The 57,010-nt window shown below is 51.7% G+C and overlaps 1 protein-coding gene across 2 annotated transcripts; it reads right to left on the bottom strand.

Annotated features, from left to right (window-relative positions):
- Positions 1–865: 865 nt before the first annotated feature.
- On the bottom strand, positions 866–56,053 carry RHBDL3 (rhomboid like 3). Of its 2 annotated transcripts, XM_070390429.1 has the most exons (9): positions 55,673–56,053; positions 54,066–54,089; positions 35,395–35,553; positions 31,042–31,266; positions 27,134–27,282; positions 25,192–25,304; positions 19,037–19,137; positions 8,131–8,191; positions 866–4,681 (listed from the first exon to the last, which is right to left on the bottom strand). In XM_070390429.1, the coding sequence occupies exons 1-9, from the start codon at positions 55,775–55,777 to the stop codon at positions 4,410–4,412; spliced, it is 1,209 nt and encodes a 402-aa protein (XP_070246530.1). In that variant the 5' UTR covers positions 55,778–56,053; the 3' UTR covers positions 866–4,409. The 2 variants fall into 2 exon arrangements, with proteins under 2 accessions (XP_070246530.1, XP_070246531.1); XM_070390430.1 differs by lacking the exon at positions 54,066–54,089.
- Positions 56,054–57,010: the final 957 nt, after the last annotated feature.

Genomic DNA, 57,010 nt, shown 5'->3' with positions numbered 1-57,010 from the left:
GCCATTAGCTTAGAGAAACTGGTGAGAATGGTTTCTCAGGCTTCACCCACTCAAAGCCCACTTGATTATTAAACATACCAAGCACCAGACTACCTTTAACATTTGCTCTCCTCTTATTTTTCCCCTTCTGTAAGTGAACTGTCCATGCTCTTTTACCCCAAGGACATTCCTATTTCTTTTTTAGGATCAGGGTGCTGACAGCCCCTAGAAAGACCTAGGGACTTGCCAGGTGGTCCAGCGGTTAAGACTCCATGCTCCCAATGCAGAGGGTATGGGTTCAATCCCTAGTCAGGGAACTAAGATCCTGCATGACAAGAAAGAAAAGACCTAAAGACTAGGCTATTGGGGTAATGAAGGAAGTATCTAGGATATTTTGAAGAAGACTCATCCAATAATAATAGAATATTAAGCTCTCTCTGGGGTACAGTGTAAGAGTGGAAGGGGAAGGCCAGGCACCCACCAGGACAGCTGGCACAAAGGTTCATGACCTGAAACCCTAGATGAGTTTCCTTATTCACAGCCCTTTCCCTCTAAATTATACATAGAATTGTCTATCTGTGCATTTTTATGGGAAGAATAATCATAGCTTCCATCAACCACTCAAAAGAACTGTATTCAAGAAAGGCTAAGAACTACCAAGCCGGAAAGACCAGTGCTGAGCACGGATGCCCCATCCGTACGGCATACATCACAGACCCACCCCCACTGTTGGCCACCCTCTCTGCCTCCCCAACCCTAACCCAGACCGAGATGAAACAGGCTCCAATGCCAGCCCTTCCCGAGTAACTGGTGAAACTGGTGAGAATAACTGTATAACCAATGACTTAAAGAAAAAAAAAAATCTTTAATGGAATCTGTGCTCAAATAATATGTTACAACAAAAATATACAGAATGTACACGATACAAAAATATTTAGAAACAAACACTGCAGCTTGTGGTTTTTTTTTTTTTCCACCTACTCCAGTCCTGGGGGCAGGGAGACAGGTGTTGGGCTGGGCAGTTTTTTAAGGCAGAGGAATATTGGAGCTTTCCGGCCAGCACTGGGAACATGAATGATGCCAGGAAAGGGTTTTCCACTGCACCTGGGAATCAGCATTATTTGCAAACGAAACTGGACACTGCAGGGAGATCCAGGCTTGGTGAGCATGGACTCCCCTAATCCTCTGGGCAAGAATGGTTCTCATGGAAATTGAGAACCCTGTGAGCTGGCAAAAGCGTCTCATCCAGGAGCTTTTCCTAATTAAAAAACTAATGATGAGTGGTGTCACTAAAATGAAATTTCTCCTTGGAAGGTCGTTTTCCTTTCCCGAGTTTCTGTGATTCCTCTTCCATGTAAGGAGAGGGTGAGTCTGGGGCTGCTGTTAGGGGAACCTTCAGTTTTCAGCCTCTGAAGCCTGTGGATAAAAGGCTGACTACCTTCCACAGCCTGAAGATTCTCTCCACCCTCTGCTTCTCAGCACCCGGTCAGGTGGCCATACTGGATGAGGAGGGAATGTGGGAACAGAGGACCTGCCCGGGAGGAAGCCAGACCCCCAGAAGTAAACCTTACCGGACAGCTGTCTGCCGGCCCTGGGCTGGAGATCTGGAGCGTCTGAAGTGACTCCTGCCACCACTGCGTGGTCCTGCTTGGACGTGGTGGTCGGGAGAGGCGGCGGAGGTGGGCGTTGAGCACAACAAAGAACTTCGAGGTTGCTTGTGGACCAGGAGCAGCTGGGGCCGGCGGTGCGGGGTGTAGAGAAGGAGCCCTTAGTGTATCCCAGGCCTCGCAGGGCAAGACTCCACACCTCTGCCTTATGCAGTCCTCAGTAACAAGCTTCCATCTGAAGCCCTGAAGGAACTGGGTGCTTCCCTGATGGGCTTTCTAGACTCTTCCAGTTCACAGTCTTCCCACGTCTGAGAGCGGAAGCCCCCAGCTCCAGACCATACCAGATAAAGGCAGAAGTGTCTCCACTTCCTCCACCACATCCCAGAGTGCTCAGGTGCCAGGACAGAGGCGATGCCCTGCCTCCCAGCAGAGCACAAGCAGCCTCTGTCGCTCCCAGAAGGGACAGCATCACTCAGGGTTAGCAGGGGTGGCAGTCCACAGCAGAGCCCCTCCCACCCCCATCTTTGCCCACGTCTTCTTGGCCTCCTTTCCAGCTCAGAGTCTCCTCTCCTAAGAAGCTCACTCTTTCAACCACACCTGGCCCTCAGGAGGGTGGAGGATGGCTGGCAGGGACAGACTGGCACGGCTCAGCCAAACACCCGGGGCCATCCTGCCAGGGTGTCCTTAGCACAGCATTGACACAAGTGCAGCATGACCTCGGGAGCCCTATGTGGGGACCAGAACAATCTATCGTTGGGCCAAGACAGGGAAGGGCTTGGCATAGCCCGGGGGTGAGTAGGGGTGTCGTGGGGTAGGAAGACCCTGCCCATTTATGGGTGATCACAGTGGCCCAAGACCCGTGAATACCTGGCCTGGCTGACTCTGGACCTTAGCATATGTAAGGGCTCTGACAGGCTTGTGGCGGCCCCATTCCTGCAGGAACACAGCCCTCTGGGTTGTCAGTGTAGGGAGTTCCCAGGGCAGCATAAAGAGACACAGTTCATCAAAGGCCATCCTCCCCACACCCTCCCCACGGGGTGGGCACCAGCTCCTGCAGGGGATTGTTGCCTCAGCCCTGTTCTGCCACTTGTTTTGGGGTGGGGGCGCAGATTTGACCATCTCCATGTGTCCTCCCGGCTCTGAGCATCCATGGGCTGTCCTCCTTGCCTGCGATATTCCCTCAAGCACCCACTAATTCTTCTCCAGGAGCAGTTTCCTGTCTGAATTGGAATCCCTGTGCCCCCAACTTCAAAAGGCCCCAACATTCCTGCTCCAGCCTTTCCTGCACCCCCAAAGCTCCCTCCCTCCTAAGGGAGACACAACAGAATCTTTTCAGACAGGAAGGCTCCTCTAGACAGGAGTCAGAGCAGAACGTGGCAAAGGGGAGGGAAACCTCAGCATCCTCAAGGTCCCTGGAAGGGCGGAGGTCTCCCTCCACCGCAGCATGTCTCCCACTGGTCAGGGAGTCTCAGGGAGGCACCAGAGAGGAACGGGGATGGGGAAGAAGGGGGTGGGAGTTTCCTATCTCTCAGTGTCCCCTTCCTCTCAGGCGGACTCCCCCACAGCCCCTGCCCTCTGCAGGTTTCCTCTGCAGCCTCCAGCTGGCCTCACATCATCTTTCCCATCACATGTGCATCTGCCCACCAAACCATATATGTGCACACACACACATGCACACACACACACATACACATGTACCAGAACATTGGCTCTGTAAGCAGAGGACAGGCACACTGGGGGCTGTGGGCAGTGGAAGGGGAGGAAAAGACCCTGAACAAAAGGGGTTGGATGTCCAGACACTGGTGTGAGACGTCAGCACCCGGGAGAAGTCCGAAGCTGATACCCTTCCCTTCCCCACTGGCACTGGGGGTGGGGAGGGCAAGGGCGGAGTGGAGGGGAGTGAAAGTGAAAGTTGCTCAGTCCTGTTCGACTCTTTGTGATCCCACGGACTGTAGCCCACCAGGCTCCCCTGTCCATGGGATTCTCCAGGCAAGAATACTGGAGTAGGTAGCCATTCCTTTCTCCAGGGGATCTTCCCGACCCAGGGATCGAACCTGGGTCTCCCGCACAGGAGGCAGATTCTTTATCACCCGAGCCACTAGGGAAGCCCTGAACAAAGTTATTGCCTCCCTCTCAGGCTCCTCTCACAGGTACCCCGAGGGCAAGGGAGCAGGGAAGGGGGAGCCTGGAGCTATAGGATCTCCCTCTGCGCTCTCCAGGCCTGAGAGAGAGCCCCACTGGTGGGCACCCCAGTGCCCACCAACAGGCATGGGAGGGCGTCTTGGGTCCCCCCAGCCGAGACCAAAGTTGACCATCCTCCACCACCAGGCCCCCTTCCACTCCAGAGCTCCATACCCAATAGCTATGGAGGGAACACATCCTGGCCCCATAGTGACCTCTGGGCTGGACACGGCCTGCCTGGCTACTGGATGACTAGAAGCCGCGGGCCTTCCTTACACTCTTAGGCACCTCTGGGTGGCGGATGAAGGAGAAGGCTGCTACCCAGTCTGTGTCCCTGAACACATGGGACATGCCCAGCCCGAGGGGACAGCCACTCTCACGTCACCCCAGGCCTTCGCCCTGGCCCGAGGTCCTCAGAACAATCTAGAAAAACTACAGAAGCCACATCCAATTCCTCCAACGGGTGCCTTCAGAAAAAGGCCTCCACTGTCTGTTCAGATCTGAACACAAATGTTACAGCAGCCCAGCATCTCTTGTCCTCTCCTCTCTGGCCTCACTGAGCTGGTGATGAGAAAAAGAATACGGCTGCTCCTGGCTGATGCTGCTTCTCCCTCCTCTCCTGGACCACGGTCCTTCAGGCCTTTAGGGGGGCGGCGGCAGCTTCAAGTCCAGCAGGGTGTAGGCAAAGATGTTCCAGAAGACAGCGAACAGCACGAAGACGGTGTACATGGCCACAAAAATCCACCACAGCGACTGGTCTTGCAGCCTCTGCTCGTAGTTCCTCAGGACCACCACACCCAGGGTGATGCCCACAGCCACGCCACCCAAGTGCGCCACAAAGCTCGGGTGAGGGCAGGGAGGGTAAGCTGACGGGTGGAACCGCAGCCACACGGCCCGTCCAAACTCCATGCTCACTGCAAGGGGAGGAAGCACAGACAGGTCACCAGAGGGCACAGGGCGGGAGCTGAACGAGAGGTCTTGCACTCCAGCCAGCCACCCAGTCATCCAGCCACTAATTCTTTCACTACCCAACAGGCCAAGCACGGTTTGCTGTGTGCACTGGACATATAATCATGAAGACGGCAGACACACTACTGTTCTCCCAGGGCTTACAGAATCTGGCGACCAACCAGCATATAATTACATAGTAAGATAATCCGGTAAAAGGCCAGAATACTGGAGTGGGTAGCCTTTCCCTTCTCCAGCGGATCTTCCCAACCCAGGAATACAACTGGGGTCTCCTACATTGCAGGCGGATGCTTTACCAACTGAGCTATCAGGGAAGCCCAAAAGAAACCCTACGGGAAGAAAAAAATAGGTGATTTAAAATCAAGGCTGTGTTTCAGGAAGGGGATTGTTTGGTTTGGAGAATCAGGCCAAATCTTCCCACAGGAGGGACACTTGAATATCAAGAGAAGACGCAGAACTTCCTGGTGGTCCACGGGTCAAAACTTCACCTTTCAAGGCAGGGAGTTAACAGCCCACAGGTCTCGTGGCCAAAAATTCAAAAATACAAAATACTGTAACAAATTCAATAAAGACTTTAGAAATAGTCCGTATCAAGAAAAAAATCTTAAAAAGAGAGAGAAGACCTTAAGAAGAGCGCTTCAGGCCGAGGGGACAGCTCTGTGCAGAAGCCCAAAGGGCCTGCACCCCTGCAGTCATGAGTGCTGGAGGCTCAGTCCCCCCATCTGTATAGTCTCAGACTCTACATACCAGGCTACACTGCTGGGACATCAATAAGAATCTCATTATGTGTGAGACCTTTACAGTCTACTAAGTGTCTTCATGTACTAGCTCTAAACCCTGGAGAACCCTCAGAACTGGTGCTTTTATGGTTGAAAGGAAGCGATGAAGGGAGAGAAGGGCAAAGAAGGAGCGGAAATAAATAATCTCAACAAAGTGTTAGAATGTCAGAATCTAAAATGCCCCCATCTTGCTCTCCAATCCATCCTTCTTGTGCAAACTCAGCTTGGCCAATTCAACGGGGACGTGCTCTCTTGAAGGGTTAAGTGCCATTTTATTACCTATCACCCAAAGAACCTTGTTAGGTTACCATTTAATTAACCAGGGTGCCTCTCTCCACCCTAACCACCCCAGAGATGCCAGCACCTCCAAGGATGTTCATTCCCCGGGGAATTGCCTAAGCTTCCAGGCCTGAGCCCTGCAACCCCAGGGATGGCCAATAGATGGCAGAAACGGAGTGGCAAGGGACACACATCCTTACCTCCTCCTGCCTCCCCGGGTGCCAAGGCGTCTTCCTGCCCTTTCCCTTGCAGGCCCTGCAGTCCACAAGGGAGGTTGGAGTGACATTGGTCTCAGTTCCAAAATTGCATTTTAGTTTTTATAATGCTTGTAGTTAGATTATTTTATTTAAAAAAATTTTTATGTGGACCATTTTTTAAAGTCTTTATTGAATTTGTTACAATTCTGTTTTATGTTCTGTTTTTTTTTTTTTTTTTTTTTTTTGCCAGGAGACATGTAGGATCTTAGCTCCCCAACCAGGGATCTAACCTGCAGCCCCTGCACTGGAAGGAGAAGTCTTAACCACTGGTCCACCAGGGAAGTCCCCAGGTTGTATTCTTTTAAACTGTAAGACTCATGACTCTGCTCCCTTTCTTACAAACAGACAAATTCAGGCTGAGAAGATGAGGAAGCTATGCTCCCCCTAGCTCCTAGCCCACTGCCTCCCATAGCCTCTCCCAACCCCCTGCCGCCCCCAGACCCTGATTCAAAGATTCTGTGAGTTTTAGAGCTGGAAGGTCCTTTCCGGGATTAGAAATCCTCCAACGCCATCCAGGAAACAGAGATCAGAGGATCCTGAAAGCCATGGGGTACAAAGGATGTGGAAGTGGATTTAAATGGAGCCCACCTGGGCCCCTTATCCGTTCCATTTCTGTTCTGGCTCAGTTTTTCCTCTTCCCCACAAACCAAGTGGCTGACCCAGACAGAGATAGTCCCGGAGCTCCTGCCCAGCCTGGCAAAAGTGCAGGGCATTAGAGACGGCACAGGCTCACTCTGAATTCTGCCTCTACCACCTGTAGGGGGGTGACCTTCATGTTCTGAGCCTGTAAATTGAGCCTAAAAACAATCCGCTCTTCATAGCCATGTTCTGGGAACTGAATGAGAGTTTGTGTGTCCCTCTTCTCTATTCTGTTCAGACTCATCTCTTTCCATCTCAGAATGAGCCTCTTGGCCTCTGGTCTTATCCCCTGCACATACCTCCCCCTCCACACTGCAATCTGATGAATCACTGAAAACTCAAAATTGTAAACATCTCCCTCATTTAAAGCCCCTCACTGGCCTCCTAGTGCATCCGGGGATGAAGCCCAGTTTTTCTCTTTGCATTTAAATCCCTCCATGGTCTGACTCCAGTGATCTCTTACACAATCACACACAGTCCTAAACCTCATGGGTCAGTTTTGTTAACCAACTTGCCAGCCATTACCCTTCACTCTTCTGCATCTTTGTTTCTGCGGCACCTGAAGTGGCCTCTTGCATCCTGTCTACCTGGTGAACACCTGTCTTGTCTTTCACACTCAAAATGTCCTTTGCAGGTAGACTGGCTTCTCTCAACGAAGGCCCTTATCACACCTGTTCACAAGGGTTCATGGATTAGCTATAGCTCGTGAGCCTGCTAAACTGCAAGTTTTAGAGTGTGTGTATGTGTGTGTGTGCACGCCCATGTGAGCTTGCCCATATGTGCCTTTTTCTGGAAAGTAATCCTCAGTTTCCAGTAGGAGATCTCAAAGGATCGACTCCGTGACCCAAAAGGTTAAGAAATTACTTCTCTCACAAGGAAAAAAATTTTTTTTTCAATTTCTTTAATTCTGCATCTATACGAGATGACGGATGTTTGCTAAGCTGATGGTACTAACCATTTCGTGATGTATATAAGTCAAATCATCAGGCTGTACACCTGTAACTCATGCAGGGCCGTGTGTCAATTTTATCTCAATAAAACTGGAAGGAAAAACATTTTTAAATAAAAATATTGAAACCAGAATTTTTTTTAAACCAAAAGGAATAAAAGCCCCCAAAGGTTATTCTTCTTGATCTGACCACTGAGCTACAGCCTTATCCCATGTGGACTCTCCTCTCTACGTGGACTCTCCTCTCTACGTGGACTCTCCTCTCTATGTGGACTTTCCTCTCTGCACAGTCTATGTCTGTGAAAAGTAGAGGTCAGGGAGCAGCACTGGAGGTCAGACCCTCCTGTAACCCCCACTTCTTTGCACACTGTGGACATGTCTCCCTTCTCTTTTTGACCACAAGTCCCTAAAGAGCAGGGACTGTGCCATCTCTACATCCCCCAGGACTGGTACAGGGCCCCCCTTCCCCAGCCAGCCCTATCAGAACTTACTACAGATCAAGGCCACAGCCATCCGCAGCAGCTTGAATTGACACTTCATGCCTGACCAGTTCTAGGAAAAAAAAAAAAGAGAGAGAGTTTCATTAGTTTCAGATCAGACCACTTCTCTGCAGAGGTAGCCAGCCTAGGAAAAGCTGACATTTAAAAAAGTCATCTCTGGGAATTCCCTGGTGGTTCAGTGGTTAGGATTCCGCACTTTCACAGCCAAGGGCTTGGGTTTGTTCCCTGATCGGGAAACTAAGATCCCACAAGCTGTAGAGTGAGGCCAAAAATAAATTTAAAAATAAAATTAGTGGGGTTTTCCTGGTGGCCCAGTGGTTAAGACTCCATGCTCTCAATGCAGGGGGCCAGCGTTCACCCCCTGCTCAGGGAACTAGATCCCGCATGGTACAACTAAGAGTCTGCATGCCACAATTAAAGATCCTGTATGCTTCAACTAAGACCTGGCACAGTCAAATAAATGTAAAAATAAATAGTTTTAAAAATTAAAAAAAGAAAATGTGTAAACAAAGGAAAGGCTAAAAGAGTTGGAGTACAATAAAAATAAAGACGGAGTTTAAAAAGAAATCATCTCTATTAAATCCTAAATGAAGTGATTGTGGCGCAGTCCCAGATCGCACCAGCACAGCCTGGACATTTTAGGGGTTGGTACCGTCATAAAAGCTCTGGAGCTGCACCAACACAGGAAGAGAATCTAGATCCTGGGAGACACGAGTCCCTGTCTCCACGACACAGATAGATATCTGAATGTTGCCCCAGCTGCTAGGTCTCATGGTTACAAAGCGATGCAGGCCAGCAAAGCAAGCCAAGTCAAAACAGAACCATCAGGACGATAGGAGAACTCAAAAGCCTGCATTCGAGAAACAAATGAGGAGAAGATCTGGGGGAGGTCAAGTTCACTGTGGTCAGCTATCAAGTGAGTCAACATAAGCAAAAGGTATATTTAGTGTAACCTGTAAGCAGAGACAATGGATAAAACTTCAGAGACAGACTTTTCTTTTTAAGCTCAGGATACGCTTCCATTTCTAATCAGCTGAGCTGTCCAAAGATGGAATGATCCATGGGATGGTGAGTTTCCCATCACAGAGGGGTCCACATGGGGGCTTCGCATCACTCAGAGCGGGTGCTTGAGAGAATCAAGCATTGGAAGCGGGGTGGGCCAGATGGCCTTCAGACAAATCCCTCTTTCCCCTGAGAATCTCTGAACACTCTGAACCTCCAAAGCAGATAATCAGAGCACAATTATTCACCTTACAAAAGGACTGTTCACTTTACAAAAGACTTCGCCACAGGGCTCCTTTGAGGGCCACTCCTGCAGTGCTTTCAAAGCTCCCTTCCATTTACCCAGAAGCAGAAAGGAGCCCGGAAACTCCCTGGAAAACATCAGTCTTGGGGGAGGAGGCAAGTGGGGATGCCCCGGCTTCTGTTTCCTCCCACCCACCTCCCCCTGCCTTTGCTCCCTGGCCCAGGCCCAGCTCAAGGGCACATCTTGAACTCCTCTGAAATAGGGGGACCCATGCATGAAATCTGACGGGGCTCCTGAACACTGGCACGGACAGCAATGTCTATGGAAGCTTCAGTGGACCGAATGGAATGGAGGGACGCTGTCCCAAAGACAGAAATCCTGCCACATTCAGCTCTCTGCCCTTCGCCTCCCTCTTCCCCATTATTCCTCAATGATCAGCATGTCCTTCCTCACAAAAAGCTAAGTGAGGGTCTTCCCTGGTAGTCCAGTGGCTAAGACTCTGAGCTCCCAATGTAGGTGGCCCATGTTTGATCCCTAGTCAGGGAACTAGATCCCACGTGCCACAACTAAAGATCCCACATGCTGCAACCAAAAAAAAAAAAGGGGGAGGTGAGCGATACACGGTCCCTCTTCAGGTGGGAAAGTCTGATCTCTGCTTGCTGACATGTTCTGTACTAAGAAGCAGATGGCAGGACAACGTTGTCCCCTGCTGGGGTTTGCCCACAGGGGACTCTTGCTGGGGGCAGGGAACAGAACAGGAGTTGGTGCCTTCCATTGGATCTGGCAACCCAGTCCAAGCTGGCTCAGTTGGCTGAAGTTGGGTAGCCCCTCAGCTCCTCTCCATGAGGAAGCCTTAGGATGGGAGGGACCTTGGGAGTCACCTGGTGGGCCATCTCCTCCCAAAGGGACACCCCTGCCAAGAAGCCCCTGTGACGGGGAGCTCCCCAGCTCCTGGGGCAGCCCCAGGAAGGGGTTACAATCACGGAAAATTTCTTCCTGCCATTGTCCAGCCAGGCTTTGCCTCCCTGTGATGTCCACCCACGGCTCTTCATTCTCTCTTAAAAGTGACACCCACATTCACAGCAGTGTAATTCACAACAGCCAAAAAAGTGGAAGCAAATCAAGGGTCCAAGGAGAGATGAACAGAGAAATAGAAGGTGGGCTAGCCACACAGTGGAATATTACTCAGCCTTCAAAAGGAAAGACGTTAAGACTCATCCCAAACTGGAATGAACCTTAAAGATATTATGCTGCTAAGTGAAATAATCCACTCCCAAAAAGACAAAGAGCATTTGATTCCACTTATAGGAGGTACAGAGGAGTCCAGGAGGTGGGGGAGAGAGGAATGGAAGTTGTTGTTAAAAGGGTATAGAGTTTTAGTTCTGCAAAATGGAAAGAGTTCTGTAGATAGATGGTGATTCGTATCGTACTATGATATGAATGTACTGAACACTCTTAAAAAAAAAAGTGACATGGAACACTTCTAATATCCCTTTTCCTCATAAAAGCTCTCTGGATATTTTACCTCATGTCTCTTTCCCTGAGTTCTGACTGATACTATGGGGCAAAGTAAGTTTAGAATGTATTGGTCACGCTCTCCTTCAGCTGAGGTCCTCACCCCTCTGGGTCCAACCTGGGATTTGCCTTAAAAAGTACCGTCTGTATTTTTGGTCTGGCAAGATCACCCTGGGATGACTCAGAATTCCTTTTTCCTAGGGTCCTTGTTTATAAATTTGAGGTAACAGTACGTATCTCATAGCCCACCTCATTGTTACGAAGGTGAAATGAATTAATATGTGTAAAGAACACAGACTGGAACACAGTAAGAGTCATCCATCTAAATGTCTGATAGTATCTAGACCTGCGGCAAAGACAGTGAGCTTGCCTTGCAGAACGGTTTTAAAACTTCAGAATCTCTGCGAAGTGAAATAAGTCAGAGAAAGACCAATACTGTACGATATCATTTATACGTGGCATCTAAAAACTATAACAAACTAGTGAATAGAACCGGAGAAGGCAATGGCACCCCACTCCAGCACTCTTGCCTGGAAAATCCCATGGGTGGAGGAGCCTGGTAGGCTGCAGTCCATGGGGTCGATAAGAGTCGGACACGACTGAGCGACTTTACTTTCACTTTTCACTTTCATGCATTGGAGAAGGAAATGGAAACCCACTCCAGTGTTCTTGCCTGGAGAATCCCAGGGACGGGGGAGCCTGCTGGGCTGCCGTCTCTGGGGTGGCACAGAGTCAGACACGACTGAAGTGACTTAGCAGCAGTAGCAGCAGTGAATAGAACATAAGAGAAGTAGACTCACAGATACAGAAAACAAACTAGTGTAACCAGTGGAAGGGGCAAGATTGGGGTAGGAGACCGTAAGGTGCAAACGACTGGGGGTAAGACAGGCTCAGGGATGATTTGTTTCACACAGGCAATATAGGCAATATTTTGTAATAACTGTAAGTGCAAAGTAACATTTTAAAATTGTACAAAAATGGACTTCCCAGTGGTTAAGGAGTATGCAAGTCACATCTGTGTCCTGAGTCAAGTCTGACTCTGCAACTCCATGGACGCTCACCCACCAGGCTCCTCTGTCCATGGGATTCTCCAGGCAAGAATACTAGAGTGGGTTGCCACTCCCACAGGCAGGGAGTCCATCTGACTCCAGGAGCCTCCTCCAGGGGATCTTCCCAACCCAGGGATTGAAACTGCATCTCTTGCGCTGGCAGGCAGATTCTTTACCACTGCGCAACCTGGAAGCCAGGGGTTAAGAATTCTCCTGCCAATGCAGTGGACAAGAGTTCGATCCCTGGGTTGGGAAGATCCCGCATGGTACGGGGAAACTAAGCCCGTGTGCCGTAACTACTGAAGTCCATGGCCCTAAAGCCCAAGATCCACAGTAAGAGAAGCCCTGGCACCACAACTAGAGAAAGCCTGTGTGCAGCAACAAAGACCCAGCACAGCCCCAAACAAAACAAATGAATTAATTGTAAAAATTGTATAAAAAGTAAAAAAAAAAAATCTTAAAAAAAAAAAATTCTGCAGAATCTCAATGACCTTCGATGAAGCCAGGGAACTCCAGTTTTCCCACATGGCTGCCCTGCCCCCCCAGCACCCCCGCCGGGCCAGCCTCATCCACCACACCATACCTGGCTCCGGAAGATACTGGAGTCTGCCAAGCTGATCCAGTCACACCCTCTCATCTGCACTTGAGGGTCAAGGAGGGCTAGGGCAAGGTCACAGTGAGTTAAGGTCGAGCTTGACAAGGTTCCCAGTCCAGGGCTCTGTTTGCCCACACTTCCAAGGCAAGGTTATGTTCTGTCTGTCTGTGCTGTCTGTCCCTGCCGGCTGCCCCCAGCTGCCCCCCAAAGCTGAGTGAACAGTCAGTAAGTGACCAGCCTCCCAGCAGCTGACGGGTTAAACTAGAAAGTCACTCCTTTGCACCAGCTGCCTCATCTCCCAGCCCCCTCCCCATTATTCTCTCCAATAAAATAAGCACAGTGAAACAACAGGAGAAGGGGAAAAACCTCACACAGCGCCAGCCATGCTGCTGCTATAAATGTTGAAAAGCCTGCAGGCCCCTGGGGAATATATACTTTTTTCAGGCCCTTTAATTTCATTCTCTCCCAGAGCCTTGCAGGGTGAGATGGTAACTCACCAACGGCAAACAAGACGGGAACCAGGCCTCTCAGCATCTTGCTCATCCAACCAGCTAAGAGCTCACAGGCTGAAACCCAGGCGGGAGGTTCTGTTCCCAGACTGCTTTACATACCCCCAGTGGAAACAACTTCTTGTCAAATCACTTCAAGAAAACCCAACACAGGAAACAAGAAAGCATGACACAGATAAAATTAGATGTCATTAAGTAAAAATCTTACAGCAGGCTTTTTACTTAATAAACTGAACCTTGTAACGCAGCAATCTTCTGCGACTTTCAGACAACAATCTCTCCTGTGCTTTGACAGTACGGTTCAATTTGTGAAAATTTCGATCTCAAAACGTTTTAGAAAAACATCTATTGAGTGGGGCAAAGTATAAGAAAATATCTTGTATACTTAAAAATGAAAGTCTGCTCTATGGGCCGCAGCAAAAAGCAATTAATAAATTATTCAATTATGTGCGTCTTTATACTTCTAGAATTTCAAATAAGAAGTCCTGATTGCAGGTCTTTAATGCCATCCAGATCGTTTGTTGAAATATTTTCTAGATTTAATCCCCAGATGTAAACAAGCTTTTTGAAACTCAAAGTGCTTTTTTTTTTTTTTTTATGAAAAATAGGACACGCTTTCATTTCAGGCAGACTCTTTCACTTAAGTACAGTCCTGAGAACAGGAGGGTTCGACATTTTTCTGTTATGTATCTGAAGCATAAAGTACACATTTTCAGATTATTCCCTGTGCAGACATCCGGTGGAATTTGTAATTAAAGAATATGTATAAAATATATACATAGGAATAAAACTACCATATGACCCAACAATCCCACTACTGGGCATACACCCTGAGAAAACCATAATTGAGAAAGACACATGTCACCCCGATGTTCATTCAAGCGCTATTTACAATAGCTAGGACATGGAAGTAACCTGGATGTCCACTGACAGATGAACGGATAAAGAAGCTGTGGTACATACATACAATGGAATATTACTCACCTATAAAAAGGAACACATTTGAGTCAGTGCTAATGAGGTGGATGAACCTAGAGCCTATTACACAGAGTAAAATAAATCCAAAAGAGAAAAACAAATATCACATATTAACGCATACACATAGGATCCAGCTCAGTTGGTAAAGAATCTGCCTGCAATGCAGGAGACCCAGGTTCCATTCCTGGGTCTGGAAGATTCCCTGGAGAAGGAAATGGCAACCCGTTCCAGTATTCTTGCCTGGAGGATCCCATGGAGAGAGGAGCCTAGCAGGCTACAGTCTATGGGGTGGCAAGATTCGGACACGACTGAGCGACTAAGCACACGACACACTATAGAATCTAGAAAGATGGTACTGGTGAATCTATGCGCAGGGCAGCAACTGAGCGACTGAGCTGAACTGAACTGAATGGAGATGCAGACACAGAGAACAGATTTATGGACACCAGGGCAGGGGTGGGACCAATCGAGAGAGAAGCACGGAAACATATACACTACCATACGAAAACAGACATTGGGAATTTGCTGTATGACTCGGGGAACTCAAACCAGGGCTCTGTGACAACCTAGAGGAGTGGACGGTGGGAGGAGGGAGGCAGGTTCAAGAGGGAGTGGACATATGTATACCTATGGCTGATTCATGGTGATGTATGGCAGAAATTAACATAATATTATAAAGTAATTATCCTTCAATTAGAAAATAAAGAAAAATAATAAAATTTAAATCAAAAGAGCTCAAATAAAATGATGATGATATTCATCCTTAAAATTATTTTTTACCTTTATAAAAAGTTTCAGGCTAAATAAAGGAACAAATTGTTAGAAAGAAAAAATATATATATATAAACACTTTTGAACTGTGGTGTTGGAGAAGACTCTTGTGAGTCCCTTGGACAGCAAGGAGATCCAACCAGTCCATCCTAAAGATCAGTCCTACGTGTTCATTGGAAGGACTGATGTTAAAGCTGATACTCAAACACTTTGGCCACCTCATGCGAAGAGCTAACTCATTGAAAAGACCCTGATACTGGGAAAGATTGAGGGCAGGAGGAGAAGGGGACGACAGAGGATGAGATGATTGGATGGCATCACTAACTCAACAGACATGAGTCTGGGTGAACTCCGGGAGTTGTTGATGGACAGGGAGGCCTGGCGTGCTGCAGTCCATGGGGTCGCAAAGAGTCGGACACGACTGAGCAACTGAACTGACTAATATAAACACACATATACCTACAGGATCTCCCAGGATGACGATCTGCCACATAAACGACATTTTCACATGCATTTTTTTTCATGTCTTTCTCACAACTACTTTGTGAAGAAAGGATTACCGATGAGAGAACAGAATCCCTAAGGAGTTAAGGAACTCACAGCATAATAGATGGTAATACCAGACCTCAAATCCACATTTCCTGACAGGTGCATGCTCTTTCTCCTTCTGCTCCAGTGAGGTGCTTTATTGGGTATATACACACAGACCAAATCTTCATTTTGGAATTAAAGATCAACAGTCTAAATGTATGTGCTCAGCCGCTCAGTCATGTCTGACTCTGCAGCCTCATTGACAGTACCCTGCCAGACTCCTCTGTCCATGGGACTCTCCAGGCAAGATTACTGGAGCAGGTTGCCATCTCCTACTCCAGGGGACCTTCCCGACCCAGGGATCAAACCCATGTCTCCTGAGTCTCCTGCACTGGCAGGCAGATTGTTTACCACTAGTGCCATCTGGGAAGCCCACTAAGCGTATATACACCACTGTATACAAAATAATCAGCAAGGGCCTGGTGTGCAGCGCAGGGAACTCTACTCAGTATCCTGTAATAACTTACACGGGAAAAGAACTGAAAAAGAATAAGGATATATATAAGTAAATCACTTTGCTGTACACCTGAAACTAATACGACACTGTAAATCAACTATTTGTTACTCAGTTACTCAGTTATGTCCGACTCTTTGTGACCCCATGGACTGCAGCACACCAGGCTTCACTGTCCTTCACCATCTCCCAGAGCTTGCTGAAACTCATGTCCATTGAGTCAGCGATGCCATCCACCATCTCATCCTCTGTTGTCTCCTCCTCCTCCTGCCTTCTATCTTTCCCAGCATCAGAGTCTTTTCCAAGGACTCGGCTCTTTGCATCACGTGGCCAAAGTATCAGCGCTTCAGCTTCAGCATCAGTCCTTCCAATGAATATTCAAGGTTGACTTCCTTTACGATTGACTGGTTTGATCTCCTTGCAGTCCAAGGGACTCTCAAGAGTCTTCTCCAGCACCACAGTTTGAAAGCACCAATATAAAATAAAAATAAAGAAAAAAAAAAGAACTCTCCTCTTACGTTTGCTAACATTCTAGGGAGAAAAAATATGTCATCTATTAGGCTGAGCCACATCAAACTGCCAAGGTTGAAATGCTTCTGACCCACAGAAATACCAATTTCATTTGGCTTGTCCTAATGCATCTCCGAATCGCTGGGCACAGAGCTAGTTTGGGTAAAGGTAGCCTCTTGATGAAAAGAAACTGACCTTTCTAAGAAGGAAGCGAGTGAAATGAGCATTCTTCACTGTCCAATAAACAGCACACAGCTTTTTAAAGGAGGGCTACCAAATGTCACGCTCCAGGGGACCCCAAAGCTCCCTGTTGGCCAGAGAAAGCCATGTCCTTCTGGAAGAGCACTGGGCTCAGCTGCACCACCACTGGCTACTTGCAGAAAGAAGTACAAACTGGAAGAAAACTGCTCTCAAATACCCCCTCCTCAACCCCACGCCCCACCCTGGGCCCTGGGTCTGCTCTCACAGTGGGAACTTCTGAGAACACCAGAGCTACTTCCCAGGTGGCGGCAAGGGGTGGAAACAGGGCATCGTTATGAAGTCCTGCTTGCCTCTCCCTTCTCAGCTGTGCTGGTTCATGTCCTTCCACACAGACACATCCTGGGGGGAACAGCTGGGGGAGGGTGGCATTTCTTCCCCCTGCAGAAAGGAATTGGGGCAGGGGGAGGGGGGAGTGGCGGAAGCAGAATTCAGAGGAAAAGCAGAGGAAAAGCAGAGGAAAAGCTGTGTCTGGGGAAAGCGGTGGCGCTGATACAGAACGACCCATTTAAAGGGCCACGTGAGGCGGCCCTGGGCTCCCAGGTGCTCAGCAGACCACGGCACGCACCCTGTGTGTAAACACACTTACCGCCCCCAACCGCCCCCCACCCCGCCACGCCCTCACATGGGTTTTCCAGCCTCTGCGGCAGCTCTCTTTCTCTCTCAGGGTACAAATGGGACTTTGGTGCAAAAAGAGGGAATCGTGTTGAGGAGCAGGACAGTTGACAGTAGCAGTGATAAAGAAGAAATGGAGGAGAGTCCCCGGTGGTCCAGTGGTTAAGACTCCATTGCAGCGGGCGCGGATTTGATTCCTGGTCCGGGAACCAACAGCCCACATGCCTGGCAGTGCAGGCAAAATAAATAAGACGTGGGGGAATTGAGGAACTCTATGAACTGTTGTAACTGAGCATCTGAATATCTGCCACGTGGGTGAAGACAGTGATGGGGGAGGAAAGTGAGAACAAGAGGCTCCCAAAGAGAAATTCCTTTCCTGGACACGGTCCCTGCTCCCCTAACCCCGGGTTCTTCCTTCCCGCCTGCCCCCAGATTCAGTGGGTACCCTCTGCCATGCGTTCAGCCCTATTCCAGGCACTGGGGAAAAGATAGGTAAGACCTGGGCTGTGCCTGTGTGGGGGGCATCAGGCAGAGTGAACCAAGCACTGCCAACGACTCCTCTTTCAGCCTCCAAACTTCAGACTGCTTCCAAAACAAGGAAGCTGTCTTCCTTGGCCTCCTCTAAGACTATCAGATGGCTTTCAACTTCTTGCCTTGAAGGTCCTGTCTCTACTCTGAGTCCACCCCAGCCTCTTCTGTGAGGGCTCAGGCATGAAGCTAACACTTACAGCAAGTGGTTATTTTCACTGTATCTCATTCGTCCCACCCCATCCCATTTCACAGATGTAGAAACTGAGGCACAAAGCACTGAAGTCATTTGCTCAAGGTCACTCTTCAGGAAGTAGGTGGCTGCCATTCAGATCTAAGCTGAATAACAGCCCCTGCTGTTAGCTAGTTCACTAGATTGCCTTTCAGGAAAAGGGAAGGAAGGACATGAGAAACGGGATGACGGTGTCCAGACACTGTGACGGGCTGGTGGAGGACAGTGGCACTTAAATGGTCGCCAGGAGATGTGGGCTCAAGACCGTATTTTTGTCACCAATTTGATTATGACTTTGCACAAATCATTTAACCTGTCGGGGCCTTCTTTCCTATTTGAGAATTTTGGTGAGATCATCTCTAAGGTCCCTTTACTTCTTTATTTGTAATTTTATTTATTTTGGCTGTGCTGGGTCTTCACTGCTTCAGGGGCTTTTGTCTGGTTGTGGTGAGCAGAGGTTACTGTGTAGTTGCGGTGTGACAGCTTCTCATTGTGGGGGCTGCAGGGCATGAGGGCTCTGTAGTTGGGGCTCCTGGGCCCTGGAGCACAGGCTCAGTAGTTGTGGCACACGGGCTCAGTTGCTCCGTGACATTTGGGATCTTCCCAGATCAGGGATCAAACCTGTGTCTCCTGCACTGGCAGGCAGATTCTTTACCCACTGAGCCACCAGGGAAGCCCTTAAGGCCCTTTACTTTTACCAAACTATGAGAAACAACAAATTACAATTTTGATGGGTGCTAGTGGTCAAGAATTTTCACTTTTTAAAGCCACCGGGTAGCAGAGTTGGAATAGGGAGACAGGCAAAGCCAGGCTGGAGAAAATTGGAATCATATACAGAAGGGACCCATTGGAAATGGCCCGGCAGAGGGTGAGGAAGTTTCCTTGAATTTGGCTACTGGCCAAGGCCACCTGGGGCTTTCCGAGCCCAGGCTGGAGCACAGAAAAGAATCTAAAACCCAACTCCGGTAGATTAACATCCAGGCCCAGTGACGGCGGGGAAGGGGTGGGGTGGGCCAAGAAAGGACTTCAGGGACAGGGGTGCTCACCATGACGATGTTGGCCAGATGGGCAGAGACGAGCGCATACACCCCTCCAGAGGAGCCCACCACTGGTGCGGTCATGTCAGCCACAGACACTGCCAAGGACCCTGGTACAGAGAGAGACGGAGAATTCAAGGATGCTGGAGTCGCTCCCCACCCCGAGTCCCAGGCGCTGGGATGCTGCAGCCTCAGGGCTGAGACTCCAGAGCGAAAGCTCCATCACCCTGGAGCTTCCTGAAAGATTCATCTACGACCGAAAGGACCATTTGGTTCAAACCTCTCCTTTTACAACTGGGAAGCAAAGTCTCAAGGAGGGAAGTGACTTGTCCACAGTAGAGCTCCAACCCAGACCATCTGCCTGGTGATCTGGCCTCACCGGGTGCTATCTCAGGGTTCTGAGCGATGTCAAGAAAATGGTAGCAGTAGTTTTGCTGAAACTGCCACCCTTATGGGGTGCTATGTGTCAGACAACTGCCAAACATTTTGTGTGACCCTCAAGCCCACTCGCTGAGGCGGGCGCTAACAGCCTCATCGCAGAGATGAGGAGGCTGAGGCCTCAGTCACCTGGTAGGAATGGCTGGAGCCAGGACATGAGTCCAGGCCTGCCTAACACAAAACTCGTGTACTCTTGGCCTCTCCAGCAGCCACTCCCTAACCTGTCAATCCCCACCCTCTACCCTCACTCTTTCTCAATAGCACCCAGAAACCTGCCATGCATCACCTCCAACTGAGTGAAACTGCAACAGACCAACAGGATCTCTAGAGCTGAGCATCTTTGGAGGAAAAATGTCCTTGAGAAGTTCCAGGGAAGAAAGAAAGATGATGTCATACCCCCTGGGGGAAAGGAATGGTACAGACTCTAGGTCTGGAGGATGAGAAACTTTGGTCCTGGGAGGGAAGCTGGGCAGAGAGGAGATGGGCAATGCATTGTTCTGGTCTCATTTAAGTGTGATCAATGCTTTGGCTTCCAGGGAAGGACACAGGAGACTAAAAATAACTGGGAGTTAGAACTCAGGGCTCAGAGGATGAGAGGTGGCTGGCAGGGTGAGTGTGCAGAAATCACCACTGGAAAATGCCCGCAGGCTCCTGAGCCAATTAGTCACTGCCTGGGTGGAGAGAGGAGGGCAAGGCAGAAGGCCAAGTTCTGCAGGCCCTATGGGGGTGGAGGGTCAGCTCCTAAGGAAGAGGCTGGGGCCCGCCTGGGAACCAGGGTACCTGACACCCTGGGCCTGGAGAGGTAGCAGCAATGTCATCTGCCTTCTCCCCCCATCGCTTGCTGCCGCCACCCCAGATCGCTCTCAAGGCTCTGAGCTTATTGTGATCCTACCAGGAAGAGATTCCCCACAACAGGTTCTTCGTCTCCAGGGGGATGTCATCTCTCAAGGAAAACATAAACTGTCATGAACTAAGAACACCCGAGTCCTTCTCCCCTCCCAGGGCAACTATAAATCTTTCCTCTCTCCTTTCATGCTTCCCCTTCGGCTTTAATTAGGTATTGATCTATTGTCAGATAACTTTTTTTTTTTTTAACTGCTGAGCCATGGGGTCAACCCTATATAACAGGAGGGGAAAAAAAAAAATCTCAGGGTGGCCTGCAGGCCAGCAGAGATCTGCATGACAAAGGATTCCCACGCTCCCGGCTGGGGCTGGTGGAGGAGGTTGCATTGCAGGGCTGGGCTCCTCTTAATTACCGTCTGGACAGAGGAAGCTCCCAGGCTGGCCTCTTTCCTCCGTGTGAGTCCCTGCAGATGGGCCCAGCTTCTGCTCCTTCGGCCTCACCGGCGGGATCCACCAGGGCAGGGAGGCGGCAGGGTCCAGCCTCCATGCACTGACCTTTCCCTCACCCTATCCAGGGATGGGAGTCCTGACCCCAGGCAGGGCCACAGGTCAGTCTGGATGGTGGCAGGATGGTCGACTGGGGACGAGACTGGCTACTTGTGTGACCTCGGACACAGCCCCTGAATTCTCTGGGCTTCAGTTTTCATATCTGTGAAATGAGGAGGTTAGTTCTAAGGCTGTCCAATGTTTGAGCAGTAAGACTCTCTTTTCAAAGAAACCTGACCTATACCCCTATCCCACAGAGCAGAGGGCAGACAGCTGCTCAGGCTGAATGGGGGTGAGACATGGGGAGTAAAGTTTGCCATTCACTGGAGGGGACCTCCAGGGTTCCTTCCAGATCAGAAATACAATAATAAAAGCCTTGGCCTAAGATCCAGGGTCTGGGGTTTGAATACTGATATAAGAATCTAGAAGGAAATGATCTGGACCCACTTGCCCTCCATTTGTGGCAGAAAGACTTTCCTTAAATGACTGCAAATTAGTCGTGGACTATGGGCTTCCCTGGTGGCTCAGATGGTAAAGAATCTGCCTACAATGCAGGAGGCCTGGGTTCGATCCCTGGGTCAGGAAGATCCCTTGGAGAAGGGAATAGCTACTCACTCCAGTATTCCTGCCTGGAGAGAATTCCATGGTTAGAGAAGTCTGGTGGGAGAGAATTCAATGGACAGAGGAGTCTGGCAGGCTACAGTCCATGGGGTCACAAAGAGTCACACTGGACTGCGTGACTAACACTTTCATTTTCAGAGGGACTGGGAGAAGTCAAGTAGAAATGTGGGCTGCTCTGCATATCAACAGAGCAAAGCCATTCCAGGGTAGGAAGCCAGGGCCAGGGAGGATTCCTGACAAACCTATGGGATGCAGTGTGAACCCACGGAGGTCAGGAAGGTAGAAGACAGAGAAGCAAGCCACACCTCTGCACAGCAGCAAACCAAAGGACCAGTGCTAGTCAGGGCTATGAATTTCCACTCCCCGAAACCCTGGGTCCATGCCAGCACAGTGATGAACTGGCGACTTTGCCATAACGCACAGCTGTGATAATTTTAGCCTGGAAAATTTAAAGCAGGTGTCCTCCAGCACCTCCCTTAGTTGCTGCGGCTGCTGCTGCGGCTAAGTCGCTTCAGTCGTGTCCAACTCTGTGCGACCCCATAGACGGCAGCCCACCAGGCTCCCCCGTCCCTGGGATTCTCCAGGCAAGAACACTGGAGTGGGTTGCCATTTCCTTCTCCAATGCGTGAAAGTGAAAAGTGAAAGTGAAGTCGCTCAGTCATGTCCAACTCTTAGCGACCCCATGGACTGCAGCCTACCAGGCTCCTCCGCCCATGGGATTTTCCAGGCAAGAGTACTGGAGTGGGTTGCCAATCACCTTCTCCGCCCTTGGTTGCTAAAGAAAAGCAAATCCAAATAAAAATTGCCAGAACACCTACCTTTAAGCAGTATAACTTTATTTATGTATGTACCCTCTCATTTAGTGCTTGCCATGTGCCAAAGCCTGTGCTAGGCTCTGGGGGGTGCGCCCATGGCTTCTGATCTACAGAATTTATCATCAAAGTTGGGCAAAACAGTGAAAAGATCGGGCTATTTTGATTTTTTTGGCCGAACCACATGGCTTACAGGATCTAAGTTCTCTGAGCAGGGATTCAACCCATTTCCCCTGCAGTGGAAGCTGAGAGTCGTAACCACTGGATTGCCAAGGAAGTCCCAAGACTGGATGTTAAAGTATTTAAATTCAGCCCTATAATCATTAGCAGAAGTGAGATACATCTTGGCTTCAAGCATTGGCTAGAAGCACAGGTTTGGGGAAGTTTCTACTACAGTTCTAGGATTTCTTGGCTGAGCAAACAGGGTGATTCCACTTCTTTGAACTGCCTATAAAATGGGGGTGTCAGTAGCCACTTCAGACGAATGTGATGAGATAATACACGTGAACCCTTTATCACATGCCTGGACCATCAGACATGCTGAGCAGAGATTAGTTATAATTGTTACAAAATGCGATGGCCTTGGATTTGGAATATTTTCATTGGGCAGGAATTAAAGAGCAGGGCTTAATGTCTATGAAGACTGCCCCGCCTTGGAGGACTTCCCTGGTGGTCCAGTGGTTGAGACTTCGCCTTCCAATGCAGGGGTGTGGGTTCGATCCCTGGTCTGGGAGCTAAGATCCCATATGCCTCACGACCAAAAAACCAAAACCCAAAACAGAAGCAATATTGTAACAAATTCAGTGAAGACTTTAAAAATGGCCCACATCAAAAAATCTTTAACATGAAAACAATGACCTCCCTTGGTTTCCAATAAATTCCATGCATGAAGGATAAGTCTTGCCTCTGGTTCTCATAACACTAAGGTCATGTTAGAGCATAGCCTTTGGGGTCAGACAGCCTGATCGGAGCCCAGCTCCACCACTTATGACTGTATCTTCTTAGGCAAGTCACTTTCCTTCTCCAAGCCTTGACTTCTGTATCTGTAACAGGTGAAGGGTAATAGTACCTGCCTCAGGAGGTTGTTGCGGGGATTAAATACAGCCTGCACAGGACACGCACTTGGCTATCTGGTCAGAGCCTGACTGTCTGAACCGGCACCCCCTCTCTGAAGAGCGATGCACACACAGAGCAGAGGAGGAGGAAAGGGTGCAGGCGGATCAATCAGCTCAATCCTGGGGATCAATGGCGTGACATGTGGTGACCAGAATGCCCTCTGCTCTGAATCAATGACTCAAATAGGACAGTGCACGTCGTTTGCTTTGCAGTACAGACCCACACCCTCAGGTTCAGCTGGCAAGCCCCCTTCTGCCTGTACACCAACCCCTTCTGCACTGGTGTCCCTGGGAAGTAATATCTGCACTGTTTCCCCGCTGGGCATCATCTGGTTTGGACGAGACCTGAGTCATCTTGAATCTGTGTTGTCTTCTAGGTTACTCCGGCACGCCCACTTAATTGACTACTAACTGCAAGTGTTACGAGCATTTCCCTGTTCCTCGCCATTAACCATCTGGGTCTCTGAGTAGGTATGGAAGACGTGGCTCTGAATCCCCACATGTCGACGCTCAGGAGTGTGTGGGTGACTGAGGAAGTCTGGCGCACAGAGACGCTCCTCAGACCTTTGTTCAAGGATGCAGAAGGTGCTGGATTCTGGGAGAAGAGAGGCTGGTGTGGGCGCTGTCCAAGGTGGCCAAGTTTTCAACCTCAGCCCAGGAGTGAAGGAGAACAGCGCTGGGCCAACCTCCCAGGCTGAGGCTTTACAAACTAGCAGACCAGCCTCTCCCGGGATGGACGGGTGGGCGGGCAGGGTGGGAGCCTTCCCTCTTTGATTCCGGAAGCCCTCCCACTCACTCCCGGGGTCCCTGCCTGCCCTCTGTTTACAAGGCCGACGCTGCCCTGCTCTCCTGATGACAGCTTTAATGCCACTCAGAAAGGATTAAGATCTTACTTAAACACACACGCAAAGCTCCCTTGGGCACCGCTGTCAAGGTGAAGAGCTGAAGCAGCAAACCTTGTAAAGAAAAAAGCCAGCAATAAAGTTGGAGACATCACCAGGGAGATTCCTCTGTTCAGAAGCACAGTTGGTGCAGACTCCTGCAGAAATCTCCTCCGCTCTCCCCACCTTGCCCCGGTCCACCTCCCCTCCCACCGGGGCGGGGGCCCAGGAGCTGCGACACTGTCCTCAAGGCCACAGTGATTACACGCATCACCTGCCACGTGGGCTGAGTCAGCCAGGGCCCAGACTCCTCCAGCTGGCACAAGTGCTCACGACTTCTTGGGCCAGACTATCTCCTGCTTGCAGTGGGTCAATCAAGGGCCAGCCCAGGCAGAGGCAAGACTGCCCTTCGGGTACAGGTGGCCCCCCCACCCACCCCTGGGATCTCATTACCCTTGCTTTATTTCATTCTTCACCTCGCCCCGCCCTCCTCACATCCTGCACGCATATCTCACTTTTCGTTGTTCAGTCGCTAAGTTGTGTCCGACTCTCTGTGGCAGATCTCATTAGTTCCCTCTTAAAGCTTAACAGGCGCCAAGAGAAGGTAAGGAATTTCCCCAAGTTCACACGGCTACAACACGGCAGTGAGAGACTGAAACCTCGGTCAGTCTGCCGGCTCCAAATCACACCCCTCCACCCGCTTTGCCGTCACACGCCTCCCCCTCTGGGTGGCATCCCCGTCCGGTCTCCCTGGGGAGGTGGGGAGAGGTACCCGGAGGAGAACCCTAGCAGTCGGGAGCCTGGGTGATGAGCGTCCGCTGGAAGCCTGGGGCCTGCCTGACGGCACAGGGTCTCATCAGCCGCCCTGGGGAGGTTCACCCCTATGAACTCTGGGCCCACCTGCCTACCTGCCACGACACCGGCCACATAGACAAGCCCAATGCGGGTTGCTCCATGCACCATCTCCAGAGGCACCCCCACCAGGAGCTGGAGCACCACGTTGAGCCCCAGGTGTTCTATCCTGTACAGAGAGACCACAGTCATTCAGTCAGCATGTCAAGAGGCTGGGCATCCAGAAGTGGACCAGACCCTACGGCTGGGAGCTCCCTGGTGGCCTAGTAGCGAAGAATCCGCCTGTCAATGCAGGGGACACGGGTTTGATCCCTGGTCTGGGAAGATCCCCACATGCTGCCAGGCAGCTAAGCTCGTGTCATAACTACTGAAGCCTGTGCTCCTGAAGTCCAGACTCCGTCACAAGAGAAGCCACTGTAATGAGAAGTCCACATGAAGCAATGAGGACCCAGTGCAACAATAAATAAATACTTAAAAAAAAACAACTTAGTAAGTCAAAGTTATTCCCCCAGTTCCTGTTGTGTCCACATCTTGGCTCATGAGGATACCCAAGCATGAAGGGCCTCCCCCACTCTCCTCCTCAGCCCTGAAATCGAAGCTGAGACATAGCAGGCCAGGCTGCCATCCCCTTAGGCTCAGAGTAGAGACATTCATCAGTGACCACCAGAGAAGTCTCTTCACCCCAAAGCAGCCTCCCCAGCAGGTGCAGCCAGCTGGGGGAGGCTCTGTGGCCCCTTTAGAAGCTCAGCAGGAGCAGAGGTTCACAGTGGAGCTTCCTCGTGGCCACTGTGGGTCATTCTCCCAAGGAAAGAACCATGAGGGCCCGGGTGATCTTCTTCCCATTGGCATCCCCACTGCCTGAGGGACAGGCACCCTCAGGGCTTTTCCACGCTTTCTCTCCACTTCTCTAGAGTCTGTAGAAGACACTGCAGAGGTCTGGGGTCCGGGGATTCTGACTTTCCAACTCCACACTTCCACTACGTAAAAACTCTCCAGCCAAGATCGTGCATTCAAGAGACTTGGACCTGGGTGGTCACCTGGCCAGCTAGGAGGTCCTTATCATGGGGTAAAATGCATCCCTGAGAACTGGTGGCACTCCAGGTCCCAAAAGAGGTCACATGGCTCTGTAAACAGAAACTCTAATATTTCCAGAGTTCCTCCAGAAGACTCATGTCACCATATAGGTAGACCTCCTTTCAACAAATCAGTGCTTTATTTCAACTTATAGGAGCTCTCACACATAGTTTATGGACAATGAACCTGGTGGTTGACCACATTTCCCTCTTTGCTTTGGCCACCAGGAAGCTCAGAATAAATCTATAACCTACTTACAGCAAAGATATAGAATCACATGCTGTGTATGCTGATCTCACTTTGCTTTCTCTTTCCCATACACTCTTTTTTTTTTTAACTGTACAATTTATATATATATATATAATAAATATATAATTTTATTTATTTTTGGCTGCACTGGTCCTCATTGCTTTGCACAGGCTTTCTCTATTTTCAGCAAGTGGGAGCTACTCTCCGTTGAGGTGCGCAGGCTTCTCATTGCAGTAGCTTCTCTTGCGGCAAAGCACAGGCTCTGGGCACATGGGCTTCAGTACCTGCAGCACACAGGGCTCAGTAGCTGTGGTGCACGGGCTTAGCTGCTCCATGGCATGTGGAATCTTCGCCACCAGAGATCAAACTCCCTGCACTGGCAGGTGGATTCATACCCACTGCGCCCCTAGGGAAGTCCCCTAAACCGTATAGTTTTAATGGCCTGGTATGCACAAACATCACCACCACCAACTGTAAAACATTTTCATCTCCCATATACTCCAAATAATTTACACATACCGGTTTGGTATTAGATAAGTTTTAAGAAGCCATCTCAAATCCTGTGTCCAGGTAGACAAAAATAAACTAAAAAAAAATAAAATTTCAATCCAGGCTCTCTGGACCAGTTATTTTTCTGCAGGGATTGTTGATAGAGTGAAGGACACCAGTACTCACCCTGCATGCATGAATATGTATGTCAGGTAACGCCAAGCCTGTGCTCGGAGCTGTGGATGGTAGACCAGTGGGTTCTTCAGGTACCGTGGGTGGGTCACCTGCAGTACAAACTGGCCCAGCGACACCCCATTGTAAAGGAAAAAGGCAACCTGGAGGAGAGCAGAGAGTACAGAGAGGCCGTTACTAGGCAGGAAACTGCCCGGAAGCCCTCCTGAGCTTATTATCATGCGGAATCCCTAGGGAAGTTGCCATCTGTCCTTCTCACACCCCGGTGACCAGCACCCAAGCTAGCTCTCTACCACCTCTCACTCCACTTCTGTTCATTGTGTGTTCACGGTTCACAAAATGGTCTCAAGGTCTCTGCCCACATTTCCTCGGTGCTAAGCAGAAAGGGTTTGGAGGATTTTAAACTTTAATTCCAGTAATAACTCACATACCCACTTGGGGTTGAGGCAATGCCATATAAGTTGATTTCCAAAAAAAAAACACACAAAACTGTGGCAAAAGCCATGTAACATAAAATTTACCATCTTAACCATTTTAAGTGTAGAGTTCAGGGGTGTTAAATACATTCATAATGGGCAACCATCACCACTATCCATTCACAGGATTCTTTTCATCTTGTACAAGTGATGAAAGCAACTCTATATCCATGAAACATTAATTTCCATTCCCTGCCCCCCAGCCCCTGGCAACCACCATTCCGCTTTCTGTCTCTACGAACGCGACTACTCCAGGGACTGTGTGGAAGTGGAATCACACAGCATTTGTCTTTTGTGACTGGTTTATTTCGCTTGGCATAATGTCATCAAGATACATCCACGTTGTAACATGTGTCAAAATCTCCTTCCCAATATTCCACTGGATGTAGCTACCAAATTTTGTTTATCCATTCATCTGTCGATGGATCTCGGGTTGCGCTCACCTTTTAGCTACTGTGAACAATGCTGCTGTGAACATGGATGTATAGATATCTGAGTCCCTGCTTTCAATTCTCTTGGGTATACACTCAGAAGTGGAGTTGCACGATCGTGTGATAATTCTGGTTTAATTTTCTGAGGAACTGACATACTGTTTCCCACAATGGCTATACCACTTTACATTCCCACCGACAGTACACAAGGATTTCAATTGCTCTGAATTCTCATCAACACCTCACATAAGAATTTGTGAAGATGACTGAAGCATACTTGTTTAAGCCCGAAAAGGGTGTTTATTTTAACTATTTCTCCCTGGAACTCTCTCTACAATGCATAATTCATGTCCCTAGGTTCTTAATTTTAAGGATGCCTCAGGTATTGATCTGGGCTATAGGAGCAATGTCTTCTCCAGCAACTGACGGGGGTTTCGCTCCTGTACTAAATGATCCCAAATTCTTGTTTCTTTGTGACTCAGGTTTGCTTGTACATTTTCTCTTGTCCTCTCTTGCCATGCCTGGGGTGTCAGCAAGTTGTTAACCAGTTACCACAACCAGGTTCTTACTTCCTCTTGTTGGCAGGGAGGAGGCCCTCTTCCAGTAGCTTCCCATTATGTTCACTGTTACGGAATCAGAAAGTTAGGTTACTGGAACAGGATATAAAACAAAAGGCTTGGGCTTTGGTATAAGGACTCTGAAACAGTTATTTCATCATTTTCCAGTTTCTTCTAGATTGGTGATTTGAGTTTACACAGCTGAGGTTTTGGAAAATCAGAAACCAATCTGGACAAAAGATCCAGCTCCTCTGGATAACCTTGGGCAAATTATTTTAATTCACTGGTCGTCCATTTCTCTGGGGCTTCACAGGTGGCACAGTGGTAAAGGATCCCCCTGTAATGCAGGACATGTGGGTTTGATCCCTGGGTTGGGAAAATCCCCTGAAGTAGGAAATGGCAACCCACTCCAGTATTCTTGCCTGGAAAATTCCATGGATAGAGGAGGCTGGCAGGCTACAGTCCATGGGGTTGCAAAGAGTCAGACTGAGCACACACGTGGTTTTCCCATTTGGAAATGGGAATACTCATGTCTACATTTCCATGGTGATTGTGAGGCTTAAAAATGATAAACTATAAAATGTTTTTTTAAAGGTGGGCTTCCCACCAGGGGCTTCCCAGGTGGTCCAGTGGTTAAGAATCCACCATGCAATGGAGGGGACCTGGTTCAACCCCTGGTTGGGGAATTAAGATCCCACACGCTGTGGGCATCTAAGCCTGTGCACTGCAACTGAGACCCGATCTCTCTCTGCATGCTCAGTCGTGCCCAACTCTTTGTGACCCCATGGACTGTAGCCTGCCAGGCTCCGCTGTCCGTGGGATTCAGCATGGATTCCCCAAGCTAGAATGAGATTCTCCAAGCTAGAATACTACTGTGGGTTGCCATTTCCTACTCCAGGGGAGCTTTGTGTTCAGGGAGCGAACCCACGTCTCACGTTTCCTGCATAGGCAGGCAGGTTCTTTACCATTAGTGCTACCTGGGAAGCCCTAAGACCCGACGTGGTCAAAATAAATAATTTTTTTTTAAAAGATAAAGTACACGAAGAGCCAGCCCTGTGAGCAGCATCAGCTGAGGGAAGGCAGCTGTAATTAGCTTGGGGTTAAGCCCTCCTGGGCTAAGCCTGGGAATGGCTCAGGGCTCCCAGCAGCTGGACTCCCTGGGAGCCGAATCTGTTCACCTAACACCATGCGTGCGGGTGGCCTGGCAGCAAACACAGCTTGCAAGCCAACTCGTTATTATTGGTCCTCAAATAGAAGTTAATAAATAGACCAACACAGTAAGCGCTTGGAGAACAAGTCCAAGAATATCTCGGAAAAATCGCAACTTCAACACGTACTTGGAGGAAGCCAGAACAACAAACCGAGGAGCTCTGGTCTGCAGTCCAGATATTCTGATTAAAGAAAGGAAGAAGCAGGATGCCATGAGGCTTAATGATCCTGCAGTTTGATTCGGCAGGAATTTTATATGAACGTACGCAGGGGCGGTAATTAGGCCCCTAGCTCTGGAAGAGAAACGGTGGAGATTATAAAATGCCAAAAGGAAGCCAAGCATCCGTTTGAGAGCCCGCGCTGGGGATGGGGGTGGGCCGCAAGTTCTGGGGCTGAAGAGCCGGAAGCATTCAGAGTCCCTCATACAGGAGTGCTGATTCAGAAAGTGGTACTTTGGATCATGTTGCATAAGATGAGACTTTTAGAATTACAATAGGTAAGGATGATTCCCTAAGGGGAGAATGTTCCTGCAAAATATGTGAAGCCCACATTTACCTGTTCATAAACACTCCTTCCCATACGTATTGATATAATGCTTTTGTGCTCAGAAAGCACCACCAGCAATTCTCTGGCTCTAAACAGAGGAGTCACGTGGGAGAAGGAGGGCAAGTCTGGTTATTCCCACTTTCCAGGTGGAAGATGGAGTCCGGGGGGAACAAATGACCCATCCACGAGGCTCACTCCACTCACTCTGGGAGGAACTAACAGAAGTTGCTTTAATGAGTTTGCTTGGTGAAATGCCCCCAATCAAAGACCTTCTGACACTGTTCGTGTTGCCGTTGATTTGGGCGGGGGGAAGGGTCATACAGGAGTTTTGCTGCAGTACATGTGACTTCAAGTCATGATCTTTGTAATACCTCTGTGGCCGAGGGGTTATAACAACACCTGCATGCCCTGTACCAGGGCCTGACCTGCCGTGACAACTGCTATTTGATCCTCAACCATCACCTTTCGGTGGTGAAGGTGCTGCCCCTCCCCTTGTGATCTCAGATATCCTCCTGCAACTTCCCTGGTGGTTCCAATTGCTAGGATTCTATGCTTCCACTGCATGGGGTGTGGGTTCAATCCCTGGCTGGGGAACTAAGATCCCACATGTCACACGGTGCAGGGAAAAAAAAAATTATATCTTTTTGACCCTCCAGCAGCCCCTTCGCCACCCCCATCCTTGCCTCTAGCAGTGTGACCGTGATCATGAACCAGGGCGGGGGGCAGCAGGTATAACTGTCGTAGTACCACTTCCGGTCAATTTCCCGGGGCAGGGTCTCGTAGGCCACGTGACGGATGAGTCGCTGGGAGAGGTTCAGCCCCTTCTCCTCCAGCAGGGCCTTGCTGCAGAGCCTGCGGTTCCCCTGCAGGATGGCCTGGCGAAAACTGTTGGACCGCTTGTTGCTCATCTACATGGGAACAGGGGAGGGGAGGGGGTCAGAACCGGGGTCTCAGGGGAGCCCCATCCCATTTCCCAGCCAGCCAGTTCCTTAGACCACCCAGGCCTGAGGCCACCTTCCTCTTTCTTCTGTAATAGTTTGCAAGGAGTTAAATGTAAGTTAACAAGCAATATTCACCAAGCTCTTCTGTGTCAGGGGCTGTTCTAAGCACATCACAGCTCAGCTCATTTGATGCATCTAGTCTACCTGCTAGATAAAGACCATGAATATCCCCATCCCACCAGATGACGAGCCCAAAGCGTAGAGTTCTAAGAATCCATCAAGTCCAAACCCAGCAAGGCTCCAGAGCCTGGATTCATATCCACGATATCTCCTCCCACCCACCAGCCTGTCATCCCTCACAATTTCCTGAGCAACTATTAAGCATCAGGTGTTGCCAGACACTGGAATACAGAGGTGTCGAAGGCCGATAAGTGAAAGTGAAGAAAGTGTGAAGGTGTTAGTCACTCAGTCATGTCCAACTTTTTGGGACTGCATGAACTGGAACCCACCAGGTTCCTCTGTCCATGGAATTCTCCAGGCAAAAATACTGGAGTAGGTAGCCATTCCCTTCTCCAGGGGATCTTCCCAACCGGGGATGGAACCCAGATCTCCTGCACTGCAGGCAGATTCTTTACTGTCTGAGCCACCTAAGTAACCAGCAATCATGGTTCACAGTGAAGCCTGCTGTGGGAGCACACAGGAGGGAGGCCCAACCTGGTCCCAAGGTGGTCATGGAGGACTTCCTGGAGGAGGTGGCATGAGTGAGAACTACAGGACAAGTAGGAGTCTGCATCCCTGGCCCCTAGAGCCAGAACCCAAAGCTGTGCTTGTGGAAGGTCATCAGTCCTGAAGGACCCCAAGAGAACTGTGATACTCGAGGAGCCCCAGGCCGGGTCTCTCCCCCACAGAGCTCTGGCAACCTGACTCCCAGAGGCAGACCTGCTGATTTTCAGCCTCCAGAGGCCTCTGCTACCTCCCACACACTCTCCCCGACCACACTCTAGACCCTCCATACAGGGAAATATTCTAGAGACACAGCTCTCCCAACCAGAGTCCACAGTGCTGCCCAGGGGCTGCCCCACGGTCACTGAGTAGGGATTATCAATGCATTTCTGGGACTGCGGGCCCAGAAGTGGACATCAGGCTAAACCCGAAGGCAGGAGTCCAGACAGGGATGCAAAGGGGAGCCAGCCGGATAAAGGCATAGGGGTTTGAAGCCCTGTTCGGGGCAGAGAGCTGGGGAAGATCTGGGTTCAGACCAGGCCAGGACGAATGAGTCTCCATCAGCAGTTCCCATCCCCTCTCCTGGGTTCTGCACACACCTGCAAAATCTGGCTGAAGCCTTCCCCCTCTAGCAGGCCTTCCCGGATGAACCCCTTCCAACGATTCCTTATTCCCATCCCCTCCATGCCTGCAAAGCTTGGGCCTGGTTCTCAGTGGCTTGGCAGCTCTATAAATTTAGGCAGGGCTTAGGGCTCTGCATTCGCTGCAAGCCCAAGACAAGATCATGTGATCCGATTAGTGTATAGCCATCCTCTCCCCCAATCTCGAGGTGTGTACATGCACTCACAAACACACAGTTGCAAGACTCATGGGGGGAGGCGCTCAGCATGAGTATGGGAGAAGAAGTGCGTGTGCGCACACACACACTCACCATTGACCTTTGCCCTGATGTGCCTAGAACTGTGCTAGGCACAGCAGCGGCCATGGTCTCCAGCCTCACGGAGCTTATAGGAGAGACAGAGGTGTAATCAGCAGCAAAAGATGATGTCTCCTTTGTTATCTGGTGCACTGTGTTATCCCCGTGATATAAAGGTGGAGATGGGAGCTTGGAGAGTAATTTTCCTTGGAAAGTAATTTTCTCAAGGACCCATAGTTAGTAAATCATGGAGTCAGGATTCAGATTCAGATCCGCCTGACTCTGGGGCCTATGCTGGCCCATATGGTGCTTTCATGCCAGTTAGATAAGGAAGCCTCTTCTTCCAGGTGGATGCACCCTTTCCAGGCCTTGCTGAACAAAGCCCAGGGCAGATTTCAGTCATTCGTCTCTCTGCCTGGCATCCTTATACAGTCCACAACCTGTAGACCCATACATGACAACCCTGACCACTCAGCTGTAATGCAATGTGGTCTGTGTTAGAAGAGAGGCTTGCGCAAAGCACTGGAGGGCTCAGGATAAGGTTAGTTCATTCTGCCTGGGTGGGCGTGGGAAAAGGCTCACAAAAGATGCCGAGGAGTTAACCTGGAAGAACATTAAGAGGCAACAAAAACTTTCAAACATTTCATCTTATTTAATCCTTGCCACCATCCTGAAGAGGCTTCCCAGGTGGCTCGGTGGTAAAGAGCGTGCCTGCCAATGCAGGAGATACAGGTTTGACCCCTGAGTCAAGAAGATCAACCAGAGAAGGAAATGGCAACCCACTCCAGTATTCTTGCCTGGGGAATCCCACGGACAGAGAAGCCTGGCGGGCTACAGTCCATGGGGTCACAAAGAGTCGGACGTGACTTAGTGACTAAACACCACCACCACTCTGAAGAAGGTGTACTTTGGCTTCATTTTACACATGGGCTCAGAGAATCTTTCCCACTGAGTGGCAAAGGCAGCGCATTAAGCAGGACCCAGGTCCCCCTGACTCCAGCCCCCGAGCTCTCTGCCCTTCCCAGATCCTCCCTCCCGGTGAGCCCCTTCTTAGTCCCGCCCTCCAGGGCAGCCTTGCTCACAGGAATCCAGGCTCTGGTTGGCCACTCCAGCTCAGAACTTGAACAGAGAAATCTTGATGGCAACAAGCAACCTGCTGTTGCAAATTCACGCAGAAGACTTCCTGAACCCCCAGCTGAAGAGAAGCCACTCACTGGCTCTGCCATGCCCTCGCTCTGCCCCGGGCTGACCAGAGCACGCGTCGAACATGCTAGTGCTGGGGCTGTGGAGGAGCCACGAGCTCGAACCTGTGGCCTGATCTTTGCTGGCGCTGCTGGGTTCCCAGCCACACAACTCACCTCCATGACCCATCCCGTGAATCCCAAATGTCCCCAGCTTCCCTGCTTAATTGAGCTCTGCCTCCCACCCTCTAAAAGGTCTGCTCCCTGGGTCCAATCTGAACAGCAGATTACTTCATCCCTAAAAGCCTCACAGCTGCTCGCTGCCATCTGTTAATCTCTGGATGAAGGCAGGTCCTCAGTTAAGAGGCAATTAAAACACCACCAAAGCCTTCGCATCAGAGAACGGACTTGGCACGATGGCAAGTCCTGGCTCCCCCATCACTGACGCCTGTGAATTCCAGGAGCCTGGATGTTCAAGAACTGACTGTTCACACCAGTCATTTAGTTAATGGGCGACGAGAAGAGAGGCGACTCTTCCATTCCACCAAGAGGGAACCGCGTGGAATCTCCCAGCCTTGTGTTCATCCCGCTAGTTCATGCGGCTTCTGCTCACATCCCATTCACCCATGGTGGGTTGCTTCCTGCTCAACCCCACTGAACCCCATTCCAATCCTGCCACTGTAGCCCTGAAACATCACAGCAGTACCCAGTAAGGAGGATGTCCTGACTCCAAGACACCAGACCACCGAGCAGGATGCATGGGCCTCCTGTCTCCAGCCCCTCCGATCACCCAGGACCACTGCCAGCAGGTCTGAAGAGCTTCAGCCTTCACCCACATGCCCCATTGCTCCTGAAAGGCCTGGCCAGATCCTCCCAACATCCACTCCCCAGCTCTTCTCCTGCCAACGATGACTTCCCACTTCCGGCCCTTCATTTCTATGGAAGTGACTCTCCTCTGAGCCCCCAGGGTGGGCACTGATCAGTTTGAGTCAATCAGCACATCCCACTGACCCAATCTAGGCCAACGGAAGGAAGGAAATCCCAGGCCTCATGTGGGAGCTCCCATAAAAAGAGCTCCTCTCCTCTCCTCTCCTTTGGGGTGAGGTCTGAGGGCGTGAGGGCTGGAACAGCTGCAGCCACTTTGCTGCTGCCATAGTCCTGGAGTTTTTCAATGCTGAAGACCCACCAATCCCAGTAATTAATTATCCAAAAGGGCCCTCTAAGCCACGCCCCCAAACAGGCCACTCCCAGTGGTGAGGGACCCAGAGTGCTCACCAGGTTGACAAAATCCTGGTAGCATATCTGCCCGTTGGCATGGCTGTCGGCGAGAGCCAGAAGTACCTCCCTCTTGTGCGGGTCCAGCTTGGAACTGTGGCTGTCCAGGAGGCTCCGGAACTTGCCTGTACTGATGAAGCCTGTGTTCCCAGGGTCAAACTGAGGGAGAAGCACACACAGCAGCAGGGTCAGTGGGGCTCCGTCCCTCCACCTGCAGGCCCCAGGCGCTCCATCACTGCCACCACTCGTGGCTTTCATCCTCAGCCCTCTGCTGACAGAGGACCAGACGGCATCTGGACTGTTCCCAAGGCCCCCAGGGGAAACATCCAAATAGGGCAGACAACCATGAACAACCCTAGAAGGCCCTGGAGACCTCTGAGATCGCCCAATCCAACCAGCTGGTGCACAGAAAAGGGGAATGGAGGCTCAGAGAGGTGACTCTCTGCCCTACTTCTGACCCAGGACAAGTGGGAAGTGGGAATGAAAAGGTGATGAGTGGAGGAAGAAATCTGGACCCTGGGCTGGAGGGGCTGAGTGGGTGAAGGCAAGAGGCCCCGGGCAGTGGGGAACACAGCCTGCCAGCCCCTCTCCCATGCCCAGGCCACATGCACCCCACACCCTACACACAAGGCTCCCCAAAGACCCCGTGCTCTGAACGTCTGGTTGCTGCCCTTTGGCCCCTCATCTCCCTGGGAGACTCGGATTCACCCTTCCAACTCCTCAGATGTCCCATGTCCAGCCAGCCTTCCCCCAACACATGATCTGCTTCCCTGGAATCTCCAACAGCCCTCCAGCCTCCACCCCACTATCTATTTTCAACTCCTCTCTGGACACTGGTTCCTTGAAGGTTGGCATCACAACTTATCCCTGGGGCTCAGCACAGAGGCTGGCATAGTTTGACACCCACTGAAGATCTGTTGGGTGAATAAGTGGATGTTTGGGTGAAAAGATGGGCAGTCATTTTCCAAGGAACGGCTCAGGGGTTCCATTAGAAAAGGGACTGGGACCTCCCTGGCAGACCAGTGGTTTAAGACTCTGTGCTTACACTGCAGGGGTTGCAGCTTCAATCCCTGGTAGGGGAACTAATATCCCGCGTGCCACTCAGAGTGGCCAAAAGAGAAGAAAAGGAAAAGAAAAGGGGCTTATTCATTTCCCCCAGAGAGGCCCGTGACCTTCAGGTCCCCCTTTCACTGCCCCATCTCTTTCCCCACAGAACGCACCCAGTGTCCCCAGTCAGCGCACACTAACTGGCTTTACAGACACCCAGAGCAGTTCCTGATCACAAACTGCCTCCCCACATGAACTCACTGCACTTGGAGATGCTTCTGCGGGCTGCTTCGATTTTAACAGGCAAATAGGAACTTCACTGCTGGTCCAGTGGCTAAGACTGTGCTCCCAATACAGGGGGCCCCAGGTTCAATCCCTGACCAGGGAACTAGATGCTACAGGCTGCAACTAAAGAACCCACAGAATGCAACTCAGACCCAGCAGAGCCAAATAAATAAAATATATATATTTTTTAAAAAGGCATTTAAAAAATGAGCGAACAGACATTTCGGACATCTGCATGTGCACGACAGGGAGCCTGGAAAATCAAGCCCACTTTTCCGCCTTTCCTGGATAAGGTCAGTGAAGACTATTTTTGGAAAGGTTGATTCTGTGTGCAGCCTCTCTAAGACAGCCCAGGAGATATGACTCCTTCAATCCTCCCCAGAACTCAGTGAGAGGGGACATCTCCAAGGAGGCCTATTGAAAAGTCTGCACTTGTTCCCCACCCTCCACCCAAAAAAACAGATTTCAGGAATGACACTTCTTTGGGTCCCAACAAGGAGTATTGCAGGAAATTCACCTCCACCCTGCTCCAGAAAGATCTCTAGGAGCAAAAACACCTACTATTTGCTGAGTGTTTTTATGGGGCTAAATACCATTCCAAGCACCTCATATATATGACTTATTTAACCTCCTACCACAACCTTACGAGTATGTCATATAATTATCTTCATATTGAAACCAGAGGGAAGGGGGCAGGGCACAGCCTTTAAGAGAACGACATAGCCAAATGACATGACATAAACTTATTAGAACTAAATGACCGCGAGGTGGCCGATGAGTCGACGTCCACTAGACCTTGGGCCTCAGTATATACTCACTGTAACACATCAGCAAGCTAAGTCACACACCCACAGGCACCATGACAGCTCCAAGGCTGACTATCAAAGACTGAAAAGCGGACAGTGGCCCAGTTCCTGGAAATCTCCACCCCTTCCCCCAAATAGCTGGACTAATCCTCCCACGCATTAGCCTGTGAAATTAGCTAGCCCATAAAAAGTAACCCCACCCCATTTCGATGCCACTCTCGCCTTCTGAGATGGCCCACACTCTGTGGACTGTGTTTTTCTCTAAATAAATCCACTTCTTACCTATCAGCTGGTCTCTCACTGAATTCTTTCTGTGATGAGACATCAAGAGCCTGAGCTTCATTAAGTCCTGAAACCAGGTGTGCGATCTCAGTTAAAAGCCTGGGTCGGTTTGAGTCCAGGGACGTGGGTTCGAGTCCAGGGACGTGGGTTCAAGTCCTGGGACGTGGGTTCGAGTCCCAGTCCGAGTTACATGGTTTCAGTCTCACAGATGAGGAAGTGAAGACTCAGGAAGATGAGCGCAGAGAGGTTAAGTGACAGGCCTGCGAGCCACGGAGCCAAAGACCCCAGAATTCCAGGCCCGAACAGCCCGGCCCTACCATCACCACCGGCTGCCGCTGCCTGTCAGCCTTCAGAGCCTGCTCTGCTGCTCAGAAGCCAAATGTAAGGATCAAAGAGGTGAGCGCAAAGCCCGGAAAGGAGGGGCTCCAGGAGCCTCCAGGGTCCACTCTAAACAGATTTTTAAAGCAGGAAAGCGCTCACACAGCAACAGCTCTGATCTCCTTACAGCTCAGACAGGAAATGATGCCTGTGGTGACCAAGTGGCAGCAGCTGGGTGGGGGTCTCCCGCTCTGCCTGGGCCCCTACCCCTCCGGCAACAGGGACTCACCAGCCTGGCCCTGCCTGGTTCCCTGTGACCCTCGTCCTGGGTGGGCTGATGGGGGTTGGGCGGGGGAGGTTCCAAGTAGGGGGTGTTCAGAAGCAGCCCTGAATCCTGGAAAACATTCACCCTTCCCCGCCCCTCCTCTGGTGAGCACCACAGGGAGCGTCTCCTGCATCAGCCTGGGGTGGGGGGAAGATAATCCCTCCCCGGGGGGCCCATCCAAGGCTCTCCCGAGGGATGGGGTGAAGGGGCTGGGATCAGGCAAGGGCCCCTCTCCTTCATTCCGGCTCCAGACAAAGAACCACCTGCTCCCCTGGTCTCCTTCCCCCCCCCTCACAACCCAGGGCTCCCTGCTGTTGCCCTAGTGACAGGGGCTGCCCTGGGGCTCCTGCCCCAGCTCCCAACCCCGCCCCGCCGTGTCTGCCCCCAGCATGTTACAGAGAAGGAGCTGGAAGCTGGCCGAGCTTCCCCTTCTCTGCCAAAACTCTACCTTTCATGCCAGGGCCAGACAGGCCAGACAATGCGAGGTCATGGCTACCCTAATAATGAGGCCTCAGGGATGAAGGAGGGTGACTGGGGGGAGGCAGAGGAAAGGAGGGGGCCAGCTGCCTGAGCCCCACAGGAATGGACACAGGACACCTTCCAACCACCACCCCTGACACCTCGGAAGAGGAGGGCAAGAGCACAGGCTGACAGAGGGCATGGATGGGGCAGGGGGAGCCAGGGAACAAAGGGAGCGAGTGAGGGGGAGACAGAAACACACACAGAGAGAGGACTCATGCAGAAGGTGGAGAGAGGTAGGCACCACTGCCCGGGAGGATGCTGAGAGCTTCTAAAGAAGGCTGCAACGAACAAGGCAAAATCCCATTCTTGCCTCGGCCATGGAGCAGTTTGCGTAATTTCGGGTAATGATCTCGACCCATAATTGCCTCGGCCTCACTTATCAAGCAGAGCGAGCCTCTCCGCAGGGTGCAGTGGGCTGAAGCAAACGCAGGGCTGGGCTCTCCAGGGTCCAGGGTCGGCCGGACTCAGTGTCCAGTTCCACTTGCCTCATTCAAAGGAAGGGAGAGCAGCCGTGTTACGGAGGCTTGGCCGACCCTCCTGGACACGACTCCCACCCTGGGCCTCCTCAAGGGCAGCGATGGGGACAGGATCATACGAGCACAGTGGTTTGGAGCTTTGGGAGAGACAAACCCTATACATGTAGTTTCTGGGACTTCCTCGGTGGTCCAGTGGATATGACTCCGCGCAGCCAATGCGAGGGGCGGGGATTCCTGAACGGGAAACTAAGAGCCCACAGAACGCATGGCCAAAAACAAACACCCCAACAAACGAATGCAATTTCATTTCCTCATCAATAATGTACCGAATGGGGCTCCCTGGTGGCTCAGTGGTAAAGAATCAGCCTGCCAATGAACCTGCCAATCAGCAGGTTCAAACTGGGGTTGGGAAGATCCCCTGGAGGAGGAAATGGCAACCCACTCCAGTATTCTTGCCTCATTCAAATTCTGGGAAATCCCATGGACAGAGGAGCGTGAGGGGCTACGGTCCATGCGGTCACGAAAGAGTCAGACACGACAGAGTGACTGAGCACACACGCAATGTACCGAAGGCCCCGAAACTGCGGGTCCTGGGTGCTCCAAGCCCAGATTCATCCACTTTGGGTGGGGCGCTCTCAGGGTGAGGTCCAGGCTGGGTGGGTTGGAGACAGCCTGACTGGGGCTGGTCTGAGGGTGGCGGGGCTGTGAACAGGCCCCAGGCAGAGGGCCCCCTGGGAGTCAGAAGCCAGGAGCACCCTCGCAGCTGCCTCCTGGATAGGCCCGACTGTGGAGGTGGGTGAAGGGGAAGCCAAACCCACATTCAGCCTGTGTGGGGGCTGCTGGGGCAGAAAGAGAGGAAAACACAGAATGAGGAGTGATCCTCCAGCAGCCCCCGCCCACCTGCCTGGACCTTGAAAAGAGCTGCGAGACTGGGGTGGTGGGCGCTTAATCCCAGAATGCCCAGCCCCCTGGCCCCTTAATCCTCTGGGTTGCCGGTTTCTCCCCTGCCTGGGGCCCCACGCATGCTCGGCCGTTTGTACATATATATCCCTGTCTCCCGCCCTGGGCCCCCTCCTGGCTTACTTACAACCTCAGCTGTGCAAAGTGTTAGCAGTTCAGTCCTGTCCGACTCTTTGCGACCCCATGGGCTGTAGCCCTCCAGGTTCCTCTGTCCATGGAATTTTCCAGGCAAGAATACTGGAGTGGGTTGCCATAGGGGATCTTCCTGACCCAGGATTGAACCTGCGTCTCCCACATTGTGGGCCGATTCTTTATCATCTCAGCCACTGTGGAAGCCGACTGTGGAAAGGACCCACCACATTCTCTCTGAGGGCTCCTCCCCTCCTCTGGGGCGAAGAGCTGGGGAAGAGTTCTGGAAAGAACCCCACCCTTAGCTGCTGTGCCATCTTGGGCAGAGCATTAGCCACACTGCCTGGATTTCTCTATCCATCATGTGGAAGGAACTCTCCCCTCTTGGATGGAAGTAAGGGGGTCTGTCCCCAGCCCTGCACACATAAACACATCGTATGCAGATGATGGCCGGGGAAAGAGAAATTCACGACCCATACAGTGCGTGGAGCGGCTGATCTTCAGTTCTGCATCCTTGCTCGGTCAAAGGGCTGATGGGAAATTTGGACTCAGGATGAGGCAGCTACATGGTAGGAGCAGGGGTGGAGGGGTGGGGCTTGAGGTCTGTGTTGCACGAGGGACCTGGTGACACTGGGGAGACAGGCAGCAGATCAGGAGATTGTTATCTCACGGTCCACGGGAGCTGAAAAGGAACCTCAGTGGTTTTCAAGCTGCTCTGCAGAGTTCTAGGAGTTGGGGGGACCTCTGAGGCCCAGAGAGGTGGGGAAGGGTTTGCTGAACAGCCCCCTCTGCCTCCTCAGCCAGAGAGGCCCCATCTGAGTTTGTTTGTTTCCAGTTTTTTGTTTCTTTTTATTAGTTGCACTGTGCAGCTTGAGGGATCTTAGTTCCCCAGCCAGGGATCAAACCCATGCCCTCTGCCTCGGGAACTTGGAGTCTTCACTACTGGACCACCAGGGACGTTCCTGAGTTGTTTTCTCTGTTGGTCTCCTGCGGGCTCCCTGGTTGAACAGAGACGCAATAGTAGCTGCATATGCAGTGCCTGCCAAGTATCAGGAGAAGGCGATGGCACCCCACTCCAGTACTCTTGCCTGGAAAATCCCATGGACGGAGGAGCCTGGTAGGTTGCAGTCCATGGGGTCGCTCAGAGTCAAGACAGGACTGAGCGACTTCACTTTCACTTTTTACTTGCATGCTCTGGAGAAGGAAATGGAAACCCGCTTCAGTGTTCTTGCCTGGAGAATCCCAGGGACGGGGGAGCCTGGTGGGCTGTCATCTATGGGGTCACACAGAGTCGGACACGACTGAAGCAACTTAGCAGCCAAGCATCAGGCGCTACCTCGTGGAAACCTCAGGTCACCCTACGTCCTGGTTTGTCTGTGACAGTCCTGGTTTACACCTATCGTCTCAGCATGTTTCAGAAGGAACTGGGTGAGCAGGAACTGGAGATGACAGGATGATTTATTTGTTTATTCCAGCTTATTCATCTGGCTGCGTCCCATCTTCATTGTGGCACGTGGGAACCTCACTGCTGTCTTCTGGCTCTCCAGTTGTAGGGCTGCACACTGGCTTAGTTGCCCCAAGGCCTGTGGGATCTTAGTTCCATGACCAGTGATCAAACCTGCATCCCCTGCATTGGCAGGTGGATTCTTAACCACTGGACCCCCAGGGAAGTCCCTCAGCATGTTTATTAACAGTGCCCCCTTTCACTCTCAAAACAGTCCCAGGGTGGACACTAAACGATCCCCCCATTTAAACCTTACAACAGTCCTACGAGGGAGGTGCTATTTTATACGGGAGAAAGACGAGGCATCCAGCACAGAGCTGCCCAGGTTTGAAGAGCTGGTAACTGGGCAGGTGGACTCACATCCAGGTGGAGGGGCCAGAGCCTACACTCTCCCAGTTTCAGATGCTGCGGCATCCTGAAGGGTTTGAGAGACCCCAACTCAGTCTTCTCATCCATTCATTCAACAAGTACTTGCCAAGGATCAACTATGTGTCAGGTATCATGCTTGTATTATGGACAGGGAAACAGGTGCAGAGGGCAAAAGGAACTAGTTCAAGGTCACAGAGCAAGTCAGTGACCAAAATGGAAACAGTTCAGTGTTCCTCCATGGGGGCTAGCTGGTGCAGCTTTGCTCTCCCTTGTTTTTCTCTGCCCTGTTCTGGCATTTGAAATATAACTGGCTCAGTGCTTCCCAGTGTGTGTTTCATGAAGCACCAGGCCCAAGGTGGTGCATGTAATAAGGGTGTTGTGGTCCTGTAAGTTTGGGAAACGCTTGGGACTTCCCTGGCAGTCCAATGGTTAATGGTCCAATGGCCCATGCTTTCAAGGTGGGGGGCACAGGTTTGCTCCAGTAAGGGAACTAAGGGGCTTCCCAGGTGGCGCTAGTGGTAAAGAACTTGCCTGCCAAGGCAGGAGATGGAAGAGACGCAGGCTGATTCCTGGGTTGGGAAGATCCCTGGAGGAGGGCACAGCACCCCACTCCAGTATTCTTGCCTGGAGAATCCCATGGACAGAGGAGCCTAGCAGGCTACGGTCCATAGTGTCGTAAAGAGTCAGACACGACTGAAGCCACTTGGCACGCACACACACAGGGAACGAAGAGGCCACATGCCAGGCAAGGTGGCCAAAAAATATAATTAAAAAATTATGGGAAACCCTTTTGGAAGGGCATGATGCATAAACAGTTCTTCAAGGTCTTATAAAGTGGAGAAACCTGTCTGAAATGTTCAGCCCAGCATTTTCTAAACATATTGGATCTTTGATCATAATATTTTTTCACAGCAACACTCCATGCAACAAATTTTGGGGGAAATGCATGAATCCATAATAGAGGTGCTTTTCCCTTCTTTGAAACCAGGCCCCTTTGTCCGTGGTTTCAAACCAGCCTTTCACCCCCACCTCATGAATGGCAGGCCCTTGAGGCAGTTGTCCGGTGTCCTCCAGCAAAGTTAGAAATCTCCCAGATCCTGGCCCCAGGCAGAGGGCTGAGGAGGGTACCAGACCCTGGGAGAGAAAGAGGAGGAAGTGATGGGCCTAATGAGCCGCTGAGCTGAGATCTGCCTGCTCAGCACCCAGGACAGCGGCGCCACTTCCCTCCCTGCCGCAGGCCCGAGAGCCCAGCCAAGCTTCAGCAGCAGCAAGGCACAAGAGAAAGAGGAAGGAACACGCCTACTGGATGGCTCATTTATATGTGTGATCCAGGCTCCTCTGTCCATGGGATTCTCCAGGCAAGAATGCCAGAGACGGTTGCCATGCCCTCCTCCAGGGAATCTTCCTGGCCCAGGGATGGAACACCTGTCTCTCATGTCTCTTGCACTGGCAGGAGGGTTCTTTACCACTAGCATTACCCAGGAAGCCCCACCTAGAGAGCCATCCTGGTACAGACCTCTCAGACCCAGAAGGTTAGGACCTAGAGTCTAAGGAAGGCTTCCATCTCGGCCCCACTGTCCCCTGTTTACCAAGACAAAAAGATCCCTGGGAAAGGACCACATAGTGTGAATGCTGGGGCAGGGGAGGGTGCAGACAGCCACCCCTCCCAACTCAGGGGGTTATCACAGCTCCTCTGCTGGCTCCTTGCACCATTACCCGGCTTCTGGGCTGGGCAGAATTAATGAGGCTGCCCTAGGGTTTCGGGCTCAGCAGAGTTGTCCCCACTCAGCAGCTACAGCCCACCAGGGAACTCTGGTCCATTCATGGATATTTACAGCCCCATAAATTAGGTCCAGGCCTGCAGCTGCCGAGGTCAGGAGGTGAGGTTATGGGAGTAGCAGCTTTCCCTAGCACTTCTGCCTTGCAAATGAGGATGCTAATTCGCCCCATAGAGAAAACCACCTCACACCATCCGCTCTGTCTTTTCCCCCAGACCTGAAATACATATTTTCACAATAATTTCACAGTTTTGTTTTTTTCCTGGCTGCCCCACACAGCTTGTGGGATTTTAGTTCCCCGACTAGGGACTGAACCTGGGCCCTAGGCAGTGAAAGAGGAGTCCTAACCACACTAACCATTCCTAATCAGGGAATTCCTCTGACCACTTTTATTCTCACATCAATCCTAGAGTATAAGTGTGATTAGTCCCATTTAACAGATATGGAAACTGAGGCACACCAAGATGAATGATCTGCCCAGAGGCACTTCAGTGAGTAGAACAGGGTACCCCTCTGGCCTGCTTTAAAGCAGCTGAAGCTAGGAGTGGATTTATGAAGACCTCGAGTCTCCCTGGGAAGGAGAGACCAGTTTTTAAAAGCCTGGTTCCGACCTCTTCTGCCCTCCAGTCTCCCCACCTGGAGGCATGAGGGGCGCTCAGCTCCCCTGAGGTCTGGCCAGACATCTGACGGCGAGTGAACCTTCCACAATTCTAGAATTCCCAGTTTTATTATTTCTGTCCTTCCAGCTGCCAGCCCAGGGCTCCATCCCTCCCAAGGGGCTTCTCCCAGAAGCTGTAGGCCAGACTCCTGAACATCACTCCCCATTAGTCGAAGAGCTGATCCCCCGGATCTGAGGCTGGCAGGCTGATTAGGAGGCTGGAACACATTCCCTCAAGCAGAGAAGCCGGGGATGTCTTGGCCTGGATCCAGGCTGAGCTGCTGGGCAGCTGGTCTATTTCCAGAAAACCATCCGGCCCTCTCTCTCAATACCTGGGCCGTGAGGGGAAGACGAGCTCCCAGACTCCCCCTCCGGGGTGCAGAAACGGGGGTCAGGTGGGTGCCCAGGCATGGGGGCCACCTCTTCCCAGGCCCTGCCCATCTCCTCTCTGAAAGAGAGCCTCCTGGAGGACCCTGCTTCTCCCCTTCAGGAGTCCCCTCCCCAAAGAAGGCCTTGGAGATGCACAGGCCCTGGGGGGCAGCTGGGGGCTGGGACTCAGGCTGGCCCCTTGGGTCCCAGAGGCAGACGGAACGCCTGTGCTGACTCATCCAGGCCCGGCCGTCACGGCTCCTGGGGGACTGAGGCCAAGTCACAGCTGTAAAGGCAGGGCGGCCGCTGGCAGGGAGAGGTGGGAGTGGGTTCGAGGGGAGGGGGTCTTACATCTTCCCCACCCCACCTGCTTCAGCCTAAACCCATGTCCTCCTGCTGTTTCTCTTGGAAACTACCAACGGGTCCCGCTGGATGCAGGGAGGAGGGAAGTGGGATGCAGACCTCTGACCAGGAGCAGGGTGGGCAGGATGCAGGGTCACCAGGCTCCTTCGTCTCCTGTGGCCCTCAGCCCCGATGCTGAAGCCACCCAGGAGCCTTGTGCACTCACACAAACCCCTCTGCAGAGGGTCCTCATTTGCTTTTTGTTTTGGGCCCCGCCCCCAGGCCTCAGTTTCCTCCTCTGTAAAGAGGGGATTGCACCACTCACCTCCCAGGGGTATTAAGAGAGCGAAATGAGATGACCTGTGTGCACACAGCAGATGCTCAGTGTTTGCTCTCTCAGAGGAATACTTTCCAACTCAAACCTTACCGTCCTTTTAAAAAAGGTGATGGGAAGCTTCCCTGGTGCTCCAGGGGTTAAGACCAGGCTTCCACTGCAGGGCACTCATGTTTGATCCCTGATTGGGGAACTAAGATTTTGCCTGCCATGTGGCGTGGCCAAAAAATAATAGAAGATATAAATAAATTTAAAAAGCTGGCGGAGGACTTCCCTGGTGGTCCAGGGGCTGAGAATCCACCTGCCAACACAGGGGACATGGATCGGATCCCTGGTCTGAGAAGATTCCACATGCCGAGATGCAACTAAGCCCATGTGCCACGACTACTGAGACCGCTCTGGAGTCCGTGTTCTGCAACCAGAGAATCTACTGCAGTGAGAAGCCCGCGCACAGCAACGAAGACCCAGTGCAGCCATAAATAAATACATTTTCAAAATAAATTTAAAAAGCCGGTGGAACAAGGCTGGCCAAGTTGTCCACAGCTCGAGACGCTCATCAGCTCATTTCCGTAACACAAACCAGGGCCCTGTGCCCAGGCTCACCAGGAACTGTCAAATGGGAACCCTGGGTAGAGGAGGCCTGCCCTGGGCTCTGATCACCTGGTGCCTGAAGCCTTATTCTCGCCACAGACTTTCCCACAGCCAGTGAGAGGAGGGAAAAACGCTTGGACGTCCATCCCCCCAGCCCCTACCCTCCGCAGTCTCTATCCAAAAACTTCTCTCCTCTCTGTGCAAAGTTCAGAGGGAACATGGTTTTCCAGCTCTTGCCCTGAAGAAATCAGCTTGATAAGCTGGAAGGAACCCCAGCATGGGGATCTGGACACTTTGATTCAAGACCTAGAACTATTACCCAGAGGTAATTTTGAAAATGGTGTCAATTTCTTCAAATTCCAGTAACACAGTAACAACCACATGTGTTTACCAGGGGCTCACTACACACCACCACTTGCTGTGCACCCAGCATCTCATCAGGCCCCGAAAGAGCCCTGAGGGCAGGCAGCTGACAGATGAGAAAACTGAGGCTTGGAGACATCACCCAGCTGGCCCCTTGTCACGTAGCAAGCAAGGAGAAGCAGAACTGGGACTCAAGCCAGACTCCGTGTCCTCGCCTGTCCCTTAGTCACTCGGGGTGCCGAGGAAGCGGCCAGAAGTCTGCATGGCCCGGCGGCAGAAACACAGGTCAGAGAGAAAGCAGAGCTGGGCTCTTGTCTCAGTCTGATACTCCAGCACCAAGTGACCTCCTAAGGTCACAGACTTCTGTTTCCTCATTTGCAAAATGAGCAGACTGGACAAGCTGCTTCCATCGACCTCCTGATAAGCCGAGGTCCTCGAGGTGGCCGCAGCCCCAGAGGGGCCGACCGGGGCGAGGTGGCCCACAGCCAGGGCCAGCGCCTGGAGAGGACATCAGAGCCAGAGACGGCGTGGGCAGGGATGTAGCTGGACCTGTTCGCTTCCACATGTGTGTGCCTGTTCCGTGTCAGGCAGGCAGCCGGGCAGCACACCACCTCAGCTCCCTCAGCCTCACTGCTCAGCTGCTACCCAGTGCCTTTCTGGGAGTCAGGCATAAAAGTGTTAATGCAGCATGACTGCTGGGGTCCCTGGGGGCAGGGGAGGGGAGCGGCCTTTGTGGTGGAGGAGAGTCCACAGACTCTAGGGACCTGGACACCACCTGATAAGGGGCTGGAGGCACAGAGCCCAGGCAAGGCAACCCCTCTCTGCTGGTTAATCCTGTGTCCCCAGGGGCGCCGCCAAGGCCCCCGAGTCTGGGGCACGTGTTTTCTCTGCGGCTCCTCACTAATCCATACAGCAGTCTCATCTGCACCTCTTTTCAGCTCCCAGAATCGTCTTAAGCCAGCCAGCAGGAGAGTAAATGAGGTAGGCTTTAGGGTCAGGCTCAGGAAGGACCCCAGGCTGGGGGCAAGGGGACTGAGTAGAGGAGATACTTGGGGAAAGCAAGCAGAAAACTCCTCTGAGCATACAAGTGGCTCTGTCTCCAGGAGTTGGGGCTGGGAAGGAGGTTGTCTAGAGGCAGAGACCTTCCCTATGGAGGAATGGATCTCAGAAATGACTCTGGGCTTATTCTAGCAAATTCTGATTCCCCATCAAAAAACAGCTGTCAAAGGTATACTACAGCTTAAGACTTCATGCTTCCACTGCAGGGGGCGTGGATTCAATCGCTGGTCCGGGAACTAAGATCACCCATGCTACTCAGCATAGCCAAAAACAAAACAGGAAAACCCAAACAAACAAAAACACCAACCAATATCCACTGGGTATCAGACATTATTAAGAGAGTTTCCACTTCCATTTAACTCCCACAATCATCCCTAGACTTAAAGATTATCCTGTCCATTTTAGAGATAGAGAAATTGAGGCTCAGAGAGCTAAGGTCACTTGACCCCAATCACAGAGTCAGTAGGGCTTGAACCCAGGACTATTTGCCCCACATATAGGGTTTTCTCCAGCAGCCCACCCAAGCAGCCTCCTGCTGTGGTTGTAACATGTTTATAATTTTGGAGGGAGAGTCAAGATTTGCCTGCTTCCCTTCTGGGAGATTGGAAAAGTTAGGGGTCTCTTCTTGGAGACTGAAAAATGCATGCTCCCAGTGGGAAGGGGAAAAACGGGAAACATGATCAATTTCCTTCTATTTCTCCCTTTTCCTTCTCACATGCTTGAGCTTGGAAAGCAATTGTGCTCTGTTGACTTAACAGAACTCTGCTCCAAACCGTTTTGCTCATTAAACATTTGGAGATCTTGGAGGCACTTGTATGTGTGAATGTGGCAATGGTTTTCCAACCCCAAAGCCTTTTATGAGTTAGCAGACTCCAGTCCTATGTCTGCCACAACCTGCTGCTTGACCTTAGGTCCTTGAGGGTACCTCCCTGGAGTCCAGGAAGGACTGGGAGACTATCAAAGCATAACCTGAAAAAGAGAAGCTTGGAGGAAACCTATGGAAGAAATGTAAAGCAATAACTAAAGGGTAACTGGACAAAATTGTAAATATCAGGGGAATAGATCAGAAATAAAAAATAAACCTCACCACGTATATTAATAAAAACTTACCAAATGATAAAATTTCTCACTATGTAAAGGAAGGCTTTCTTAATAAGTGATGCTGGTATAATTGGATAGGAATTAGATCTGGAGGGAGTAAAGGGTTAGAGGATTTTTTTTAATCAGAGAAAAAGAAGTAGGAAATAGAAGCACCTATTATGAGATCCTAATGGGGCAGGAGGAGAGGGGGACAACAGAGGATGAGATGGCTGGATGATATCACCGACTCGATGGACGTGAGTTTGAGTGAACTCCGGGAGTTGGTGATGGACAGGGAGGCCTGGTGTGCTGCAATTCATGGGGTTGCAAAGAGTCGGACATGAATGAGCGACTGAATTGAACTGAACTGAATGGCAGAAAGCAAAGAGGAACTAAAGAGCCTCTTAATGAAGGTGAAAGAGGAGAGTGAAAAAGCTGTCTTAAAACTCAACATTCAAAAAACTAAGATCATAGTATCCAAGCCCATCACTCCATGGCAAATAGATGGGGAAAAATGGAAACAGTGACAGACTTTATTTTCTTGGGCTCCAAAATCACTGCGGATGGTGACTGCAGCCATGAAATTAAAAGACACTTCCTCCATGGAAGAAAAGCTATGACAAACCTAGACAGCATATTAAAAAGCAGAGACGTCACTTTGCCGACAAAGGTCCATATAGTCAAAGCTATGGTTTTTCCAGTAGTCATGTATGGATGTGAAAGCTAAACCATAATGAAGGCTGAGTGCCAAAGAACTGATGCTTTCAAACTGTGGTGTTATTTGAATCAGTTCTAATGAGGTGGATGAAACTGGAGCCTATTATACAGAGTGAAGTAAGTCAGAAAGAAAAACACCAATACAGTATATTGACGTATATATACGAAATTTAGAAAGATAGTAATGATGACCCTATATGTGAGACAGCAAAAGAGACAGAGATATAAGGAACAGACTTTTGGACTCTGTGGGAGAAGGTGAGGGTGGGATGATTTGAGAGAATAGCATTAAAACATGTATATTATCATATGTGAAACAGATCGCCAGTCCAGGTTTGATGCGTGAGACAGGGTGCTCAGGGCCGGTGCACTGGGATGACCCTGAGGGATGGGATGGGGAGGGAGGGGGTTCAGGATGAAGAACACATGTATACCCATGGCTGATTCATGTCAATGTATGGCAAAAACCACTACAATACTGTAAAGTAATTAGCCTCCAATTAAAATAAATAAATAAATTAAAAAAAAAAAACTGTGGTGTTGGAGAAAACTCTGAGAGTCCCTTGGAGAGCAAGGAGATCAAACCAGTCATCCTTAAGGAAATCAACCCTGAATATTCATTGGAAGGACTGATGCTGAAGGTAAAGCTCCAATATTTTGGCCACCTGATGTAAAGAGCCAACTCACTGGAAAAGACCCTGATGCTAGGAAAGATTGAGGGCAGGAAGAGAAGGAGGTAACAGAGGATGAGATGGTTGGATGGCATCACCAACTCAACGGATGTGAGTTTGAGCAATCTCCAGGAGATAGTGAAGGACAGGGAAGCCTGATGTGCTGCAGTCCATGGAGTTGCAAAGAGTCAGACACAACTGAGCGACTGAACAACAAAAGCAATTTACGAGATCTGAAGAGGGATGGAAAGTGTCTCAGCTCTGAAGCAACATAAGGAATCATGAAGAAAAGCCCAATAGACTGAACTGCAGAAAAAGAAGACATTTTTACCATTATTTTACACCATAACAACAGGTTAATATTTAAACTTTAAGATCCAGTATTTAGGAAAACCACTCTGATTCCAAGGCAATGAAAAGATCATTTCCTCAGTGAGAAGTTCAAACAGGAAACAAACACCTGGAATATCTGGGGGCTGAAGTGATGATCTTCAGGCTTCCTACCCGTTATAACTTCTGGGATCCACAGGGAAATATAGGGGAAGGGATGAGGCTGGGTGGCGTGTTGCAGTCCTGCTTGAACAGACCAGACGAACACCCAGGACCAGCTGGGTGAATTTCCATGGGGCTGGAGTCACCTGTTTTCTTCACCTCCAACTACCCAGAAGGCATTCTGGTGAGGGGGTGTCCACATAGGATCAAAAGGCCAAGGTCATGGTTTCTAGCCCTTGGCTCCAATCAGCATCATGTTGGGTCAAAGCCACTCTACACGCTGAAGAACCAGAGAGCACAGAGAGACTGCTCCAAAACCACCCCTAACACTGGAAAAAGGTCGCAGCAGATCCCAGTTTGAAACCAGGTGATCGCTGGTATCCCCTTGACCCAGGAAAGGAAGGCGGACTGACTGGGGCCAGCCTCCCCATCCCATGACCTCAGAAAGGTGAATTCCAGGGCCACATTAGCCAGTAGGCATTCTGACAAGTGTCAGGAGAATCCTACTCCATTCAGCACAGGTCGATCCATCAGGTCTATTCCTGTAAGAAATTGTAGGGAGGCTGCCTGTAACCCCCAGACAAATATTCCTTCCTGAGTGCAACAAGTTCACCATCACCAAATCCTGCCTTCAAGTAGGCCCAGAGGAAGAGTCAGAGAGGATAAGACCCCCAGCTCTCCTGGGGCCCTTCTGAAGTTGTACAACCATTTATGGAGCCTCACACCTGCTCTGCATTCAGCCCTATAGGGGCTGGTCTAAGGGGAGCTGCACAAAGGAGGGGAGCAGGTGCAGAGGGATGGGTATCTGCCAGAGGTTGGGCCCCCTGCTCACAAGCAGCTCTCCTCAAACACAAAGCACCGATAGGAAGGAAGACAACAGAAATGGGCTCCTAAAGCCGTATGAGGGCTGGGGAGCAAACATAAGGCAGAACTTATAGTGAGAGAAAAAAAACTGTCCAGAGTAAGCTTGGAGAGTTTCTTTCCTAGAAGTGTGTCTGTCCAGAATGGTTTCTGGGTGGGCCTTCCCAGAAGCAGGGGGATGCACTCTGTGACACTCGGGATCTCCCTCCAGTGGGAAAAACTGGATTTCGTGGACCACCCACTGCTCTCCGGTGCCATGCATTTTCTCTGCTCCCTCAAGTTCCAAATCCTTCCTCCCAAAAATTTCCCTCCATTCCTCCAAATCGTTCGTTTCACAGTGTAAACACACAGGCAGGGACTGGGGAAGGAAATTAATCAAATGAGAAAGACACAGACAGAGGGGAAAAACGAACGATACACTTTGTTCTAGGTTTCGATTCTAAATCTGGCAGGAGGTGTGAAGGGTTGGCAGCTTGCTGGTCGTGGCATCGGTGGCAGCAGGCGGCTCCCTCCTGCCTCAGGGCATCAGGCCAGCAGCTGCTGTGCTCTTAGGAGCCCGAGGGGGAGTCGGTCTACCCCAGCGGGACTGGAGCGGTGGGAAGCTCCCCACATCACAGTCAGGCCTTGTGTTAAGATGATGACACCCGCAAATCTCCACTCCAGGCCCACCCTGTCTTTCAAGCTGAATTCCATGTTTTTTCTTTTAAGATTTTTTTGATGCAGACCATTTTTAAAGTCTTTATTGAATTGGTTACAATGTTGCTTCTGTTTCATGTTTTGATTTTTTGGGGGCCCAGAGGCATGTGGGATCTTCGCTCCCTCATCAGGAATAGAACCCACTCCCCCCAAACACTGGAAGGTGAAGTCTTAACCACTGGCCCGCCAGGGAAGTCCCCTGAATTCTGTTTTCAGTCCCACTCGGCATCTGCATTTAGCTGACTCAAACTGAACTGGTCTGAAATCAAAGTTGTCAGTTTTATGAACCCTTACATTTCCTTCTCCTATCAGGTTCGGAAGCTCGATGTTGTACACGCGGTCTGCCTCATCTATTCGGATCTGTCTCCGATCTTCACTGCAGCTGCAGCATCTTGAGTTGCAGCACGGACCTCTTAGCTGTGGCATGTGGGACCTAATTTCCAAACCAGGGATCAAACCCAGGCCCCCTCCACCGGAAGTGCACAGTCCTAGCCACTGGACCGCCAGGGAAGTCCCAAATCTTCATTTAGAATCTCAAAGTAACAGATGGGGTTCACCTCATCTATTCCAGTCTAATAAGATCTTCCAATTCGCCCATCACCATGTCCTTCTTCCTTTCCCTTCCCACTTTTCCAAGTCACGGTGCTTGTCCCCATGCACTGCTGCAGGCTCCTAGCCAGCTTCTCATCTCCACCCAACGCTCACACAGCATCTTCCCAAGGTAACCCCTGGATCTTGTAACAAACTTGCCAAAAATACTTTGAAAGGCTTCCCCTGCATTCAACAGGATGAGGTCTGGTGCAGGCTACTTTTTCAGCTTTATCTGCCTCTGGAACCCAACACCTTCCCTCTGACCCAACCAGACTGGTGTCTTAAAGTCGCACACACTTCCTGGCATAATCATCTTCAGCCCAGGGCACCATGCTCACTGTTCCCCCACACCCGGGCAGCTTGTGAAACAGGGAGGGAGAAGGAAACAGACAACAGCACGCAAAAGCAGTTCCCAGCAAAGAAGACCATTTCCCTGCTGAAGGCCAAGAGTTGGTCTCCCTGTTCCAAAGCCAATGGGGCACTTACAACTCCACCGCCCACACTTCGACTTGAGGTGTTGCAGTCACATCCTGTTTTCCCCCTATAGCTCCCCCATCCCTGAGGCAAAATCAAGAGTGGTCAGCTTTCAAATAGGGCTCATATTTGAGTCACCCACCAAGGATGGCAGAGATCTGGCCTCAGAGATGGCCGTGGATCTGTGACGGTGGAGGGAGAAAAAAAGGGGGGGGGGGGGGATGTTCACCTAAGCCCTTCCCCCACCTCCTCAGCCTAAACGGCCAATTCCTTGGCACACAGAGAACATACATCCAGGGCTTTCAATGCGTATTATCGGATTTCTCCCTGGTATAAAGCTGGTTCCCGTGAAGTGGCGTTGGGAGGAGGCAGGTAAGGATCTCTTAAGGGAGCCCCCCCAACCTCCTCCTGAAACCTGGAGAGCAGTACCATTCAGACCCAGAGCTGCCTTAGGCCACACCCCCACCCCCACGTCACCGTCTCAGGAGTGCGGAGCTGGGGAAGCCCACGCAGGCAGGGAGACTGCGGGGAGGGCTGGCAGGAAGGGAGGGGGCATTTAACTGCTCACCTACCTGATCAAACAGGACTTTCCAGTGCTGGTAGAGAAGGAGCCATGCAGGAGAGGAGGAAGAGGAGAGAAAGAAAGAAACACACTTATCACCAAGGCCTCTGCAGCCCCCTGCTGTTTCTGACCTAGCCTCCCGCTGCGGGCCCAGGCTCAGGGACCCGAGGCCAGGGATCCCTGGGAAGAGTTTCCCAAATGAGTCTACACCTAGCAAAGGTGGGAGAACTCAGATTGGGGAGGGAGAGCATCCCTCATTCTGGGACACGCAGGAGGGGACATGAGCAGAGCAAGGGTGATTCTCAACATTCCTTAAAAAAAAAAGAAAAAAGTGTGCCATTCTGTCCAAGGGCCTCTAATAACTTCTGCTGCTTAGCTATCTCGGTGTCTACTCCCAGGCCTGGGAATGCATGCCCGGATGCATCTCCTGCAATTCCATCAGACCCGCTGCAGCAGTCTCCACCTGCTGGGGGTCAAAGACCCCCTATCCGGAAAACACATCCGGGCATAAACATTAAGGTTTGGCCTCTACTTTGGGAGGAGGGGATTCCCGCATGCTCTGAAACCCACCCCTGTCTCTTTGCAGGCTGAGCCTAAGTGAGGAGCCCCTAAGAGTCAGCCAAAGCGATGGGACCAGAAGCAACAGAAGGGGTTTAAGCACAAGAGCCAGAGGGGATACAACCCTATTCAGACTTCCCCGCGGAGGCTGGGTAGACCGGCGGGGCTGGTGGGGGGAGGTGGGGGGGGGGGCGGGCTTCACTTCCCGGTCCCCACACTGAGAGGTCAGGGGCAGGGCAGAGCGTCTGCCCAGTTTTTCACCTCTGCGGAGCAGGTTAACCTGGGGAGGGAGAAGCTTAAGAAACTCCAGTTCCCAGGACTCCCCGGTGCCGGCTTTGCCCATGGCTCCCAGGACCGGAGGGAGGTGGGGAGACTCCAGCAGCAGATGGCAGGGAAGCCCTGTGGGGCAGCCCCTCCCTATCCTCACCCAGGGGATCGTCCCTGGCTCCGACGCGGTCTGGGACTCCTAAGCCCCCCTCTGGGAGCGAAAGCTCCCTGGCACTCCTCCTGTGGGTCCTCCAGCCGGGCTCAGGGCCAGGGGCCAGCTAGAATTTCGATCAGGGTCTTGGACAGGGCAGGTGCCGGGCCGGGGCTCATCAGCGAGCGGAGAAGGGGTCGCCAGGGCGGTCTGCGCCGCCGGCTTCCGGGGACTCTGCGGCGCCCGCTCCTTCCCCGGCTCCGAGAGCCCGCAGGTCGCGAGTGGGAGGGGAGGGGAGCCACTGCTGTGACGCGGCCGCCTCTGCGGGAAAACGCCGTGTCCCGGGCACTGCACCAGCCGCGGGGAGGGGGCTTGGTGGCCGGCGGGTCCCCGGCGCAGCGGCGGGCGCTGCGCTCCGCCGGGAAGCCCCGGGAGCCCGAGCAGGGGATGGCGCGCGCGCGTTTCGGGGAGACCGGTTCCCTCCGCCCCCTCCAGCCCGCGGGGACCCGGCCAATCCGGGGCGCTCCCGCGTCACCTTGAAACCTCCCAGTTACCCCGCGGGGGGCAAGTCGGGGGCAGCGGTCCCCACCGCGGCCCCCACCCCCCAGAAAGTTTGCCGGGGCTGGGGAGGGGGCACTCACGTCCTCCGCCGGCGGCCGCTCCTCGGCCTCGGGTTCCAGCTCCTCGATGCGCTCCGCCTCGGCGCAAGCGGCCACCGCGGGGCCCGGGCTGGGGTGTTCGCCCATGCCGGGGCGGCGTCCGGAGCCCGGCGCGGCTGCGGGGCTCGTCCCGGGGCGCCTGGCTAACTTTGCGCCGCAGCGGCCGCGCGGCTCTGGGCTGCCTGTGCGCGCCGCGCCGCCTCCGCCTCCGCCCCCATGGTCCCGGCCCCCGCGCCGCAGCCTCGCGACCCCGGGACGCCAGGCCCTCCGCCGCAAACTTCTCGGCGCCCGCGGCCCCGCCGGCCTCCGCCTCCACCCCGGCCCCAACGCCCGGCTCCGAGGCGAGGGCGCCCTTGGGCCGGCCCCGGCCCCGCGGCTCCCCGCGCGCTCCCTCCTCGCTTCCCGCGGCCCCCGCTCTGCGCCCGAGTCTCCTCCTCCCCGCGGACTCCTCGGGGGCGGTGCGCAGGCGGGGGCGGGGCTGCTCCCGGGACCGCCGCCCCCCACCCGCCACCCCCGGGCGCCACCGCCCGGGCCAAGTCGGTCAGAGCGCCGCGGCCCGGGGAGGAGGAGGGCTGCGGCGGGCTTGGCGGGGAAGTGGCTGCATGGCCCTGGCGGGGGTGGGGCTGCGCGGGCCCGGGCCCCATCACCACCTGCCTCCAGCCCGGCCCGGGTTTGTCTCTCCGTGCGGGACCGGGTGGGGTGAGGGATGGCGGGGTGCAGTGTCTACTTGCCGAGACCCACCGGGCTAACATGACTTGGAGGCAGCAGACGCGTGAAGGTGGCAGGGGCGAGGTTCTCACTAAGTTGGCAATGTCGGGGTTAACTGGGAGTGAAATGGGAGCAGGACGCTAGGAAGACAGGATCCCCGCCCCCACCGCCACCCTTCCCTCACTTCGGTCCCAGATCCTGGGAGATCCAGGTAGGCTCAGGTAGGGAGAAATCAGGGGAGTCCCGGACCCCAAACCCTGAAATCTTGCCCTCCGCACACCCAGAGCTATGGGACAGTGTCCTGGCTTCACGGAACCAGGCTGACAAACGTAGGACCAGGCAAGATGGGAGGTAAAGAAACTACAGCAAGTAGGAACCGAGTTAGAGACAGAGGAGTAGGGGATCTTCTAAAGAAAAAAAATTGCTGCTGTTTGCTTGCAGGAAAGACCTCCCAGGAGAGGCAGTCTCCCTTAAGCAGAGGCTCTGCCTGGAAAGGGTGCCAATGGCTGGCTGGGACAGGTGCCCTCTCAGGGATTCATTTCTGGTGATGTTCCCCAGTCAGCCCCCAGCCCACACTAAAGGTGCCTCCTTCCACTCCTCTTACCACCACCC

The sequence above is a fragment of the Bos mutus genome, chromosome 19, assembly GCF_027580195.1.
Source record: "Bos mutus isolate GX-2022 chromosome 19, NWIPB_WYAK_1.1, whole genome shotgun sequence".
Lineage (NCBI taxonomy): Eukaryota > Metazoa > Chordata > Mammalia > Artiodactyla > Bovidae > Bos > Bos mutus.
The sequence above is the reverse complement of the archived record's forward strand: the minus strand, read 5'-3'. Positions and strand labels throughout refer to the sequence as shown.

Bases quoted from the DNA above. Each gene is read 5' to 3' on its own strand.
- RHBDL3 (XM_070390429.1), bottom strand. From the start codon at position 55,777: ATGGGCGAACACCCCAGCCCGGGCCCCGCGGTGGCCGCTTGCGCCGAG. The intron at 54,090-55,672 runs GTGAGTGCCCCC...CTTCTCTACCAG, and splicing joins AGCGGCCGCCGGCGGAGGAC to CACTGGAAAGTCCTGTTTGA. The intron at 25,305-27,133 runs GTGAGTACTGGT...CTCTCTGTACAG, and splicing joins TACATATTCATGCATGCAGG to GATAGAACACCTGGGGCTCA.